This window comes from Maylandia zebra, linkage group LG18 (assembly GCF_041146795.1).
Source record: "Maylandia zebra isolate NMK-2024a linkage group LG18, Mzebra_GT3a, whole genome shotgun sequence".
In the NCBI taxonomy this organism is placed as follows: Eukaryota; Metazoa; Chordata; class Actinopteri; order Cichliformes; family Cichlidae; genus Maylandia; species Maylandia zebra.
This window is the reverse complement of record NC_135184.1, coordinates 33,322,972-33,387,076: the sequence shown is the minus strand read 5'-3', so window position 1 is coordinate 33,387,076 and position 64,105 is coordinate 33,322,972. Positions and strand designations below refer to the sequence as shown.

General features: G+C 41.2%; 3 protein-coding genes across 11 annotated transcripts in view; 2 read left to right on the top strand and 1 right to left on the bottom strand.

Moving 5' to 3' along the window:
- The first annotated feature begins 5,881 nt into the window (after window positions 1–5,881).
- Window positions 5,882–19,956, top strand: LOC101465227 (cysteine-rich secretory protein LCCL domain-containing 1-like). 2 transcript variants are annotated; one of them, XM_076876942.1, is made up of 15 exons: window positions 5,882–6,172; window positions 6,529–6,826; window positions 13,326–13,444; window positions 13,934–14,066; window positions 14,416–14,531; window positions 14,896–14,996; window positions 16,793–16,954; window positions 17,038–17,098; window positions 17,213–17,279; window positions 17,365–17,495; window positions 17,611–17,654; window positions 17,738–17,810; window positions 18,063–18,132; window positions 18,416–18,549; window positions 18,671–19,956. In XM_076876942.1, the coding sequence occupies exons 2-15, from the start codon at window positions 6,560–6,562 to the stop codon at window positions 18,720–18,722; spliced, it is 1,530 nt and encodes a 509-aa protein (XP_076733057.1). In that variant the 5' UTR covers window positions 5,882–6,172; window positions 6,529–6,559; the 3' UTR covers window positions 18,723–19,956. The 2 variants fall into 2 exon arrangements, with proteins under 2 accessions (XP_076733057.1, XP_004565147.2); XM_004565090.3 differs by having other exon boundaries at window positions 5,882–6,189.
- Window positions 19,957–21,558: 1,602 nt separating this feature from the next.
- On the bottom strand, window positions 21,559–23,550 carry LOC143413750 (uncharacterized). Its single transcript, XM_076877160.1, has 3 exons — window positions 23,443–23,550; window positions 22,936–23,028; window positions 21,559–22,731 (listed from the first exon to the last, which is right to left on the bottom strand). Exons 1-3 carry the CDS (start codon window positions 23,545–23,547, stop codon window positions 22,603–22,605), a joined length of 327 nt encoding a protein of 108 aa, XP_076733275.1. The 5' UTR covers window positions 23,548–23,550; the 3' UTR covers window positions 21,559–22,602.
- Window positions 23,551–62,490: 38,940 nt separating this feature from the next.
- The window catches only part of LOC101464365 (solute carrier family 12 member 7), a 43,228-nt gene continuing 41,613 nt past the window's right edge, over window positions 62,491–64,105 (top strand). For 2 of the 8 annotated variants that reach the window (XM_014410975.3, XM_014410969.3), the window contains exon 1: window positions 62,491–62,698. The gene's annotated coding sequence lies outside the window, so the exon portion shown is untranslated. Of the gene's footprint in view, window positions 62,709–62,768 lie in introns of those variants that run through there. The other 6 variants (XM_014410971.3, XM_014410968.3, XM_004565089.5 and 3 more) reach the window with 4 other exon arrangements.

Here is a 64,105-nt window from a genome sequence, read left to right as displayed (position 1 = left end):
GCCTCTGCTCGAAGCGTCTCCGATCGCCGCGAGCGGGTTCATATTGGAATGAATTGACAACCCACAGCGTCTCATAGAAACGTGGAAGGGTAGCTTTACCGTCAGCATGGGAAGTTAAGGGACGTGACAAATCGTCAGTATTTTACGCGTCGGGAGTGAGAACGGGTTGGATTTAGATACATGAAAGTCATTTTGTGCTGTCGCTTGCATTTATGTACTGTCGCATACATTAAGCCTAATTATTGCCTGAGACTGTTCTTGTTAAATGATGAAAAACTCAAAGGCACGTTTCAGCAGTGGATCTGTGTGAAATCAGCAACTTGCAAAAATAATAATAAATAAATCAGAATGTGGGCTATTGATTCTAAAAACAGAAATTGCAAAGAAAGTTCAACACTTACTAAAAGTGCAATTAAATCATCTCAGCAGCTTTACTCATGAAATTATTGCAGTTAGCTGAATTCATATGTTGCATCTTTATATCTATCTAGATAGATAGATATTATACATATATTTATTTATGTGAGCAGTGCGGAAACCTGCACTGATCTGACCTAATTTCTTCCTCATCCTGATTGCTGACCTGGGAAGGGAGAGAAATATAGTTTTTATGTTTTTGTTTCTCTTCTTGTTTTATTGAATTCCTTCAAGGAGAACACAGAGTGTGAAGAAGTGGGCAGCAAGGACTTGAAATAGGGAGGCTGGGGATAGAGAGGAATCAGCAGGCACCTAGTTTTGAGAGACAGTGGTTGTTGATCTCTGTGTTGTAGAGTCATTACCCTGTTTTATGTTGCATTATACTTCTTCCCCCCCCCCCCATATATTTTTACTGAAATTTTGTGTTGTACAATACAAACAAATATTTGAACACCCTCACATTCACACACCCATCCATACATCAAACCTGCCTACATCATATTCAAATGTAGAAATTGGCATAGTTTTCACAGTAATACAAAAATACAAGGAATTAGGATAAACAAGATTCTCCCTTCCTTCCCTTCTTCTTTTCCTTCTTTTTCATAAACGTCCTTCACCTCCACTCCCTAAAATATCCATACATGGCTTCCACATATTCACAAAGTCCCATTGTTTGCCCTTGGCAATATATGTTAGTCTTTCCTGGCCTAGAAAGTCTGCAATTTCCTTCTTCCAGAGTCCCATGGAGGGAGCATCCATACTCTTCCAACATAGCGCAATGGCTCTTCTGGCTTGAAGTAATCCATAGTCCAGTAATTTTCTTTTTTCCGATTGCTTAGATTCCCTTGGGTATATTCCAAGTACACAGAGTTGACCTTTTAAAGGGATTTTTACCTTAAACACTTCAGACAGACATTTGATCATGTCTTTCCAAAATTCCTGGATTTTAGGACATTCCAGACAATGAAGAAGAGTTTCTTTTTCAACTAAACATTTAGTACAGATGTCTGGAAAATCATCGGACATATGATGAAGCTTGACAGGTGTTATATAGGTTCTCATGAGCCATTTATATTGCAGTAGTTTAAAGCGTGTGTTTATTGTTTGTTTTTGTGATTTTAAGCAAGCCTGGTTCCAGTCATTTTCATCTATGTCCTCTTGGATCTCCCTTCTCCAAGCATCTTGCATTATACTTCTGATTTAGAAGTTGTGAAATTAGCACACTGATTTGTATTACACTATACTGCTGATTTATTATTGCGAATGAATTACACTGTTTTATGTTTTATGATACCTTGTATTGCTGATTTATAAAGAAATACTGTTTGCATAGAATCATGGCCTTGCTTTTCTGATTGTAAAGAGAAAAGAACATACTGCCTCATTTCACACAGGAGGAGAAAAAACAGGAAGCCTGAAGAATGTGAATGTTTGTGACTTTTGTGGGGGCCGAGGCTATAAAGAGTTTGTGTCCCGTCCGGACGTTTGTAATGCTCAAAGTGTTGTATGGAATAAAGAAAATTGTATTGATTAAAGTGATAGTTGATTGAGCATTAAACACAGAGTGTTGTTCTTCCTTCAGCCCGAAGATCAAAGAATTGGGTTTTTTTACAGATTATGCACACACACAAACACACATGCAGCTATTACCCATTTCTTCTTTTTATACTTAAGACAACTTTTTCTTGAATGAAGACACCGATCTGTCACATGTAAAATGTAGCCAATTTTATTTATTGTTCCACTCCATCTGCTTAACCTGTGTTCAGGTTAGGGAGATGATGGAGGAAATGGTGGTTGTAAAGAAAGGGGTAAAGAAGAAGAAAAAATAGGTAAAAGGGGGATGGAAAGGAGGAAAGAGATAGAGGAGAGAAAACCCTAACAATCTCCTCTGGGATAGGAGAAACTCCCTTTAAAGGAAGAAACCTATGGCAGAACCAGGCTAAAGAGGGAGCAGTTAACTGCCGGGACTGGTTGGGGGGTGAAGCTGAAAAAGAGAGAGAGAGAAGGAGAGAGGGGAGCGATATGGGAGAGGTGTTAGGAGTTAAAGAGAGGGAGATGGGGGAGAGGAGAGGATTAAGATGGAACCGAGGTGGAGGAACACAAAGTAAGTTCAAGTGAGGAAAAAGTAGTGTCCCTTGTGCGGAAACATCAACATGATGTTGAGACCGATTAGTTGAAAAGCCGAAGCAGCCAGTTCCGCTTCTTCTTCTTCTTCTTCTTCTTACTTGGCGGAATCTCTGGCAGGCTCTTAACCTCAGTTTCGAGTTCAGCCACCTTCACAGTGAGCATTTTCTGTTTGTCTCGTAGACTTTGCAAAGATTCCTGCACAGACAATGCAGGCGGCTCCTCTTTTTCTTCTTTTTCTTGTTGCCTGGTGTCTTTTTCTTTCAGAGGCTCCTGCAGAGACATTGCAGTGGATGGCAGCGAGTCCTCTTTTTCCATCTTCATCTGTTCTCCAGTTACTTTTTCTTTCAGAGGCTCAGATGTTTGCAATTCATTTGCATCAGTGGAATTTTGTTCTTTTGGCTCCTGTGTGATTTTAAGGTAGGACGCTTTGGCCTCTTTCAGCTCTTGGTTAAGAGACTCAACCTTCAAATCATGGAGGGCCTTGTTGGAGCAGAGCTGGGATTTCAGGTCACTGATTTCCAGGTTGAGCGTCTCCTGCTCCTGCATGTGTTTAATAAACTTGATTTATTGATCAAACTTGCTTGTACTGTGAGGTCCTCCCTCCACATACTCATACCTGTGTCAAACTGTCCAGTTACATGTTTATAAATAATATATTGGCCAAATTTCCATATGTTTTTGACCTGGGGGTAGAACTGATTATAAACAGGTAAGAAGTTCTTATGAACTTATGACATAAACCATTATGCATTTAAGGTTATCCTGTTTGTTTTTTATTTAAGAAGAGAAGTTGTTCCACTGTGCCAACATCGAGGGCCGTGTCTGTTTCTCTTCTTGTAGGTCATGTCTCCTGGCTCAGAGAAAATCCTCTTGCATGAAACTGAAGAGGCTGGAGTGCATAGAAACTGCACTGCAAGTTGGAAGAGGTGCGGGTATATGGTCTTTAAAAGCCATTAGTTGTCCTGGAGTGGATCCTCTGTCCAAGGAATTAAAGGATGTATCATGTATCTCTGTACTTCCACTGTGACTGTCCTCACTCACATGGCTATCCAGCAGATCCCACAGACCATCACCAAAAAGAATAAACAAATTAAATGGCTGCACATTTTGTAGAAAACCTTTTTTTTTTTTTTTTTTGGAGGGGGGGGGGGGGGGGGGGTCTAACAAAGGGATGGTTTGCTTTTAGTGTGGCTTTACTGGAAGTAAAATTTACTGGAAGTTCGACATAGTGTAAATCTCAATAACAGGATGTGCAGTTCTTAGCTCGCATGTAGTTGAGCTTGCATCCATTAAGACTGAACCACAGCAGCAAAACTACAAAAAAAAATAAATCAACATTTCAGTGTGTTAATTCATTATGTATACTATTTATATACAAAAAGTAAAACTTGTTGTCATTAGTGAGGTGTACGAAGTAACAATTTATCTATGATAGTTTTTTCTACTATCAGATAATGACCCAAAGCAAAGCAACTGGATGCAGAAAGGCTTAGCAGTAAGGAAACAAAGCAAGTAGTGCTGCCCATGCGTTCTAGATTTCAGGCGGTCATTAACTGCAAAGGATTTCCATCAAAGTGTTTAAAAGAATCCTAATATTTACAGTCATATTAGTTTGTTCAATTACTTTTGAGCAGCTCAAAATGTGGGGCTGTGTTTAAAAATGGATCAACTACTGAAACAGTCAATGCAATACTTTTGCCAAATCCCTCAAAGTAAAGCTGAAAATCTGCACTTCAATCACATGTTGATTATTTGATTTAAAACCCACAACAGTAACTGGTGTAGAGGCAAAATTACAAAAAATGTATCATCCAAAATCTTGTAAATTCAGGTTGCATCAATGTTCTCTCGTTCTCTGAATCTTTAGTATAGGGCCAAAGAGAGCTGCTTGGAGAGTTACTTCACAAGAACCATATAAGGAGTTTGTTTATACTGCCATTGCCTAATGGCAAGAAACTTGAAGTTCTCAATAAGTCACTACATACTGTAACAGAGGCTTTTCAAAATTCAAGATTCAAAGCGTTTATTGTCATGTGTACAAAGAAAAGCATTTCTCTGTACAAGCTAATTCTTTTTCTGCTGTCCACACACAGATGTACAAATAGATAAATACAAATAACATGAATAAATAAATGGGGACAAAAAATATAAGTATTAAATAGATATATGTGCACAAGAGCTATGAGCTTAATGTGCGTGTTTTATATGTGAGATGACCTGATGTGCAAAAATTATTATCACTGTTAAAATAAGTCAGCTGTTCGAGATCTCTGGATCTTTTTCAGGTCTTAAACGCTCCGCTATATCCAGGAGGGGGCAGCAGATACAAGCAGAGGATAACAAAATGCCTGAAATCTCAGCGAAACTTAAACTGTACACTTGTTGATAAAAACCTTTGTAGTGATGTCATGTTTATTTTTGGCTGGATTTAACTGAAGTCAAAGCCCCGTTTACACGATATATAGTGTTTGTATAATAAGAAATGAATCATTTTATGGTAACAACTTCAGATGTAGACTTGTGAGAATGATGGCCAATAAACAGAAAAGTCATTAGATCCTATTTACCTTGGCCTGGCATGTGGGCAATTTTAAATAAACCAACTACAGTCCTCATGTTGCATCGACATGTGTTGCAGCATATCATGTAGCACGTAATATAAAAAAAGAGATACAAAAATAGTGGATCCTGGGTCTTCTAGTTGCAGTGCGGGTACCATATTTCAAGCTAAATGCCTAAATAATTAGCATCATTTTACCCGTCTATCAACGAAGGAGGCGTGGCCTTTGTTGCCTCATTATTGCCACATTTTAAAAATTATAATAATTTATCAAATGATGAACATCGGGAACAGAGAATGTCTGCTTAAAGGAAGCGCGCGCACACATACGCAGCGCACAAACGTTCACAGCTGTTCTAGTGTGTGTGTTCAGGCAGATGAATGCTGTTCTTAAACATAGCAGTGAAGCCTCCCGCTCAAACACCGCTCAATTCAAAGTTTATGCAGAGTGCACATGATCAGCATCTGTTTTTCTTTGCTGGACACAGATACAAAGGATGGTCGGTATCTTCTTATATAGGAAGCCATGACTGAAAATCCTTAAATGCCTCACAGCACACTTTTACCACATGATAATTATTGTTTTTCATCGATACAGTTTCAAAATGTGCATAACATGTGAGTGGGCCGTTCTCCTAACGTCCTTCGTGTCACCTTCACGTCACTGCTGATACGATCAGGTGCCTCCTCAAATAGATCGTTCCTGGAGTTCCAGCACGCCCCTGCCGGCGTGTGGATGTGCAAGTGAGGGTCTGTGTGAGTGTGAGCGAGTGGGTGCGCAGAGGCGTGGTCCGTTGCGTTGCACGTTGCTAAGAGCAAATTTGGCATATAAGCGCAAAATGCGCAGCAGTCCGGTGCAGCCCGCTGCTAACGGTATCCAACAGGTAGCTGAACACACTTGTGAGCTCTCTGTCCTGAGTGGATGTTGCAGAGCTGTAGACCGGACTGCTTGCGCTCAGTCCGTGTGATGGATGGATTTAAAGGCTCCTTGGATTGGAAAACTGTCATTATCCAGTGAACGACAGACGGCTTAACTCTAGGAATATTACACCTGGGAGAAAGGTTGGCGCAATTTAGAGGTACACTGGCACTACACTTAGCTATTTAAAAAAAAACACTTTATTTATATTCCCATGGCAGAGAATACCTAGAGAATATGTGTTTATTATTCTTTAGTACTTCTCTTCTTATGTTAAAATATGTTATCTAAATAAACAGTTAATATTTTTTTCTTTTGGGTATATTAGCACATGCAGTAGTACTGTAGCTTTTTAGTAATGGCAATCCCATTAATAAGTAAAGGAATGTTATTAATAGGAGCTGTGATATAAGAGCTAAAACAAACATTTTGATTGAGCCCTCAGGCTTTGCTCTCACAGTCTGAGGCAGGCTAATAACCTGCACTGTCTGTCCTGCAGTATTCCTCGCAGCATCAGTGTTTTCCCCATCATGAGGAGGTCTATTGTTTTCCCTGGCTTGCTGAGAGTAGCGATCTTGTTCCTTTGCCTGAACACGACCATCCAGGCCCTGGCCCTCACCAACTCCACCCGGCTCGAGTCCATCCTGAACAAGTATACAAACAAAGATGAGGAGTGGTGGAGGGCCAAGCCTAGAGGGAGGAGGGCCATCAGCGAGGGAGACATGCACCTCATCCTGGACCTGCACAACAAACTGCGGGGTCAGGTCTACCCTCCTGCTTCCAACATGGAGTACATGGTGAGCACCGAGCACACAGCTATCTGTAGGCCAAGTGCACTGTGGAATATTTAACAGTTCTTTCTACTGCTTAAAAGGATAAATAGTACTAATATTAATTACACTTTGAAGTTAGAACTCTATCATGAATATGGGGTCGTGATTAAATTTAGTACTGATAACAAGCATGCTGTCCCTCCTTACAGTAATCGCTAATGAAAGAAATGTGGTTACGTTTTGGATTTGTAAATGTGTCAATATGCTGTGTGATGTATGACAGGACATTAAGGTAGACTGCAATTAAACTTTTCATTGTTGCTTTTCTGAAGCTAAAAACTCCATAGCTCTATAGCTTACGTTTATAGCTTGATAGTCTATGTAGATTTATTTCTTACCTTCTTGATAAGTGCAGTGGTTCAGTTCAATTTTATTTAAATCCCAACAACAGTTGCCTCAAGGCTCTTTTTATTGTAAGGTAGACCCTGCAATAATGCATACAGAAAAAACCCTAACAATGAGCCCCTATGAGCAAGCACTTTGGCGACAGTGGGAAGGAAAAACTCCTGTTTAACAGGAAGAAACCTCCAGCAGAACCAGGCTCAGGAGGCGCAGCCATCTGCTGCGACCGGTTGAGAGAAGACAGGACGAAGACCCTCTGTGGAAGAGAGGCAGAGATTAATAACACCTAATGATTAAATGCAGAGGGCTGTAGTGGTGATTATCTCTATCTGTTAAGTATTAAGGCTTTGTTGACCTTTCAGATAGCTTCCTACTTGTCTGAAAGGTCAGCTTTCAGCTAGTTTTAATCACTTAACTGTACAACATAACTGTTCAACCTGATATGATGGCATGTAATAGACGCACCAGTCCACCATGTAGATTTCATGCTTTGGCTCTCCAAAACATGAAATGAATGCAGAAGTTGCAGTAACAGCAGGGGGAGATATTTTATTTCAAGCCAACACGAAAATAATCATCATTTACATTTATATGTATATAATATATGTTAGCCTCCCAGCTTTATAGTAAGGACTCATACATTTGTTACTCAGTACCAACTTTGTGGCTTTAAATATTTTATCTCTCCCTGCTGGTAATGCAATTTCTGCATGCATGTATATTTCACATTTTGAAGAAGCAAAGTGTGAAATGGACACAGTGGATTGGCATGTCTATTATACGTTTTGCCGTGATACCGAGTCGAAGTGTTTTTGGTCTTCATAGTCTATAAGTTTTCTTTGTCTTTCCCATAAGTCTCTGACAAATGATATGGATTACTTTTACTAACATCCACTTCTAGAATTCTGTGCATCAGTTTTGTTGAGTGATATTCTTGTACAGATTTGCAGGTATGTGGGTATGTGTGATGCACCTGTACAGTTAGTCTGTGGATGGACATCACTAAGCAAGCTTGCTTAAGTTACATATAGTCTGTATTTACAAATAGCACACCATATAAATGATGCATCTTTATAGAATAGATTAGAAGCAAGGTCTCTTTCCAGCTATTCTTTCTAGTTACACTAAAGTGTTTTTCATAAAAAGGCACTTTCCTGACTCTGCCAGCTAAAGACATCAGATTAGGGAATGAAAGAGAGAAAACGAGCTTTGCAGGCCAAAGCCACCGTCTGGCTTGCTCCACCTCCTGTCTCCTGTTTGCCCGCCCTTGCTGACCCTGGCCCAGGTCCAGCTCTCACCCCCGCAGTGTTTTCCTGCCCTCTACCTCAACTATCCTGCCCTCCCTCCCTCCTCTTCCTACTGAGCCTCTCCTTGCTCTATCCCTCCATTTCTCCTCTTGCTGAGTCTTTTTCTCAGTCCTACTCACTTGATCGTCAGCCTCACAAGTTCTCTCTCAGGCTTTTCTTTAGCATCCTCCACTCTGTCTCACAAACTCATCACCTCCTCTTTCTTTCATCGCACCTCACGCAATCCCAAGCCAGTATTAGTTTTTATTTGAGCCTTCGCATATCTCATAGTGCACGGTGGTGCCAGTGTACACTATTTTGCCAAAAGTATTTACTCATCCGTCTTCACACGCTTTCGAAGGGTTAAGGTTAGGGTTTAATATCATGTCGGCCCACCCTTTGCAGCTATAAATGCTTCAAATCTTCTTGGAAGGCTTCATCTCAAAGGTGTTGAGGTCAAAATTCTGTGCAGGCCAGTCAGGTTCTTCCACACCAAGCCCACTCCTCCATGTCTTTATGGACCTTGTTTTGTGCACTGGTGTGCAGTCATGTTGGAACAGGACAGGGTCATCCCCAAGCTGTTCCCATGAAGCTAGGAGCAAAACGTCTTGGTACGCTGAAGCATTAAGAGTTTCTTCAAGGAGGTGAGCCCACCTTATGAAAAACAACCCCACACCATAATCCCTGTCCACCAAACTCTCCACTTGACTCAGCTCGCTTAGCCAAGTATTGTCTCCTAGCAACCGCCAAACTGAGACTCATCCATCAAATTGCCAAATGGAAGAGCATGTTTTGCCACTCCAGAGAACAAGCTTCCACTGCTCTACAGTCCAGTAGCGACATGCTTTACATCACTGCATCAAACACTTTGTATTGTGCTTGGTCATGTCAGGCTTGGACGCTGCTACTTGGTCATGGTGACCCATTCCATGAAGCTCTCCGTGCACTGTTGGTGAGTTAATCTGAAGGCCACGTTAAGTTTGGAGGCCTGTGGCGATTGACTGCAGAACGTTGGTGACCCCTGCACACTGTGCCTCAACATCCACTGGACCTGCTCTGTGTCTTTTAGTTGGCCTACCACTTAGAGAGTGACTGGAATATCTGAATTCAGTGAATGTGATGAGTGAAAGGAAACTTTTGGCGATACAGTGAATGTTTTACGTGGACTAATCCAATGTTTCTTTAGCAGTGGATATTGTTACTTGTGGTGATGTCGTTGTAAGAAAGAGGACTGATGAAAGCCAAGTATTTAGTTTTTCAACTGCAGGATTTTGGTGCTTTTTTGAAACTTCCTAAACGTTCCCCCAATCAAAGAGACTTTATATAGTAGGTTGTATAACAAGCATACTGCTACGCATACCTTTAAATAGAAAAGGATCTATTTTTGTTTTCTTCTTCAGTAATATTCTCTGCAGCAGTATTCTTTCTCCCAAATGTACTGCTGTAAGAATGCAGATCTTGCACTTGCACTCTGTTGCAGAGGTGGTGCTGGCCAATGTCTGGAAATGGGGCTGTAGCTGAGAAGCTTAATGCTCTTTGGAATGCAAAAGAAGACTGCTCATTTTTACGGTGACCTTTCTCCAAAGGCCAGCAGTCTATCTTCTCCTCTGCTGGATAATCAAGGGGGGAAAATAACAAATGGGGAGAATAATGAAGCGACACAGACCATTACTCTCTGCAGCAGAAAACAGAAAAGGTTGAGATTTGTGCGTTGTTGATGTCTAAGATCAATGCAGGGCAGAAGTGCCTGATAGTCAAAATTTCCCAGACCTCCTACAGCTTGTCTGATTCAGTGTTATGTGTTTGTTAACCATTAAATAAAAGTATTTATTTTTTAGGTTTAAATGATCTAAGTACCTTATTTCCATCTGTGCACTGTGGCTGTGAGAAGACAACAATGTGGCACTGGCAGCCAAATACGTGCAGACTGCATTCTGCTGTTACATTAATGGTACAGATGAAAAAAGTCGTGGAACCCTTACACCTCACTGAAACAATGCTCTATTTTTCTAAAATCCTTGCAGTATAAAGCTTGTCTATCAGAGCTGCGTGCCTGTGCTGTTCCACACACGTGTATGGAACAAAGAAGTTTCATCTACAAAACTCAACAATATTGGTCCTCCTTACAAGAAGTGATAAACAAGAGAAAAGCTCCTTAATGGGGACAGAAGGATAGTTCAAATAGTGCAAAGAGTATGAAGGGAAACATTAAAGCATGTACAAGTTTGAGATCAAGATACAACAGTATCTGAGCACACCATATGTTGCTCTCTCTTAAATCATCAAATTAAACTAAATGAAGCATTGTGGGATCATTTTGACGGAACAAAAGGTAGACAACCTTCAAAGAAGAGCTTTATAACCTCCTTCAAGCCTAGTAAACTATTCCAAAAACTATTTGAAGGAATTACAAGAAGAGCTTTGAAGCTGTGTTAAAGAATAAAAGGGCAAACCTAATATTTATTTTTCAAGTTTGTAAAATTCTGAAAAGCCAGTCAAATGAAGATTCTTGCCTTATATATTGTATTTTTATTTGTTTTTGCACATTTCAATAAATCACTGGGTTTATCCCCGGGGCCTACTCAGGACATGGAGAGATTATATTTGTCAGCTGGCTTGCAAACGATTAGGTTTCCCACCCCTCCACCCCCATTATATCTGCAGGAGGTGGCCAGGTTAGGGAAGTGTGGGCTTCTCTGCTGGTTGGCTGGGTGGATAGATGGTGCTGCATCTATCTCTCATTTTCTAGTTAAAAAAACAAAACGAGGTGGCTAACGACTTTTGTGCATTATTCCATATCATGTCTTATCACACATTACTGCAACATGCTCTCAACATGGAGTTTTAATATTGTATGAATACTTAATTTGAACTGAAAATACATGAGAATTCTAACATTTACAGCATCATGTTAAGAAAACTTTGAAAACGATGCCACACAGGTAATATTAAAGAATTCTCTATGTTGTATATCTATCAGCCAAAGCTGGACTGTGGCCAAAAATCTCCAGTCCAAATATCACTTTTCCACTCAGGCATGAACAACAACTAGCACTACAGTGTGCAACAGTGTGTTAGCCTTAGTCTAAACATATGGAACGTATTATGGTGGTCAAAGCAGTTACAACTCAACACTTAAACATTATCCTATTAGTTTTGACGCGCGATAGCTCTAATGCAACTAAACAGTATGCCAGCAGACTGCACACTGCACCTATTCTTCTCCCTCCCCAACAGAGTCAACAGTAAATTAACTTTGCCGCGACATTAAAATTGCGCAGCCCCCAGTCTGCTCTCTTTAAAATAAGAGGTATGGGAGTAAGTTTCAGGTATTTTCAGCTGATTTTCTTAAGCTTCTCTGGAAAAGATGGCATCAGTCCTTAAAACAAAAAGTCTCTGTGCTCCTGTGTTTGTTAGTTACTTTCTTTTTTGGGGGGGTCTTTGCTTTTTCTAACTCTCAGATTGTTTTATGAGGCCAGAACTTACTGGAAACAAGCTGAAACAACTGCACTGAATAGTAGCACAAAGCTGTCAGTTGATGTGGTGGTCTCTCATGTGTGTGTCTGTGTGTGTTAGAGAGTGTATAGGCCTCGTTTTGACCATATGGTGTCAAATTTGCAAGAGGCATGCATACAGCCACAGTGCTTTCAAGTAAAGACCAGGTCAATGTTTGAGGTGAAATGAAATAACACTTCACATGAAGTTTGTGTGGTTAATTTTAGATCTTTTTTTTTATGGCAGCCTCAAATCTCAAAAAATGGGCCCTTTTGGAAAGTGTAAATCATTAAATGCAATGATTTACAAATGTCATAAAGCCATATTTTATTCACAATTGAGCATAGAAAACATATCAAATGGTTGAACCGAAGAAAGAAGTATTTGATCATTTTTAATTTGATAACAGCAACATATCTCCAAAAAGTGGGACAGGTCAAGAAAAGGCTGGAAAATGTAAGTGGTACTTAAGAAAACTGCTGGAGAACATTGTGTAACTAATTATGTCATGAAACTGCTGTGTGGCAAGCAGTGTGTCCACCCAAATGCAAGACTTGGAAGGCAGGAATGAATTAAAAAAAGCAGCTTTACTGCTCTTACGTGCAAAGCTACATAGTATTCCTGACTGCAGAGCAGGACCAGGGACACAGATAACTAGAAAACATGAATCAGGGAAACATACAGCCAGAATGCAAGAGTAGAATCAGGACAATAAAAGTCGAGACGAAACGGGTGGGAAACACAGCAGAAACAAATCAGGACTAACAAGAGAGGGGAAGGCAGACAAGAGACTATCAAAATAAAACAGGAAATACAATTAACTCTGAGACAGAATTAAACGTGCAAACTTGACAAACACTAAAGACGGACACAGAGACAAGACTGGAGGAAGAGAAGGGAACACAAAAGGGAACTTAGAAACATGTCATCAACAAAACAAGGGGCGAAAGGCATGAAATAACAAAAAGTCATAAATACAGAGACTTTAAAATCAAACCACTAACAGGAGACTATAAACCCAGAACAAATCAAATCCCCCCCAAAATGTAAATCCATGTAAATTAGGCTGCAGGAAATGGAAAACCTCTGTGGTCAGATGAAACACATATTACGTTATTTCTTTCAAATCTTAATAGCAATAAAATATTAGCGGCCCTAACTTTAAAAGGAAAACTTCTAAGTACATTTTTTTCAAATGCAGTAACGTTTTTATCCAACAACCTGTCTGTGTGTGTGTGTGTGTGTGTGTGTGTGTGTGTGTGTGTGTGTGTGTGTGTTTCTTGAAATCTTTGTGTGTGTTTCTTGAAATCTTTGTGGTGAAAAATGCGTGTGCTCCTCAGGTATGGGATTACGAGTTGGAGAGAAGTGCAGAGCACTGGGCTCACACCTGCAGATGGGAACATGGACCGAGTCACATGCTGACACAAATAGGCCAAAACCTCGGAGCACACTGGGGCAGGTGCGTGCAGGGAAGTGTAGCAATTAAAATATTCTGTCCTTTCTGTGTCACATGTTTGACAGCTCTGAGCTAACGCATCTTTGTCTCCAATACAGTGTATTTAAAGTTAAATGTACACTTTTAAATGCAGTTTAACAGCTCACATCTTAACCCTCCAGTGCTAAAAAGTGGTAAAGTAGAGTCAGTTCTGTCTTGACATCTGTAAACAATTTCCTACTCAGTTTATTCAGTCATTTATTTTGTGTCATAATGAGTAAAAATTGAAATCTGTTTGTAAACCTCTGTAAATTTTATTTAAGACAGGAGGATGTTCGTTAGCTAATGACTTGGGATTGACCAGCTTTAAGCCAATCAGGTGGTTTCAGTCAGACCCCCAATGTCAAACCAAGAAATCTTTCATCTCAAGTTCAGAATGGACTTCAGGAGTGGATGATGTGACAGTAGCTTCATCCATCTATTATACTTTTAACACTTTTTCTATCACATCAGGGACCGGCCCCCAACCTACCATGTCCAGGCCTGGTATGATGAGGTGAGGTATTATAGCTATCCCTACGCCCAGGAGTGCAACCCACACTGTCCATTCAGGTGTTCGGGACCTGTTTGTACTCATTATACTCAGGTAATTGTCTTAGAAGTTATACAGTCACTAGTGATCATATGTTTCTTTTATTTAACAAAATCATATTTACTGGTATATAAATATCTGGGATATCAAAAGTTCTTCTATTTAATTGCAATTACAATTTGAGGAATGAGCTAAATTTAACCAAGAAAATTTGTGCAACTAGGTTGTTTATTTGCTTTAAAATGAATATTTATTGATAACTACTCACAAAACTGAGTAAAATATGACATTATATAACTGTGAATGCGTACTACAACCCATAATTACCACTGCCTTTTCTGTTACATGATACAACTCTGTTCACATCGTCTGTTTTTGTGTGTGTGTTTTGTTTTTTGTTTAGTTGGTGTGGGCGACCAGTAATCGCATTGGCTGTGCCATCAACGTGTGTTACAACATGAATGTGTGGGGAATGATCTGGGCCAAAGCAGTCTATCTGGTCTGCAACTACTCCCCGCCGTAAGTTTTCACCCAGGACATGAACACATTAGAAAATGTTTCCATGCTGCTTCAGTGAAAGAAGAGAGGAGTCAGAGGTAAACATCATCATTTGTAATGAGTGAGTCGCTCACGACACAGGTCTGTCATCAGCAATCACAAAAATGATTAAGCAATAACAGAAATTTACAAAGGCCAGAAGGCATGCAGTTACTTTATTAGATTTTTGTTCCTACTGCGTACATATTTTAATTTCTTTACATGGAAGAAAAGCTAAGAAATATACAACAAAAGGTTCTGCACTTCCTGGCAGGTTACAACTGTGATAAAAAAAAACAGTATTATCATTTCTTTTGTTTGTTTTCTTGTTTGTTTGTTTTTCCAGAGGCAACTGGTGGGGTCATGCTCCATACAAATATGGGACTCCCTGCTCTGCTTGTCCAGCGAGCTATGGTGGGGGATGCAGGGACAACCTCTGCTATAAACGTGGGTTATTGCCTATTTCTTTTTGTACATAACTCATGTGTTATTCACATGTTTATTATTATCTTTATTGTATTTTAGTCATTTATATCACTGTGGAGGTTTCCCATGATTTTGACCATTTATACTGAGCCAATGTATGTTTGCACAGTTAAATCAAGAAGAACTAGATAGGTAGATTAGAGATTAGATAAAACTTTATTAATCCCTCGGGTGGGTTCCTCCGGGAAATTCGGTTTCCAATAGCACAGCACCGACAGAAGTTACAGAATGTGAGCAGAAATATACCATATATACACACATATATAAATATAGAGCATACAAAAGGGATAAATAGAATAAATGGGAATAAGAATACAAGGGAATTGCACATTTCAAGTATTGTGAGTCTATTGCACCGTTGGATGTGAACAAAAAGTATTGCACAGTGAAGAGGCACTACAGCTTAGTTGTTCCCCCCTCCTTTGTCCTCCTGTTTCCCCTCCCTCTCCCCTCCAGAGAGGAGTTAAACAGTCTGATGGCGTGTGGGACAAAGGAGTTTTTAAGTCTGTTAGTTCTTGTCTTTGGGAGAAGCAACCTGTCACTGAACAGACTCTTCTGGTTGTTAATGGCCGTGTGCAGAGGATGCCCGGCATTGTCCATAATGTCCATCAGTTTCTTTAATGTCCTTTTCTCTGCCACTGTCACCAGAGTGTCCAGCTTCATGCCGACCACAGAGCTAGCCCTCCTGATCAGTTTCTCCAGCCTGGATGAGTCCTTCTTTGCTGTGCTGCTCCCCCAGCACACCACAGCATAGAAAAGTACTCCAGCAACCACCGACTGGTAAAACATCCTCAGGAGCTTCCTGCAGATGTTAAAAGACCTCAGCCTCCTGAGGAAGTACAGTCGGCTTTGGGCTTTTTTATACAGGTGCTCTGTGTTGCATGACCAGTCCAGTTTATTGTCCACCCACAGCCCGAGGTACTTGTACTTGTTGACCACCTCCACCTCCTCCCCCTCTATCTGAACCGGCAGTGGACCTGCTCTAGACCTCCCGAAGTCCACAACCAGTTCCTTAGTCTTTGAGGTGTTGAGTTGCAGGTGGTTTGTGTGACTCCATGCGACAAAGTTCCTCACCAGACTTCTGTACTCCTCTTCCTGATCATCCCAGATACACCCCATGATGGCCGTGTCATCTGCAAACTTCTGAATGTGGCATAATTCAGAGTTGTAGCAGAAGTCAGAGGTGTACAGGGTGAAGAGAAGAGGGGACAGCACAGTTCCCTGTGGTGCTCCTGTGCTGCTGACCACTGTGTCAGACGTGATGTCCTTCAGCCTGACGTACTGTGGTCTGTCGGTGAGGTAGTCGGAGATCCAAGCGACCAGGCAGGGGTCCACCTCCATCCTGTTCAGTTTCTCCTGAAGCATACAGGGCCGGATGGTATTAAAGGCACTGGAAAAGTCAAGAAACAGGATCCTGACCGTGCCTTTTCCTGTCCTGGGCATGTTGTACCTGTGGTCGGAGGAGGTTGAGGAAGAGCCGCTCTAGAATCTTCATAAGATGCGACGTCAGTGCCACCGGTTGGAAGTCATTCAGCTCATCGGGCCGGTTCCTTTTGGGAAGATGTCTTCTATAGGGCGGGCACTCTCCCCAGTCGCAGACTGAGATTGAAGACTCGTTGTAGCGGCTCCCCAAGTTCAGCAGCACACGCCTTTAGCATCCTAGGACATCCTACTACTACTAATACAATCAGAAAAGTGCACAGAAAAATTTATTCAGCTCCTAAAAATTGAATAACTGCAACGGACTGTGTTTTCAGACGGAGGTGTTGACAGGCATCCGGCTCCTGAGATTGAGGAGACCAATTACATTGAACCCGAACCAGTAAGAGACGGAGAGCCCCGACCCAGGGCCCAGGCACCAAGCACCTCGCCCAGTGACAACCTGGAAAGAGACATGGTTGTCAGCACAGAGCAGATGTGTAAGGATGAACTCCTATTACTATAGCTCCCTGAGTAACAGATATGAATACAATATTAATACTGACGAGTTTGTGTACTTAAGGCCAACAGGTGGACTGTGAGACCAAGCTGAGGGATCAGTGCAAGGGAACAACCTGTAACAGGTAGAAGATGATGTGTATAGATGAACTTATTATCATTAACACAGATGATTAGTAGAAACAGACTTGGCTTCAGTACCACTATGATCTTCACTTTACTGTGGTTTCTGTCCATAGATATGAGTGCCCACCCGGTTGCCTTGAAAGGCCTGGAAAAGTAGTTGGGACTGGATACTATGATATGGTAAAAACTCACAAGTAACAGCACTCGATGTATTCTTTCATTTATTATTATTTTGTATAAACCAATCTTTGCGTGATTGATCCAGCAATCCAGTGTGTGTGGAGCTGCGCTACACTTTGGTGTTATTGACAATGATGGAGGATGGATCGATGTGACCAGACTGGGCAGAAAACAACATTTCACCAAGTCATACAAGAATGGTATTCAATCCATTGGGTATGACTCGGCCTCTGTATTTATGTCTATTTATTAAGCTTCATACTTTGGCTGTTTAATTGTGATGGATGGCTATAATACATCAGGCTTACTGCCATTTTTGTCAACTTTACAGGAAAAACAGAAGTGCAAATTCTTTTAAAGTTGAGTCTGTGCCTGGTAAGAAGTTCATTTCTCATAGCCACAGAAATACTGCAGCATATTTGTTTTGCTGTGCTTCATCAGCTGTTTTTTTTTCCCAGTCAAGGCAGTAAGATGTGATACCACTGTGGCGCTTTTCTGTCCTTTCAAGAAACCTGTACGACACTGTCCCAGGTAACGTGTGTTGATTACAGCTATGACCTTTATGACCACCAAAGGTAAAAGTGGTGTCACTACTGTCTGTATACATACATTTTTGTGCATCTTTGAATTTCTGTCTTAACAACTGGTGCGTACTTTATCATTTATAGTTTTCTTCCTCTTTTCTTTTCTTTTCAAAAACTGGTTTAAATTTGAGCTGATTAGTCAAGTTTTGTCTGGAAACAACGGGCTCTTTGACCTTACCTTAGCTCTGGCTTTTCCCAGGTTGTATTGTCCTAGGAACTGTTTGCGTGAGAGCCAAGCACGAGTTATTGGGACAAAATACTACTCAGATGTAAGTTTTTGCATTATTGTCCTCACTTTGGGTAACAATAATAATTTGTTACTTAACTTATAAGATAAACCAGAAGACTTCACACTCAGATATCAAATGCATTGCATCTGTAAGGCCTGAAGTTAATGCAGCCTTAATTACTGTTGCAATTCAAACCTCTGCTCAGTTTTTAACAACACAAGCAGCTGCATTTGATAATGTGAACACACAGAGTGCCACAGTATAATGCTGATAGGTTAGAGGTGCTTTTCTGCCTAACGACTCATTGTCTTGGCCCATCCAGAAGTCGAGTATCTGCAGAGCGGCCATTCACGCTGGAGTGATCAAGAATGAGTCAGGAGGTTACCTTGATGTGATGCCAGTGGACAAGAAGAGGCATTATAGCGGCAGCTATCAGAATGGCATCACCTCAGAAAGGTAACATCTCATGCAAGCGTGGAATTTTATTGTGCGTATTTGATTGGCATGTAGAGAGATGTTTTGTTTTAAAGGTCCATGCTTTTCATGTAACGTGTCCTTTTTGCTTTTCCTCTTCCAGCCTAACAAACCCCACAGGAGGAAAAGCCTTCAGAGTGTTTGCAGTCATCTGAAAACCACTCAAAAGACAAAGTACCCTCAAATCCAGCTTCATCCACTTCAAATCCAGCAAACCTACTCATTATCAATTTACAACCTATAATTATGTACATTCCTACAGTGAGCACATCAGTGTTACTGATACTGTCACTAAAAGTGTAACTCAAGGCTTTGCTTCTATCTTTGGCCATGACTGAATCACTGTCCAGTAATAATGTAGCAAAGGATGTTTGGCAAATGATGTCTTCTGTCTCATATCTTTCCCTGAACATCTTGAGCTGACCATAGACATGATACCACGACAAGCTGCTTTTAGCTTTCAAAGCTGTGTTTAAAGCATCAGATTTATTACCTTTCCAGCAGCTTCATGACATTTTAAAAAGACTAAAATCAGCTGTGTTTGCTGACTAATTTAAAAAGCGCACGCATCACATCTATATAGAAAAAAGGAAGGTAAAACACTGTTTCAATTTAGTCAGTCCTAGGTGTGTCTATGGAGGAACAAATTGGCCATATTAACATAATATAAGATAATGAAGTATAAAATGACAAAAGAAAATCCAAAACATATATATGTTATTACACATACTGTCTACAAATCTTAAATACAGAGTCCTTCAAATATGCAAAGTGGGTTCCTCATGGCATAAATGTATCAGTTTATCACAATGCTGAAGTCATATTGTCAGTTTAACATGTACAGAAAGGAATTTTAAATAATGATACAATTTTGAATTAACATCAGAGAATCGTAGAGTTTACATAAAGACACAATACTTTGAGAGTCATTCATCACTGGCACAGAAATTATTATTCGTTTCGGTTTTCTGATACGTCTGGTTGGGGTCTCCAAATATTCTGTCTGGTTATAGTGTTAATATACACACTTAACATGGATATTACATATTTTTGTATATAATGTTGTAAATAATACTGAAAACATGCTTGCTATTCTCCTCTTTTTAATGTACAATTTAACAGCCATGCAAGTCAATGCACAGTAATTGCCACAACAGCTTCTGTATGCAGAACATGCATCTGCCCCTCAAGCTTTTATATTCGCCATAGAGTGAATATGTTGATATGACTGTAAATATTGTATGTGTGCATGTGTAACAGATATTTTTATATTTTATTCTGCATTCCTAGCTCTTGGTTTTGTTTTGTTTTTTACATTTTTATAAGTGGACCTGGCTGGCCAGGAATGCGCATGGCATAATCTTAATTCCCAAAAATTCTTAAAAAGTATTAAAAATGTACAAAAGTATATATTGTGTCATTCTCTGACTTTATTAGAGACTTTTGTGCTTAAAAAACATTCAGCTTGAATGACTCAGCAACCTTGTAGTGTGTAAATCCTGCTAACCCCAAGTTAAATCTGCTCCTGGGTTTACATTGTATTACATTACACATGTTTTCAGTTCTTGCGCACATATGGTTGTGAACATGTGGCTGAGTGGCCACATTATTTTAATATCAGTCCCTTCAGCTTCCAGATAGCCTGAGGAATGCAGGCATTAACATTTCAACATCATCTCAAATTCAGCTGCTGAGAAAACTTGAGAGAAGTTTCTTTCTCGCAAATTGTGGGTGTTTCCAGGTACTGAAGGGAACACGGAGGAAGAGAAAAGTGCTTGTTTCAGTTCCAGCCAGTAGATCTTATCCACCGGCTGGCTTATGCGTGTTTTAAACATAAGAAAAGCACTTACTGAAATACAGAATTAACAACAACCTGTCAATCTGACAGGTTTTGGTGAAAGAGGGTGTGTGCAAAAAAGAATAAACACATAAAATATTATTTTTGTTAATACTTTAAATTGTTTTGTGTGTTTTTTTTAAGTTAATTTTGGATTCATTTGAAGAATGAAAAGAGAAATCAAAAATATCCCATTTCCAAATGCCACAGAGGAAGTCTGGCATTTAGCTCGTGTTAAAGGTTTTATCTTTCGCTCGCGGTTCTTTATCACTTCTGGTTTTTAGAGTGTTTGATCTCAGCTCTGTGATGTCAATGTACTCAGGCCCCCTCGCTGTGCTAGCAGCCACATGCACAAAGACCAACTTTGTGTTTTGTTGATCTCGATCGGTTCACTTCCCAGAGTGCATTTCCGCTCCTTCCTCTGGACTGGCGCTGGGTTTTAAGGCTCCGGCTAAAAAGTCCCGGTCAGCAACCTCTTAAAACTCCTAAAAAGCAACACACACTGCACTCATATAGACAAAGATGCACAATTATATGAGGAAAACACGCAAAACACTGCTTTACAACAAAAGTTTTAAATCATGCACACAGACTGGGTACAACAGAACTGCTGCGAGCTGCACCTAGAAGTAGACATGACCTCTTTCAGAATGTATAATTACATGAAACAGCTATGAAGCAAGATTATAACCTGCTTACTGGGTTTGGTCCAGGTATCCTGGAGAGAAAAGCCAAGCATCACAGTGCTGTTAAAATTCACAGGACTCTGTTGCAGAGGTGGCCGCTGGTGTAGGACCTCGGTGAACTGCTCGAGTCGGTTACTCAGCTTGTCAGTCAAAAACAGGCCATTCAGTCAGTCATCCACTGTGCCAGTCAAATAGATGCTTATTTGGGTCAGACAAATAGCCACCGTTTAGCCAAGCAGTCTATTAAGCAGTAGAGAGGCTTTTTAGACAGTCAACCAGACTGTCAATTAAGCAAAGGTTGGACATCTGGTTCTTTAAAGCCAAGTGCATCATATTTGAAATATTTTCGAGATTTCAGACTCCTGCATCAGCGATGTGATACCCCCACCAAAAAGGAAAGAAATTGAACAAAAAAAATTAAACCCCTCAAAAATTAAATGATATGATTTTTTTTACCTATTTGTTTTATTCAATAAATGGTTCAATAAACACTCAATTTTCCCCAAAAAAGGGTAATTTTCTGGCTATTACATCATGGTTTAGCCTTTAAAGGCCTACTATAGTGTTTAGAAATGTTTAGGAGCATTCAGTATGAAGTGGCAAACATTTCAGCCAACTCACACACATTAACTTCACTGCATTTGTACATGTCTAACATAATATGTAGAGTACCAATATATAAAGAGGGATCATTTTGCTTTGTCAGTGTAATTAGAACCAATCGGTGTTTGAGTTACTGCCAAAAACAAACAAAAACTGTCTGACTGCTTCACTGTAAGAAGTCATCTATAGAATCTACCCAATAAATCTGAGGTAACAGTTTGCATTGACTTTTTGGGGTAGATTTAGTTCAATATATTGTGTATAAAATAACTTCAATAAAAAGCTATGAAATACTTAATTAAATTGGGTAAAATTTACCCCATATTTATGCATACATTCAACAGCTACTTACTCATTGAAATTAGGTCAAATTATCTCTTGTTTGCTAGTTGGTAATACCTGATAATTAGTAATAAAATTTATTTATTATCAGTTGATAAACATTACCTATTCATATAAGGTAAAATGTACCTCCCCAAAAAAGATATTCAAATGGTTCCTCATCTCAAAATACAGAATAAAGTGCAACACAACAGCTAATGCAGACAACACTTTCAAAGGCCACTCAGTCCATTTTAAAAGCCAAAAGCACAGAAACTCTACAAGGTTGTTTCTGTGCATGTACGTTATCAAACATATGGATAGATAGAACAGAACACTAACACCAACATGCAATAGTTTCTGTGCTTGCTGTCAGAAGAAAAATTACAGCTCCATCAAGCTATGTCCTCTGGGAACAAGAGGGGAAAGGTGTGTGCATTGCATAAGCTTATTTTTGTTGTTCAGTAGTTTGGCCCCGTCAAGTTCCAAAAGCAGTTTTTGAAAAGTGTCAGATGTGTTCTTCAGCTCCTTCGGATATTCGAGGTTGAGGGCATATATCAGTCCCATCAGCAGTACACATGCCTTTGTTCAGCTTCCACATCCCTCCATCACTTGGTTTCCCTCAATCACAACGGACACATCTGATGGATCCTCCTCAGCCATGATGTTGTGGATCACGATCACCTTCATCATATTGTCTGTGTAATCCTCACATTCCTACGTGTTAAAAAGAAAGAAACAAAAAGCATGCACACGTTTTATTTTATTTAAGATGCTTTTTCAATATATTTCAGTTGATCTAAAGAGGGGAGTGGACAGAAGATGAATGGAGAAGGGGAGAACAGGGGATAGGGGAGGACAGGAGAGAAGAACATTAGGATCCCTTGAGTTAATAAGTAAACTGTTATCAATATGACAAACCTGGCAGTCATGAAAAAGATCTTCTTGTCTTTCCCCGAGGTAGCTAATGAGGCAGCAGATAAGGAGATCCCTTTTCTTCTCGATGCTCTGTGTCTGTAGGGAGATACAATTTAGTGAAAAGACTAAGTCGAGTGATTTACTTACATTAAGACTGAATTCCTTAAAAACAAAAACATGGCTGATGCCTCTCTCCAGCTTTCAACAGGTGAGAGTCTGGGTACACCCTGGACAGCCAATCACAAGGAAACATAGAGACAGACAGGATAAACAACCATGCACGCACACACTCAAACCTAAGGACAATTTGGAGAGACCAATTAACCTAATAGCCATGCTCTCTGACTGTGGGAGGAAGCCGGAGTACCCGGGGGAACCCACACATGCACAGGGAGAACATGCAAACTCCATGCATAAAGACCCTGGGCCGGGATTTGAACCCAGGACCTTCTTGCTACCCACTGCAGCCCTCCATAATTACATATTTGTGAAAAAAGTCAAATAACATACGTCATTCAAAGTGTCCAGCAGAGGTCTCATCTTGGAACCAGCAGCTCCTCCTTTGGCATCCACAAGATGCAAAAGACCTGGTGTGTACTCATCAAGTTTCAGCATGAATGTCTCCACCAAAGAAACTGTGGTGATGCGTCTGAACTCTTCGATGAGCTAAGAAGTAAGGGGACAAAAAAAATGACATTTCAATTTGTTGACATTTGTTTTTTGGTGGATAGGAATAGTTATCTCACATACTCACCTGAGCCTCAGTGAATAATGCTGGCCACCTTTCTTTTAACTCACCCACAGAGGGGCAGAGGCTGACCACTCCAAGTCTTCGGCTAGAGAACATTTTATTCATTTTTTCTGCAATTATCTTTGCGTTGTTTTTCTTTGTTATTTCATAAATTAATTCCAGCCTCTCTTTCTCCAGTGTCTCTTGGGTTTCTCCAGTAGGATGCGGAGGGAGATAATTAACCTCTGCTTTTTTGGGCTTTTTTACATTCTTTGATGGCACTGCATCAGCTGGATGCTTCCTTTTTAAGGCATTAATTTCAATTTCCGGGTAAGAAAATTTTCGAGATCTTAGCTTGGCACGGTAATTGTGCATCTTGTTTTTTATGCGCTGCTGCCAGCCATATAAGCCGGCAAATGATCCTGGCTCCTTAAGACACGCAAACTTTGAAACCAAGGCTTCAGCCACTGAGAGGATCTGCTGATTGGTTGGGTAAGCAGTGTACAAAAAAATTACTTTTGCAAGGTCTTGCATTGTTGCTGATTTAACACTGGCATCCATGAAAGGTCTTCCAGTGTTGCGATATGAGTTGTTTGCCTCAGCGAGGATTAGTTGTATGTCTCGGGAAAACTCCGGTACTTGAAATGGCACTGGCCACGCAGCAGGGCGACATGAATCAGGGAGAATGATGGTGTCACTGGACCTTGACGATGCGCAGTCGGACACCTGTGAGAGTGCATCATGACTGGCAGGGCAGATGTCCGTTTCAGTAGTACTTGCAGGATGGGTGCTCACTGAAGTCGAAGAGTTCAATGCAGACGATGATCCTGATTCACATACTGGTTGTAAGTCAAGGGTGATTACTGGCTCAGTGGCCTTGTCATACAAGTCAGCAGTTGAGATGACACTGAAAAACTGATTGTCAAAGTCTTTGTCTTGGTATAACAGTCCAAATTCCCCGTGTATCCCCATCCACTGTATTAGGAATTCCTGTTGGAAGTGTCAACTTATGAATGCTGTGTTCTTCTAAAACGACTCTTAACTGGACTGCCATTGTTGTTTGGTTTGTGTTTCCTCAGCTGTAGAGACAGAAAGAAAAGAAATTGAGACAGGTTATTAATAGTTGATAAGCTTACATGCATATATTTTCTTCATTATCTTCTGCCAGAGAAATAAAAGCAGAGATTTAGTTCAGTAGAATTTTGAATAAATAATTTTTGATTGTCATTTTAAGAAGAGGGAAATAAGGGCAATAGAATAGGGGAGAGTTGAGTATGCATCACATACTTAACCCTCAAAGTCATCTATATAAAGGATGAGTGGGAGTTTAAGTTCGTCTTCACACCAAAGGCCAGCACTGACAGTGTTGGCCTTTGGTGGTTGTAATCGTGGGTATGATACGCAATCATCGATTGGTGTTTTCTTGCCATTGTCATGAGGATGTTTCTACACCCAGTCTGCCTCACAATCCTTTTAATGAATCGATGTTTGGCTTCAAATCGCATAGTCCAGAAATGTACAAGTGGCCCGTAAACAGTTGTAAGCAAAGGATAGTGCTCGAGAAAGTGATGTTTTGGTCTCAGTTTCTCCTCTGGGAACACTTCTAAATATCTGTAACGGTGTTCTGAGATCTTACTTTGCATGTATCCTATTGTGTGATCTGTGTGGAGAGGAGCCATGACAAGCTCAATAACATCTTTCAGGGTCAACAAAACCTCCCAAGCAGGCTAATCTTCTGGTACTTTGTCACCAATCATGAGTGGTATCATTCTCAACAAACACCAGTTTTCGTGTGCATTACCTCCTACACTTTTTCACGCTGTGAAATTTGGGGCAATGGGTTGTGGACAGTTTGTTTTGTCACTCCATTTGTAAGGAAAGCAACGGATGGAACGGTTGAGCTGCTCAAGAGATATGTATTTCTTCCTGATTACTCTGTCTTCCATCAAGACAGAGTGAAATTTCAACAGGTATAATCCCTTCAAGCAAATCATGCAAAGCATCTGGGGGATAACCTGATGAAGCATGAAAGTGACTGAGTCTGTCTGAGATTGGACACTTGTCTTTTAACTCCACAGTGGTGAGCTTTTGCAAGCTCAGACAGTGCTGCTTTGACATGGATGGCATAGTTGGACTTAGTCCGTAGAGGAAACAGTCCTTCTCCTACTTCATGCTCCTGGATCTGTGACCTTTCGCCAATGCAAAAGCGACAGAAATGTGAAGCTGAAAAGCTTTCAACAAACCCGCCTATTGAGTGACCGCCAAGATTGTCAGCGACCCTTGACCACTTTGCCCAGACTTGAAACAAAAATACCATTATTTTCAAAGGACTTCAAATCTTTGAGCAGTGGGTCCAAAACTTTTGCATAGCCAAACTGGTTGACATCATTTGCCTTGCATAAAATGGTTAAGTAGATGGAAGTCAGTGTCAATCTCAATGCGGCAGGTATGTCTGCAAACACCCAATACACAGCTGTGACTTTATGCTTCTTGCGGGATGCTCCCAGAGGGTTACATATCTCAAAGTCATCTATATAAAGGATGAGTGGGAGTTTAAGTTCGTCTTCACATAAAAAGCTGTTTTCTCTTAGCAAAGATCCATCATTAAATGATTTGTATTCCGAAGAGACATAAGATGGCCTTTTGTTTTGTAATATTGTGTTTTAAATGTGTCTGTTGTCCACAAGTTGAGATAATAATGGGAGGATTGGTATATACTGAAATGTTTTATTATCTGTACTATCAAGTATGTACTCAACAGGTTCAGTCAATGAGAGATGCTCCTTTCTAAATTGCTCTCTCCTGAACTGACTGCTTAAAGGCCCTTCCACTCTTAAAGCAGCACAGACAGGGCTTAGCCAGCAAAGGTCTTTGACCAGTTCTGAAATCACTGAGTCTTTCAATGTACAGCCATGTTTTCTCAAAGTGCTCAGAATTATTTCTTTAATGACGGGACCAGATGCAGATGCTGTAAGGAAATGAAGTTCCTCTACTAGTTCGTCAATGCATGAATTGGAGACATTGAAAATGCTCTCCATTTTCAGGAGGAGTAGCCCCACTTTCTTAGTAATAATTGTGTCCTCATCCTCCTCAAGGACTGAGCCACATTCATTGTCATCGTCAACAATGTCACATTCTTCATCCGGGTTCTTTTGGTATTGATGAAGAACATTAGTCTTGAAATCTTCCAAGGAATGTGGGTTGTGTTTTCTACTCTTGTGGCTGTGGAATGTTGTGTATTTGTTAACCTTATAATCACAATCCTCAAAATCACATGGCACAGTTTCAAACTTTTTTAGATGGCCACCAAGATGTTCAAAAAACTGCCTCTCACTGTCGAAAGAGCATGAATTACAGACAATGCACGTGAATGAAAGGATGTTGCCTGGCTGGGATGACTGTGAATGATGCCTTGACAATTGTGTCCTTAATGCACCCCATGTCTTGACAGTGCAAGGGCAGTCTGCATGAAGGCAGGGTATGGAGTGGACTCGACCAAAATGCCCATGTATTAGCCTGACGTGTTTCAGCAGGTCTAATCTTTTTGTGGTTGTGAAGTTGCACAACTTGCATTTCCAGTTCATTTTCCCATAACTGAGGGCTTTGTGTCATGGTCCGGGTGAGTACAGGGTTTTTCCACTCCGCTGGGCTCCACCTTCAGGCAGAGACTCCAATCAGCTTCCACACCTGGTTCCAATCAAGTCACCAGCATATATGACCAGCATTCACAACAGACCTCTGCCAGATCTTCTGCTAACACATGACCCACCTGGCAGTCGCGTTTCCCAAACTACTCACATCTCCGCCTGGACGCTGGTTCTGTCATCTGGTTTCTTCCTTTCCATCATCGGACTACACCTGCCTGCCTCCCTGCCAAGTCCCTCACTCCAAGCATATTCTGGATCCTCTCTGGACACTCCTCACCCGGAACCCCCTGGACACCCCCTCCTCGCATGACACTTTAAACCTGCAACGCTGACTGCGTACCTCCATCCAAGCCGCTGCCCCTTTTTTCCATTCCCCGGATCCATCCGTGAAATCTAGCACCTAGCCATAGCACTCAGAGTTTCATGTTCACAGTTTGGCCTCACAGTTCACAGTTCATAGCATTCATAGTTTCCTGTTTTGTAAGTTCACTAGGCACTTGTAAATAAAGCACTGTGTTCACGCCCGTTTGCCTCCCTCTGTGTCTGCATTTGAGTCCACACCCACAGCCTGGCCCTCTCGGCCGTAACACTTTGGTTAAGATTAACCACAGGGATGGGTACCGGTGTCCGGTGCGTTCTGACATAAACGGTAGTAACCAGACCGAAAAGCAGCGCACATTTCGGTGCTTTATTTCAGTGCTTTTTTTTTTCCTGAGCTGTGATACACTTCTAGCCAATCATTTTACGTTTCCCAGGATAGTAGGCGGGGCCAGGTACGTACGTTCAGTTAGAGCAGAGCTACAGATTAAAAATGTCCAAGGCGAAGCGGTCAAAAGTCTGGCTGTACTTCACAGCAAAATATGCAAACTCAGCAGCCTGCAACAAGTGCTTTAAGCTGATACTGTGATACTGTCAAAGGAGGTAACACCTCGAATCCGATGAAACACCTGGCGACGCATAGCGTTTTTTTTAAAAGCCGAGAAATGCGCCGTATTTGATAGCTTGCTGCGAGACCTCACACTGTGCACGTTGGGTGGGTTGCCAGTTATCGGACCCGGAGCAACATCCCCCAAAAACCCGAAGAATAGAGTCCTGGCCCCTAGCCCTGCCAGTGTAGCAGAAATGATGAGCAGCCGTTCTTCTCTGTGTGAGTCGCTTAATGTTGTTCGAGTGTAATTTACGTTGAGTAGGCTAACCACGTTATTACATTAATGCATGTAAGGTGAACTAGCAAACATCATCATAGCTACATGCGGCTGTCCTCTTGTTTGATGGCAGATACTCCCTTCACCCTGGCCAAAAAGGCTAAAATGACCAAAGAAAAAGTGGAAAACAGTTAAACATGAGAGGTTTTTGGACAAAGTTTGTGTTTTTTTTCCATTGTTTAAGCACTGCTTCCAGCCAAGAGTGATACCATATATGCCCCATAGCTGCAGAAAAGGCTAACATTGTTATCTTTTTACAAAAAACAGCTGAACATGAGAGGTTTTTGGACAAAGTTTGTGTTCTCCATTCTTTAAGCACCAGTTCGAGCACCGTTTAAGCACCGGCACCGTTTCAAAAGTACCGATTTGGCACCGGTATCGGATAAAACCTAAACGATACCCATCCCTATTTATTTCATTTAGAAACTTGCATACCTATAAGGGATACACTGGGGGTGGGGACGTGGGTGGGTGCGTCAGCCCTAGAACTGGTAACAGAGTCGTCTATCAGTGAGTCTCTGCTTGTAAAGGACACACGTGAGGACCTGAAAAAGAGGGCAAATAGTTAGTGTCCACATACACAGATTCTTCATGCAACAAAAATAAGAAAATACATTACACAAAGGAAATTTTCAGATATGTACCTGGTTACAAGTTATTTATCTAACCTCAAAATTTCTCTGAGTCTCTTTAATGAAGGTAGAAATTAGGTGAATATTGTTCTTCAGTTTTTCTTTGCTCCTCTTATCTGAGAAGTCTGTCTGTCTGTTATACTTAACATGTCTGACACCCATACTGAAGACAAATGGTGGGGGTGTAGTAAGGAAGTTGAGGGAAGCAGACAACTCCACAGGAAGAGTCTTTTGTCTCTTTGAGGACTCTGGTAGGTAGCAAGGGAGTGTGAACCTTAAAGTGTGAAACAGCTGTGTACTGCCTTTTGTTCCTGGAGAAGGTATTTAACTGAGAGCCATGCTGGGCTCAGGGAGACTCTGCTGACCGTCTGTCCCGCGGTCATGCAGGGACTTCATCAAGCTTGCTTGTCTGTTCTTTGTGTGTTTGATTAAAGAATGTTAGCTACCGCTCACCGCTCGTCTGCAGGCTTTATTTAAATGGAAAACTTCCACAACAGGCACAAAAAAGCTTTTTGCTAAAAAAAAAGATTCAGAGCAGAAGTTTTTTGCACTGCATTTTAAAATGAGAACATATTGCATTTATTTACAATTAAAGACACAGAGCAGGAAGTGTGTTACTGTTTTACATCCACAGACACACAAGAAAAGAAGCAGGCAACATGAGGTCAAGTTATGGCAATTTTATTTGTGTATTTCAGTTTTTAAAAAACAAACAAACGTCCCAAGAAGAAGGATGGGGTGAAAGAAAGGTGGAGAGAGGGGGAAGGAGGAAGAAACTATTGATGCTGCTGAGTCAGTTCTTTCTCAGCAGTCTGCTCCAGAATCCCCTCCTGTCCTCGGGTTGCTTTTCTTTTGCCTTCAGGTTTTGTTGAGCTGCTCCTCGGCATCTTTAAATTTGTCTTTCAGCTGCTGTTTGGCCAGTTTCACTTTGTGTTTGAGGAGCTCTTTAGCTTCCTTTTTGTGCTTTCGTAGTTCTTTCAGTGCGTCTTTGCAGTCTTTCTTGGTCACCGTCATTTCTTTCTTGAATACCTTCACCTCAATTTTCTCTTCTGCAAGTTCTTCTTGCACTTTCATCAGTTCCTTCTTCATGTTTTCATTGTGACTCTTTGTATCTTCCATTTCTTTCTTTGCTTCCTGTATTTTCATTTTCTCTTCCTCCAACACTTTTTGAACTTCCAACAATTCTTTCTTCATATTTTCAATCTCATTTTCTGCCTCATGCTTACATTTTTTCTCCTCTTCAAGTTGTTGCTTCACATGCAGTAATTCCTTCCTTAGTGTTTCAGCTTCAGCCGTTACATTTGCAGCTTCTTGAGTTGCCAACTGCATTTTCCTTTTTTCCTCTTCAAAAGCTTCCTGCACCTCCTGTAATTCCTGCATCACATTTCCTGCCTCCTTCTTTGCAGTTTGATATTTATTTTTGGCTTCTTGTGCTGTGCTTTTCTCTTCCTCCAATGCTTTTTGAGCTTGCAACAGTTCTTTCTTCATCTTTTCATTCTCGTTTTCTGCCTGTTGTTTTCCCATTTTCTCTCCTTTAAGTTTGAGACCCACATGCAGTAATTCCTGCAATACTACTTCAGTTTCAAACTGTGAATTTTTAGCTTCTCCTCTTGATTTTTCTGCCTCTTCTTTTAATTTGATATTTTCAGCCTGCATCATTTGAAATTCTTCTTGCAGGTTAATCAGCTGTACTGAATTGTGAGGTGAAGCACTCGCCGATCCTCTTCTCGTTCTCCCTCGATTCATTTTGGCCTTTTAAACAAAGGAGCCAACGTTTTGTAGAGGAGTGAAGTGAAGTTTTCGATGTTTCTTCGTCAACTGTCGTTTGTCCTGCACAGAGATGCTGCTGTAGATGTGTCTCTAGCTGTGTCTGGATACAATGAAACATGCTGGAACTAAGTGCTTGTGTTGCACAGTTCTACTGAACATTCCATTTCATGCATGCTCCGCCCACATGGTCAGGAATGTCAGGTGCTGCATCTCCAAATGCTGCTCCCGTTGCCTAGCAATAACAGCTGTTTACTTTTGGGGTCTGGTTCATTGTTTAATAAAGAAAACATGTCCAAGTATTGGGTGCTGAGGCTCAGCGCATATTCTAGCCTGCTGTGTGGGTGGGCAGCTAGAAATCACTGGTGGGCAACATGAGTGAGGAGAAAACTGGAGCAGCCAAGCAGGGAGCTGCAGGTTGCTGGTTTGAGTCTCTGTTCAGATGCTGGTGTCTCCTCTCTCTGAGATGTCTGCAAACTGTCCCAGATAAAACAATAAGGATAATAAACAAACACGTGACTAAAATAACAGTTATGACTCTGATGTGTTTCATGTGTAGCAGGATGGCCTCTATACAGCAGTCGCTGCAAGCATCCACATCGCCACACTCACTTTTCTTTAAGCAGGCGTGCTGGGCTCCTCCTAAGGAAAGTTTGAAACTTCATTTCCTTCATGCTGGTGAACTTTTTACCAAATATTTTCATCAAAGCTTCTCCATCACTGACAGGGATTGTTTGGATCTTCACACTCATCTCCACCAACCCTAAAAAAGGAGTCTCACTTTGCTCATATAATGCCAGGAGTGTCTCCATATTCCACAAAAGTCTGTGCAAACATGTAACAGTATCCCATATTCATAGAAATATTATTGATATTATAACAAAAGCTGTCACCAACACAATTGTCACAAGTGCTTTTTTATTAGTTATTGCAAATGCTTGATTGCAGTTCTTGCTAGATGACAAAACCACTTATTAGGTTTAGAAGGAAATGACTTTTTCTACATGAGGTAAAGTTGGAGCTGTTTCCCCAAACTAAATGAAATCATCATTTAAAAAACTACAATCTGTATTTACTCTGAACATCTGTGTTAACATTTGAAATTGGAAACATGTAAGTGTAACAAACATGTTAAAACATAAGAAATCAGGAAGGGGCATGTATAGGAATTTCTTTTACTTATGTATTAATCACATTATTTTATTGTATGATGCCTTGGTGCCACTGGATTTTAACAAGGGTCTGCTATGCAGAAATAACAGATTGTGTACTTACCTCACTAAAATAAAGGCATTTGCAATTGCATAAATTAATATTCATGCTTCATGGAATTAGCTTCATAGATCATATTCATAGATGTAATATGCTTCACAGAACATGCCGTATTTCTCCAAATTATAGCCCAGACATATAATATGCAAAATTAATTTGGACCCCAGGTGTTTAAAAGAACCATGTTGCTTTATGTGGCCCGCTGAATAATTGGGGACGTATGATTATGAAAACAATGATTAAGCACTGATGTTCTAACACTACCCAATACAATATTAAATCAATTCAAAAATATTTTACTTGATCCCACAAAACAAAACGTAGGTGCAGCAACAGTGGGTATTTTCACACATACTAGTGGGATACAGTAGTACTTTGTTTTATTTTTTAACATCTGCTGTTTCAATATTTTAGAAAAAGCTAGCATTAACTAATTTTTAAACTTAAAACAAGCAGTCAGACAGTCATGCACAGGCCTGGACTGGGACAACATTTCAGGCTGGGAGCTTTACCCCCCTGCTTTTATTTTGGTGTGACACCCTGGGGAACTTCAGCTACTTTCTGTCAGAGACCGTTGGCAACACTGATGGTCTCATGAGATGCCCTCCCTCTCTCAGACACACTTGTCCCGCCCCGTGAGCGAGTATCTTAATCATCAGTAAGTAGGAGAGACTTTCTATCCAATCAGAGGTGAGGAAGTCGGGACCTGCCCCTACTTAAAGAGTAAGATACTCTTTAACCACACATTAATAAATACAGTTAATAATTCAAACTCTCAGAGCAGTCTTTGTTTTTTACTGATCGTTTCGCGTTGGCTTTATTTGTTTTGCTGCTGAAAAATCTCCCTATAGCTGGAGTTCATGATGCTGCTGTGTCCCAGTGTTTCCCCGCAGTGCGAACAGCTGAGCGGATTATGAAGCAGATACGGGAGCAAAGCAGTATCTGCATGACAGAACAAGCGACTACTGCCGCACACATTTTTAAATACGAGCAAACATGCTTCAGAGCTTTTTCAGAAAGTTCTGGTGCTGCTAAAACAAAGGCGCCAGTTACAGCTGGGAGAAAGCTTTCAGTGAGCTCTCCGGGATGATGAGCTACAGTGAAGATCAATGGGGAGACGCAGACGGATGCAACAGCTGTTTTTTAAGAGTTTTAAAACACGACTGTTGGGAATAATCTGCCCAACAGTCGTGTTTGATGGCAATGAGGCATGTTGTATAGAGCGCTTTGAGTACTCCGGGAGAGTAGAAAAGCGCTGCTGAAGAATCAGTCCATTTACCAGTGTTCATAGAATCTCAAAGACATACCGGATTTAAGTTTGTTTACCTGCTTTATGTGTTGACCCAGAAGCAGAGCCACCACAACTTAAGGATTGCCGCTCTCATTTCTCAAAAAAAATAATAATTAAAAATCGTCTGACATCCATTTTCTTTTCCATCAAGGCAGGAAAGTAGTTTGCAAAGACCGCGATTGTAATTATTGGGGGTGTCCAAATTCATGAGCTGCATCCTCCCGGGGACGCATTTGTAGACCGATTACGTCACAGCGACACGACGAAGGCTGATCAATGCGTCCTCCTTTTCCCCAAATTTGAAGGATGGGTCGGGTGTGTCCTTCGTGGCCCACCATATCCCAGAATTCATAGTGCGGCCCAGCCAAACTCAGTTTCCGGCAATGGCGGCCGCTACTAAGTTTTAAAATTACTCTTATTATTCTTTCTGGGTCATATAATAAACTTTTAACATATTTTCAGGCGAGAATGTGGGTGTGTAAACTTCAAATATCTGCTCGTTTTATCAAGATATTGCATATTTGCAAAAGTGCTTCGACGTTTTCGGAGACGTCTGTTACCCAACAGCTCGACAGCTAGCCGGGAGCTCGAGGGTCACTAGAGCCGCCGAGAACGGCACAACTCCCGGCACATCATTTTCAGATCACCGCTGTCTTTCGCTACTCAGGTTAAACATAGGTTTACATCCGGCCTACCCGACCTTCTGAGGACCCGGCCCACATAGCCCGCGAAGGCCGGGCCCTCAGGAGGATTCAGCCCATGAATTTGGACACGACCTCAGTGTTCCGATTACCAGTCCGGGACTGGTCATGCATGCTGACTGATAAAAAGCACACCACGAACACATTTCATTGCAACTTACTGGCAGTTGTCTAGACAGTTAACAGACAGCAACAGATTCAAAGTTTCATTTCAAGTAATGGTGCATTACACAGACCTAAGCAATACAAGTAAAGTGTAATAGCTCATCACTTCAAAAATTACCATTTGCATGCGCTATTATATATTATTCACCCTGTGTAAATATGAGGTATTGTTGGGGCAGTTCTCAATCTACATGTAGGTAATGCACACCTTGAAAACAAGTTATGTTTGATTTGAGATGTTTTCAGCCCTGTTGCCACAGGCGTATAAAATCAAGAACCTAACCATACAGCCAGTTCTGGATCTGCTGGAGGTTTCTTCTTGTTAAAAGAGCGTTTTCCTTCCTACTGTTACCAAGTGCTGGTCACACACTGAAAAAAAGAGAATGGCCATCTCTTGGATTTATGTAAGCATCTTGCGTGTATTCAACACAAATGCCTTATGCTTTAAAGTTAAGTGTAACTATATAGTGTAGAAACTACTTGATATGCAGAGAGTGTAGATTAAATAGTTCATATCATGTTTGAGTGAAGTAAGTCAATAATATAGCAATGTTCAACCTTGCAACACTGCACGTGATTTACATATACATACATATACACACATATACCTACATGCATACATATACGCCTATACATACTTACATACATACAGACATACACATATATACACATAGCAGTTCAAAAATATGGCATACAGAATTACAGAGATTCAAACAAAATCGGGTCTCCTTGACGAAATATAATGTTTCCATTTATCCCAAATCTCAATGAATATGTCATATTGAAATCTGTTAAAGAAGGTAATTCTTTCCATTTTAAACAACCCATAAACAGTCTCATGCCAGTCATTTAGTGATGGAATTTTCACACTTCCATTTCTTAGTAATAGTCTTTCGGGCAGCCAGACTCAGAATACCATATAACAGCTTGGACATTTTATCTACATTCACTGAGTATAAATATCCAGACAAAAGTTCATCCCAATTAAAGGGGAGTTGCATACTAAAAATGGTCTGTAACTCCGAGTGAATCGATACCCAAAAAGTGTTGATCAATGGCCAAGACCAAAACAAGTGGAAGTGTTTTATTCCTTGGGCCCCACAGTTTCTCCAGCAGCTAGAGTGATTAGAACAGTGTTTACTTTGTGCAGGTGTAATAAAAAACCTACAGAGACTCTTCCAACCAAAACATCTCCATATATTAGAACTAGAAATTTTCCACTGAAAGGCACACTGCTGATACCAGATGTCATTTGAAATTGCTATATTTGTTTCCCTTTCCCATTTTTGTTTAATGTAGATAGTGTTCAACTTCTTAACCTCTTGTAAACCCTTGTACAGTCTAGAAATCACCTTGAGGCCAGGATCTGCATGGCAAGCCTTGACAAATATATTCAAAACGGGAAGAGAGAAAAGATCTGTTCTCTTAGGTATAAAGTTATGTAGATAATGCCTGATTTGAAGAAACCTGAAAAAATTCGTATTGCTTAACTGGTATTGATCTTTTACTGATTGGAAGTCCCTAAGAGTTCCCTTATCATAAAACATACAATATGCCATTAAGCCTTGCCCTGCCCATTTTTTATATCTTGCGTCTAACTTATTGGGTAAAAAATCAAGATCATAAGCGCATCATCTTAAGATCCTGGCCTCTTCATTCCAATCATTCTAATTAAGAAATTGTAACCAGAGTTTTAAAGGCAGGTTAATCCATTGGTTTCCTTGATTAATTTGTTTTTTAATAAGTGTCATGTCTCCTAAGCTTGCCTGAATCAGAAAATCTCTTGAGACAACTGTTTCTATTTCTTTCCATCTTGCTTGGTAGTCTACGTTGCACCAACACGCTAGGATCCTCAGTTGAGCTGAAATATAGTAATCTTTCAAACATGGGAACCCCAACCCCCCTTTATCTTTAGCCAATTGGATAGTTTGGTACTTAATCCATGGTCTTTACCCTGCCATATGAACCTAGAGATTATTTTATCCCATTCCTGAAATTGTTTATCAGTTATTTCAACTGGGAGTGTTAGGAACAGTGAAAACACAAAGATTTAAAATTCACATGATATATTTTAGAGAGATCTTTAGTGATATTTACTCCAAGACTAACTTTAGACTTAATTTCCTGATTTGGCTTATAATTAAAAGTTAAAATCTGAGTCTTCGATATATTTAGTTTATAACCTGATAGTGAGCTAAAGGTCTCCAGAAGTGATAACAGCTTGGGGAAAGTAATATTTGGATTTGTCAAGTAAATCAAAATATCATCAGCAACCAAGGAAATCTTATGTTCTCGACCCATGATCTTGACTCCAGTAATATCAATGCTTTGTATAACACTTTGACTCATGGCCTCTATGAAAGGGCAAAGAGTGAAGGACTAAGTGGGCAACCCTGCCATGTCCCTCTCTGTAGATTGAAAACATTAGAAAGCGCCCCGTTGACTTTGATTCTTGCCCTTGGTGATTTATATAATGCTTGAATGATCATGATAAACGATTGATGAAATCCAAACTTACCCATAACTTTGTATAGAAATTCCCAATTAACCCGATCGAAAGCCTTTTCAGCATCTAAGCTCATAAGGACCATCTGAGTTTTATTTTTACCACCATAATCAATAACATGTAATGTTCAGCGAACATTATCTTGCGTTTGTCTCTGCTTAATAAAACCAGTTTGATCCAAGCTAATTATCTGAACAAGAATATTTTCAATTCTTTGGGGTGGCTGTAGCTCAGGTGGTAGAGCAGGTCATTTACTGATCGGAAGGTTCGATTCCTGGCTTCCCCTATTCTGCATTCCAAATATCCTTGGGCAAGATACTAACCCCAAATTGCTCTCCGATGCGTCCATCGGAGTATGTGTGTGAATGTCAGTTAGAAAGCACCTAGGAAAAATGTGCTTGGGTGAATGCACAAGTTGTGTAAAGCACTTTGAGTGCTCAGAAGAGTAGAAAAGTGCTATATAAGAACCAGTCCATTTACCATTTTGGCAAAGATGTATGTAAATACACTCAACAAAAATATAAACGCAACACCTTTGTTACTGCTCCCATTCCCCATGGGATGGACGTAGAGACCTAAAATTCATTCCAGATACACAATATAACCATCCCTCCCAAACAGTGGTCACAAATCAGTCCAAATGTGTGGTAGTGGGCACATCTGCCATATTGAGATAATCCATCCCACCTCACAGGTGTGCCACATCAGGATGCTGATCTGACATCATGAGTAGTGCACAGGTGTACCTCAGACTGCCCACAACAAAAGGCCACCCTGGAATGTGCAGTTTTGTCTCACAGCAAAATGCCACAGATGCCACAAGCAATGAGGGAGCGTGCAATTGGCATGCTGACAGCAGGAATGTCAACCAGATCTGTCGCCCGTGCATTGAATGTTCATTTCTCAACCGTAAGCCGTCTCCACAGGCGTTTCAGAGAATATGGCAGCACATCCAACCGGCCTCACAACCGCAGACCTCGTGTAACCACACCAGCCCAGGACCTCCACATCCAGCAGGTTCACCTCCAAGATCGTCTGAGACCAGCCACCCAGACAGCTGCTGGAACAATTGGTTTGCACAACCAAACAATTTCTGCACAAACTGTCAGAAACCGTCTCAGGGACGCTCAACTGCATGCCCGTCGTCCTCATCGGGGTCTTGACCTGACTCCAGCTCGTCACCGTAACAGACTTGTGTGGGCAAATGCTCACATTCGATGGCGTCTGGCACGTTGGAGAGGTGTGCGCTTCACGGATGAATCATGGTTCACATTGTTCAGGGCAGATGGCAGCTGAGAATGTCCCAGTTCTTGCATGGCCAGCATACTCACCGGACATGTCACCCATTGAGCATGTTCGGGATGTGCTTGACCGGCGTATACGACAGCGTGTACCAGTTCCCACGAATATCCAACAACCTCGCACAGCCATTGAAGTGGAGTGGACCAACATTCCACAGGCCACAATTGACAATCTGATAGACTCCATGCAACGATGTGTTGCACTGCATGAGGCAAATGGTGGTCACACCAGATACTGACCGGTTCTGGGTCCCCAGACCCCCAATAGCGCAAAAACTGCACATTCCAGGGTGGCCTTTTGTTGTGGGCAGTCTGAGGTACACCTGTGCACTACTCATGAAGTCAGATCAGCATCCTGATGTGGCACACCTGTGAGGTGGGATGGATTATCTCAATATAGCAGATGTGCCCACTACCACACATTTGGACTGATTTGTGACCACTGTTTGGGAGGGATGGTTATATTGTGTATCTGGAATGAATTTTAGGTCTCTACGTCCATCCCATGGGGAATGGGAGCAGTAACAGAGGTGTTGCGTTTATATTTTTGTTGAGTGTATCTTATAGTCCTGGTTAAGAACACTAATAATAGGGCGGTAATTTCCACAGTCAAGCCTGTCCTTTCCTTCTTTAGCTATTAAGGAAATAGAAGCCTCATTCCAAGATGGGGGAATTACTCCCGTCTTTAAGATATAATTGAATGCTGTTTTCATCAAGGGGATCAATAACTCTTTCATTTCCTTATACCAATCTGATGGAAATCCATCTGGGCCTGGAGATTTATTGGGTTTTAATTTTGAAATAGCTTTTTTAATTTCAATTTCGGATATGTCCTTTGTCCTTGCTTTTAAGTCCAGATTGAGAGAGCCAGAGAAAAATGTTTTTAAAATGTAATTAATATAATATGTATGTAACTTTGTAATTTTAACATGTTGTCGCCTCTTGGCCAGGACTCCCTTGAAAAAGAGGTTTTTAATCTCAATGGGACTTTTCCTGGTTAAATAAAGGTTAATAATAATTAAGGTTATATTTTGGTTTTCAGTCAGCTTTGGTAAGCAAAGTGAGTCCAGGAAGGATATCATACCTTTATCATCCATTCTAGGTTGTGTGTATAGATCTTTGTAGAATTTTAGAAAAGCTAGCTGAATGTCTTACAATTTGTACACGATTTTGTGAATTGTATTTTCTAATTCTTGTTTTTTTAATTTATAGGCCAGTAATTTTGCGGATTTGCCTCCTACCTCATAGTATCTTTGTTGTAAAAAAGCCATATTATTTTGTATTTCACATGAAAAACTTTCATCATCTCGTGTGCTGACGAAGACCAGAGGGCGGGCCCACATTACACCGGTTTTAGAATCGCTGCACTGGCTCCCCGTGTGTTTCAGGATCGATTTTAAAGTTCTTTTATTGGTTTTTAAATGTCTTAATGGTCTTGGGCCTTCTTATCTCTCAGATCTGCTTTTACCATACGAACTCTTACGGACCCTGAGGTCCTCTGGTGCTGGCCTTTTAATTGTCCCTAAAGTCAGGACACATGCTCACGGAGAGGCAGCTTTTCAGTGGTAGGAAAAGCGGCCCGGAGGAGCTCAGGGCCGCAGAGAACGTACATGTTTTTAAGAACAGGCTCAAGACCACCTTTTTAATTTAGCTTTTACTTAGCGTTTATTTATTTTATGCTTATTTATTCTATCCTGTTATTCTATTATTAATTTAGGCTTTACCTAATATTTATTGATTTTATTCTTATTCATTTTTTAACCTTCTTACTCTATTTATATTTATATTTATATTGTATCCTGTTCTTATTTATTTTATCATTTTACCCTGTATATATCCTTTTGTGTCATATCTCCAGTGTTTCCTCAGAGGGCGCTCTCTGCACCGGGGCTGTTATTGACCGTGGCTGCTGGGTCTCTGGGGTCCTCTCAGCCTGGTTGGGGGGCTCCTTTGCCTCCCTCCTGCTGTGTGCCCAGCCCGGAGGCTGCGGTCTGTGACCGGCTCCCGGTGCAGACGGCTCCCTGTTATAGTGTTTCCTCACTTGGCTCATGCGAGCCCAGCCCAATTTTTACTCTTTAAGTGTGCACATGTGTGTATGTGTGTGTGGGTGTGTGTGTGTGTGTGTGTGTGTGTGTGTGTGTGTGGGGGGGAGGGGGGGGGGGGGGAGTAATGTGTGTATTCACATCATTTATGTTAATGAGAGTGTGGGGAGTGAGTTGGAGGGTGGTGTGGGCTGCTTTTAACTATGTAAAGCACTTTGTGCTACATTTTTTTTTGTATGAAAAGTGCTTTATAAATAAAGATTGATTGATTGATTGATTGATCAATTTCATTTTTCTTCTTTTGTATTTCTAATTTCAAATGTATATCTGCGCTTATTTTATGGACATCTTCTTTTTTTTTCTCTCTCTTTTTTTTCTTTCTTCTATTTTCTTTTTGATTTGATTTGAACTCGAACTTTGCAAGACAATTGATCCCGTTTCCAAATCCAAAGGGGAAGGATATTGCCTGGAAGAGCAGCTATTGCAGACACAGAGTGACTTTTACACCGGTGTTCAAATTGTTGAACTTCTTGCAGCTTGGCTGCCCTGCCCTTGTTTTGACATTCTGTTGAATGAATTACTCTTGCTAAACAATTGGTGCCATGTCTGCAGTGATGAATGTGGTGTACCAAAGTGTGTTTGTGAGTGGAGAGCTCAAGTGGAGAGTCTCAATTTATCAGTATCTGTTCTGCACTGACTCTGGCTTCAAACAAACAGAGTGAAATTGTAAAATGTAAAAGGCCAAAACTTGTTTGAGTTGTAGATTATGTGCTCTCATCCATGGGGAGCTCAGAGTATCCGTGCAGCTTATCTAAACTTGAATGTGATGGTTTGGTATCTAGTAGGAAACAAGTGGATGGAACTGAAAACAGCGGGATAATGTATGAAAATCCAGGGATGGGGGATCTTGGGATTTCCTGAGGGATCCTGGAGGTTGCAGCTTAAATAAAGGACATTTGGACAAGCTGTTGCCAAACCATCTATGTATGGTGTCATACAATGGATGGATGAATTGTAACTGACTAGGAACTCAGTTGACCTGAATATGACCTTCCATGAACAAGAGACACGAGTTAGAGCAAAATGAGAGCTTACACCGATATCCTTTACCTGACAGCACACTTACGGTTTGCAGTCTCGTTGCATTGTTAGAGTTATAATGGGATTTGGGGCAGAAAAAGTTCAATGCAAACAGTATGAACCTAAACAGGACTTCCTTTTCAATCCACCTGACAGGTTCCTGTCACCTCATTGATTACAAAGAGTACGTGAACTAATAACTCCACCAGTGGCTTTTCCTAAATGCAAGCAGGTGGGGTTTGATGATTCCACGCAGTCTGTGTGTCAGAGCTGCCAGTCTGATTCTACCACCAGCTTCATTTTTGCAGAAAAAAAAATGGTAACAGTCATCAGTGCTGTGACCTCCTGTCACCAACAAGGTAATAACGGTACATGAGTGTATTATTGGTAAGGAGCTTATGTATATATTTGACATTACCGCAGTCTGAGACACTATAGATCACAATTTCTTCTTAGAGTCTGCAAACTCCCAGAAAAGCTTTATTAAAAGGAGTGATTTATCTAATCTGGAGGAATGAGTGATGATGTGTGAAACCATGAGAGATGATTAAACCTCTCTAGTGTCAGGGAGATGGTGCCTGTCATATTCTGTTCCTCGTCAGAATTTAAGACACCGCTGCAGTGACATGTCGTCCTTTAAACCCCGCACTCGCTTTCCTTTATTCCACCCTTTGTTCTTTAATCCCCAGTTGATGTGGCAGAAACACAGATCCATGAAATTGATTGCTGTAACGATTCACCTCGCAATGGGCTAAAGTGTCAGTTGTGGGTAACTTTTTCCCCCAAACTTTTCCATCAGTGGTACTTATTAGAAATGGTGCTCATTCAAGGAGAACAAATTAGCTGACCGATTATTAACTAGCTTTCATGTGCCAGTTGACTAAATATCAGGCCTGGGAGGCAGCAAACAAAGATTCTGCTGAACGAATGAGCCAAACTGACCTTCAAGGGGTCGATTCATCCAAATAACACATTTTCTTACTTACCTATTGATCCCGTTAAAGTTCGTGATAGGACTTTTCTGAGGACTGTTTTTGTATTAGCTCACCAAGTTTTGTAAAGTTTTTTAAATTTGTCAGACACAAGTCTGCACTAAAGGAGATAGTTCACTGGTTCTTTCACCAATGTCTGACAAGTTAAACTATAGATTAGACATGGACTTCAGCCTTGGGATGACATAACAGTGAGATAATGACTATAGCCATGGCTGGGGTTTTGCTGTAATTCTAGCTGTGACACATTCAGCATTTTACATAAGTCGACTGGCTAAATGTCCTTTCAAACTCCTATATTTCAGAACCTCTGCAGTGTCTTAGTAACAGTAGGTCATAATGACAGCTGGAAACATTTGGGTAAAAAAAAAAGAAAAAAGAATTTAAAAGTATTTCAGGCCAAATGGAGACATGTTGGTATTAAATGCAGTTTAGCGATGACATGGAATCATGTAGACCACCAAACAATATGATTTGTGGAAACAGCTTAAAAATACTATTAGAATAACCATGCGCTGAACTAGACAACGTTGTGTTAGCATTTTAAAATGAGTAAGGACTAGAGTTGTCACACTACCTGAATATTAATTTCAGATTTGATACTGTTACACAGGAATGTACTTGACACCGAGGGTTGAAAACAGAGAAAGAGTGCCATTAAGCTACATTTGGCTGCTCCCTTGCCAAAAGGGGTCACCAAAAGCAGGTATCTCCATGTGTTTGTTTTACGCCCGATGCCCTTGACATAACCCAAAACAGATTTGTGTTGTTTTATGGACATCTTCAAGATATTGTAATTGCGCCTGGAGTTTTCTTAAGTGCTCATTTCTCTTCTTTTTTTAAGTTGGTGCTGTAGCCTATAAGTTTTCCTCGTATAACCGCTTTCAGGGCCATCCATCCATCCTCATCCGCTTTATCCGAGGCCGGGTCGTGGGGGCAGCAGCCTAAGCAAAGAGGCCCAGACCTCCCTCTCCCCAGCCACCTCCTCCAGCTTATCCGGGGGAACACCAAGGCATTCCCAGGCCAGCCGAGAGATATAATCTCTCCAGCGTGTCCTGGGTCTGCCCCGGGACCTCCTCCCGGTGGGACATGCCTGGAACACCTCACCCAGGAGTAGGGATGGGTACCGGTGTCCGGTGCCATGATGGCACCGGTTCTGACATAAACGGTAGTAACCAGACCGAAAAGCAGCGCACATTTCGATGCTTTATTTCGGTGCTTTTTTTTCCTGAGCTGTGATACACTTCTAGCCAATCATTTTACGTTTCCGAGGATAGTAGGCGGGCCCAGGTACGTACGTTCTTTTAGAGCAGAGCTACAGATTAAAAATGCTCAAGGCGAAGCGGTCAAAAGTCTGGCTGTACTTCACAGCAAAAGATGCAAACTCAGCAGCAACAAGTGCTTTAACTGTCAAAGGAGGTAACACCTCAAATCCGATGAAACACCTGGCGACGCATGGCGTTTTTTTTATTAAAAGCCGAGAAATGCGCCGTATTTGATAGCTTGCTGCGAGACCTCACACCAAGCGCATCTACTGCGGGTGGGTTGCCTGTTATCAGACCCGGAGTTAGCAACATACCCAAAAACCCAAAGAGGAGAGTCCTGGCCCCTAGCCCTGCCAGTGTAGCAGAAATGATGAGGATGATGATGCAGCAGCAGCCGTTCTTCTCTGCGTGAGTATCTTAATGTTGTTCGTGTGTAATTTACGTTGAGTAGGCTAACCACGTTATTACATTAATGCATGTAAGGTGAACTAGCAAACACCATCATAGCTACATGCGGCTGTCTTCTTGTTTGATGGCAGATACTCCCTTCACCCTGGCCAAAAAGGCTAAAATGACCAAAGAAAAAGAGGGAAACAGCTGAACATGAGAGGTTTTTGGACAAAGTTTGTGTTTTTTCCATTGTTTAAGCACTGCTTCCAGCCAAGAGTGATACCATATATGCCCCATAGCTGCAGAAAAAGCTTTACAAAAACCAGCTGAACATGAGAGGTTTTTGGACCAATTTTGTGTTCTCCATTCTTTAAGCACCGGTTTGAGCACCGTTTAAGCACCGGCACCGTTTCAAAAGTACCGATATCGGATAAAACCTAAACGATACCCATCCCTACCCAGGAGGCGCCCAGGGGGCATCCTTGTCAGATGCCCGAACCACCTCAGCTGGCTCCTTTCAATGTGGAGCAGCAGCGGCTCTACTCTGAGCCCCTCCCGGATGGCCGAACTTCTCACCCTATCTCTAAGGGAGAGGCCAGCCACCCTTCGGAGGAACCTCATTTCTGCCGCTTGTATCCGCGATCTCGTTCTTTCGGTCACTACCCACAGCTCGTGGCCATAGGTGAGGGTAGGGATGTAGATTGACCGGTAAATTGAGAGCTTCGCTTTTACACTCAGCTCCCTCTTCACCACGACGGACCGGTGCAGCGTCTGCATTACTGCAGCTGCAGCCCCAATCCGTCTGTCGATCTCCGGCTCCCTTCTCCCATCACTCGCGAACAAGACCCCGAGATACTTGAACTCCTCCACTTGGGGCAGGAACTCATGCCCAACCCGGAGTGGGCACTCCACCCTTTTCCGGCTGAGAACCATGGCCTCAGATTTGGAGGTGCTGATCCTCATTCCCGCTGCTTCACACTCGGCTGCGAACCGTTCCAGTGCAAGCTGGAGGCCCTCACCCGATGAAGCCAACAGAACCACATCATCCGCGAAAAGCAGAGATGAGATTCTGAGGCCACCAAAGCGAAAGCCCTCCACCACTTGGCTGCACCTAGAAATCCTGTCCATAAAAATTATGAACAGAACCGGAGACAAAGGGCAGCCCTGGCAGAGCCCATCACCCACCGGGAATGAGTCCGACTTATTGCCGGCAATGCGAACCAAGCTCTTGCAACGGTTGTATAGGGATCGAATGGCCCGTAGCAATGGGCCAGACACCCCATACTCCCGCTTTTAGGGCATCCCATAAAATACTCGGAGAGACTTCTTCATTATCATTTTCAGCTACATAATCTATTATATCTTGGCTAATTTGCTCTTTCAACAGACATAGAATACTTGTATTTAATCTCCAAGATGTATCTCTTCTTTCGTATCCTAGCACTACTTCCAGATGCAGTGGGGCATGATACGATAAATCCATCACTCCTATCCTGCAATTGACCACACTGTTAAAGTCTTTTTGAAACATAAAGAAATAGTCCAATCTAGAATAAAATGAATGTGGGTGAGAGAAAAAGGTATAGTCCTTTTTTGGGGGTTTAACTCTCTCCAAACATCTATAAGCCCTAAATCCTTTAACATTAATTTAATATTTTTGATTATTTTATTTAATCACGGGGCGTGTGGGTTTGATGAGTCCAAAGACGGACTGAGTCGAGCATTCAAATCTCCTCCCAAAATTAGAATACCTTGTGCCTCTACAACAATTATTTCAAAAACCTGTTTAAAAAAATTTAACTCTGATCCTGGGGGAGCATATACATTTATAAGAGTAGTCAGTATACCCTCCAGATACCCCTTTACTAACACAAACCTCCCCTCCTTATCGCCTATTTCTTGAATGCATTCAAAATTTAACCTACTCAAAATTAAAATTACCACACCCCTTTTTGAACTCTGAGGACAAGAAGAAGAATACTGGTTGAATTTCCATTTCTTAAGTTTTTCATGCTCAAACTGTGGTAAGTGAGATCCCTGTAGAAAGGCAACTTCTATTCCTTCTCTTTTTATTTTTGACATAATTTTGCTTCTTTTACAGTTTTTCTCGATTGCTAAAACACATTTCTTGAAACTACGCCTCATATCCTCACAACAGTAAACACAAATCCATAACATCTCACTCAATTCCCCAAACATCCTATTTCCAGGTCAAAATGAAGCTCTACACTCAAAACTATTCACTCCTGCTGAAAAACCAAACTTTCCCCTCAGACATCAAACACAAGCCCTCAAAAACACACACACTACAACAGAGTTTTGCACACTGGTACAATTAATTCAAAACAATAGTTCCAAAACAATTAGGTTGCTTATGGTTCTCCCCTTCAAAACCCTTGTCACATGATAAACACAAAAGACGCAACCAATGTATGTACAGTGGCACATTGTCATTCATGTACTATACAGTACAACACACACCAGAAACATTATCCCACCTCAGCATCTTGTCTTTGGTCTGGGTCAGGCCAGAGAATCTCATCCACATCACAGGCTATATTGGCCCCAGCCAGGCAGCGGGGGTAAAATCCTCTTGCATGCCTGATCCACCCCTGGCATGCATCTACTGATATGTCTAGGCAGGCCTCTTCCATGGCCTGAAGGAGGTGAACACGGACATAAGGTTCTCGGCCATACACTTTCCACCGCCATGCCGAAAATAACGCCTCTATCGGGTTTAGAAAGGGAGAGTATGCAGGCAGAAAGATATTAGAAAACCTTGGGTTATTGGTAAACCAGTCACGAACCAGAGCAGCGCGATGGAAGCTGACGTTATCCCACACAACAACGTAGTGAGGCTGCTCTGGCTGTGCTGGTTCCCTGTAGTCCAGCTGGAACATATGTTGTCTTAAACCATCAAGAAAAGCAAGGAGAAGCATAGTGTTATAGGGTCCTAGTACGGCATGGCGGTGGAGTACCCCTCGTTGGCTGATGGCTGCGCACATAGTGACATTCCCCCCACGCTGACCAGGGACATTTACAATAGCCCGATGGCCAATTATGTTCCTCCTTCTTTTGGTCAGGTTAAAACCTGCCTCATCCACAAAGATTATTTCATGGGGAACAGGCCGTCCTTCAATCTCAAAGATTCTCTGCAAAACACATAACACAGTAGAGTCAATCGGTACCCTGAACCACAGTGCAAGAGTGCTGAAATGGCAGCATAAACTGCCATGCTGTGATGGTACACAATACTTTATACAGTATCAAAACTCATACCTGAACATATTCCACACGTTGGTTTTTCACTCTGTCAGAGTTTCGTTCGAAAGGGACTCGGTATGCCTGTTTCATCCGGAATTGATTCTTTCGGAGGATGCGGTCAATTGTGGAGAGGCTGATGGCATTTATGCCTCGAAAAAGATGATCATCCTCAATCACTCTCCTTTGAATCTCTTGCAGGCGGATTTACATTATTTGCAATTACCATGTTTACAAGTTCCCTCTCTTGCTCCTCCGACAAAAGCCTTAACCTGCCTCCACCAGGTGGTCGTCTCTGTGTCCTACAAAAATAGAAGCACTCATTAGTGTAACTGTCACAGATTCATTTTACAGGAAAATAATGGAAACATACTGAAACTCAAGACACATAAGTTCAGTAACTTAAACGTTACTGTACAAAGCAGTCTTACTGCAAGTACACCTACCTGTTTTCCTCCCTGACGGTTCTGATGATGGAGGCAACAGTGAAGCGACTCAAATTTGGTTGTACTCGTTGCCCAGCCTCCCTCATAGTCATCCCATGGACAAGGACATGGTCAACTAAAGTGGCTCGAATTTCATCCGAGACTGACTGTCTTCGTGCCCTTGCTCTTCCCCTTCCTTGTCGCCGTCGTTCTCCACCTCCACCTCCTCCACCACGTCCTCCTCCTCCACCATGTCCTCCTCCTCCACCACGTCCTCCTCTTTCACCACGTCCTCTTCCTTTGCATCTCTTTGGATCCATTGTTTCAAACCTGAATGAGCTGACTTTGGCCCTTTTATCTATCCATCGCAGGTTCTGATTGGTGTGTGCTAAATTTTGACTCCTAGTGTTTCCACCTGGTTAATTGTGTGCTAATTGAGCTCAAGCTATGCTGACTTAAGTTAACATTATTGCATGCTAGTGCTTTCTAAATGACTACATGGTGTAAGCACTGTAAAATGTAGGGATTTGTGTGTAGAGTTTTGCAGTAACAGTTCACCAAATTTGAGTCATGTGTCAAAGCAGGGAATAGTGTTTATAGTTCAGGGAAATGGGTGAGCTTTTTGACCAATAGCGTTACGGTTTTGAAATTTTAGTTTAGAGGCCTGGTTATAGTGTTTAAGCAATCGAGAAAAACTGTAATATGATTCCCCAAACCATTTACATTAAATGACACTACTTTAGTTACCTTGCGAGGCATTATTATACGGCCTTATATGATTTTAATCTCTGCACATGACCAGAAATCGAAAAGTACACCCCGATGAGAAAAAAAAGAGAAAAAAAAACATTATACAACAAAAACATACAATCATATTGACTTCCAGAAACATAAACGCTCTATTAGCTGTAATTAGTGAGGGAAAAACTCTTCTGTCCACTTGTGGAAGAGCGCCCTCTTCGGCACACAGGCCGGAAGCCCAGTGGTCTGTAGGGTCCATCTTACTATGCATATAAATGACCCGACTTTAATGTACTTTTATATGCCCTCTTTATGGAATTACTTAATTATATAACAAAAACATCTTTATCAAAATAAAGTTCGTAGTCTCAGTTCATCTTAAGTCTCTATACTCTTGAGTTTACCTCTAATATGATGCTCCGTCACAAACAGCCTGGTTATCCACGGTCATCTTGGTCTTGGTTCCTAAATACCTGGAGACGCTCCTTGATTTGCTAATTCCATTAGCATCTCCTCCGAAACCTGAATTCGAGTCTCCACAACGTCTATGCGTCCCTCTGCTTCATCGAGTCTTTTACCAATGCCGTCCACATTCTCCCTTATGGTATTAAACTGCTCATTTGTGTCTTTTCTGAAAGCACAGAATTCTTTTAATATCATATCCATCGTAGCTGGGTAGTCTTTTGCACTAGCATTAGCATCGGATTGCTGGTCGTCTTCCATATTACTACTAGCTTGCGACAAAGCATCTTCTTCCACTTCACTACGTTACCTTACGTCCTTTTTCTTAAATTTTCTGGGCATTTTTATTCCAAACACAAAAACTCCACACTATCCATCCAAGCTTTTTAAGTTTCGAGTTAGATAAATTGGGGGGGGGGGAAGTACTTGCAGCAAGGGCAGTCACAGAGCACCCGCACGAGAGCGGGGGCTCAGGGACTTGCACTCTGTTTCTACTCTGGTCTTTATTTATATACAAGGGTAATACAACAGTAAGTACGTTTGTTCATGACAGAGGAATATTGGTGCTTAAGTATGTGCGTATGTGTGTGTTTCTGTAAGAGGCGGCTCCTCTTCCTGGTAGGGAGTGAAACTGCACTGTTAAAAAAACATCTTAAAAAAACTGTAATATTCCGGCAGCTGGGGCGCCAAAATACTACCGTAAAATAACAGAAAATAACTTCCTCATAAAAATACGTTTATTTCCAGTAATGACAATACAGTTTGTTGTGCTAATTTTACATGCGATCTTGCCTTTTAAAGTGATTTTAAACATTAAATTAGGAACATGTTAATGTGATTAAACAATGAAATTATCTATAAATAGGGGAAAAAAACAAATCTTAAAAACACAGTAATATTCCGGCAGCTGGGCGCCAAAATACTATCATAAAATAACAGAAAATAACTTCCTCATGAAAATACAGTCATTTTCAGTAATGAAAATACAGTTTGTTGCACTAATTTTACATGGGATTCTGCCTTTTCCAAGTGCTTTTAGACATTAAATTAGGAACATTTTAACGTGATCAAACAATGAAATTACCTATAAACAAGGTCAATGAATGTGGCAATATGAATCATAGTACGTAAATGTACAGAAATATACAGTTAACAGTTGGTTTAAATAATAATGGATTGCATGCCCTGGGACAGACTGACAGAGGCGAGGCTGCCATATCGCACAGCAATAATAATAATACTTATGTGATGTAACACAAGCTTATAGGAATCATGTTATATACTTTTCCATAGCATTACATTTGAATTCAACAGTTCAATCTTTCAAATAACGGACAGATATTTGTGAAACCATGATACATTTGTGAATGTATTTTAACAATCTAAATATGCATATGTACAGACAGATACATTTAATAATCGTGAAAATTATGTTTTATTACATTACAGTGATTTAACGTTAATTTACATTTGAAATGTGAAATCAGTCTATTTACGTAACTTTAATGATATTCTAGAAGAACAAAACTGTAAAATGCAGTAAAATACTTTCATATTAGGATGTTTTCCTACAGTGCAGCCATACCTGCGAGCTTGTGGTTGTTAGTTCACATTCATTGGCCGATGCTTAGCGTCATGTGTCCCAACATCCAATGGCATGTCACATTGTTTTCATGGCCACACCCTAACCCCAGGTGCAGAGGCCTATTTCTGTTCAGGAATGTTGGGAATACTTTGAGATTTATATTAATTGCAATTCCTACCTCTACATTTATTTTTTAAAATATATAATTAGCACAGCGTGGCCGTGCAATGTTTTATATGTTTTTTTTTGTTTTTATTCCTATTAATTATATTTTCACTTGTTACCTCTGAATTATTGAATCAGACCTAGATGACATGACATGTTCAGCACAATTATAATTCAAATGCTCCTTTAATTATTGATTATTCTCATTAATTTTCGATCATTTTATATATTTTTCCATAGTATTACATTTGAATTTAACAGATCATTCTCTCACATAACAGACAAATATTTGTGAAATGATGATACATTTCTGAATGTATTTTTACAATCTAAATACGCATATGTACAAAAAATATATTTAAAAACAAGTAAATTGTGTTTTACTATATTTACAGTGATGTTATGTTATTTTACCTTTGACATGTAAAATCACCGTCTACTTATGTAAATTTCATGATATTCTAGAAAGACAGTACAAAGCTGTAAAATATACAGTAAGATACTTTGACATTACTATTTTTTGGAACCGTGTGCTTGTTCAGCTCTTATTATCGCTAGAAGAAGAAACTGCTCCTTCTTTGTATGATAAGAGGGAACAGAACAAGTCTTGTAGTGAACAACAGTCTGAGTCATCAAAAGGTCATCATGCAGTATTCTATCATATGCAGACTAAGCACAATTTTCTATTGACATTTGCAGTGGTTTCTCTCTGGGTATTCTGGTTTCCTCCTACAGTAAGAACTCATGCAATTAGAGTTAGGTCAATTGGTGATTCTAAATTACCCGTGAATGTGAGCGCAAATGGTTGTTTGTCTCTATGTGACAGACTGGTAAACTGTCCAGGGAGTACCCTGCCTCTTAACCTATCTCTTTGGGGACATGCCCCAGCCCCTCTGCAACCCGGATAAAGACAGGATGGTAGTTGTAAATCCATTTACTTTTTATGTTAACCACACTCTACACTTTGTTGAATATTATGTAATATGAAGACAACATGTAGTATTAAAGTGACCAAGTAGTATTGGGGTAAAAATTATTGAATAGTGTTGGAATAAAATTACAAAATTGTGAAGGATTAAAATATTCCAAGAGCTGAACTTACTTCATCTAAACATGTTTCAATCATGTTTCATCAACAAAAAATGCACAGGTTTATTTAATATGAATATTTTGTGTGTGTGTGGGGGGGGGGGGGGGGGGGGGGGGGGGTTGTTTTCTTTTTTATTATTTATTGTGTGCAGCGACTGACAGTGACATGTATTTATAAAACACACACATATGCTTATTAACCTGTATGTGGGGTGGCTGTAGCTCCACAGATAGAGCAGCTCACCTACCAATCGGTAGGTTGGTTCGATCCCCGTCTGCTCCAGTCTGCATGCCAAATATCTTTGGGCAACATACCCAAGAACCCCAAACGCTCTCCAGTACATCCACCCGAATATGAATGTGTGTGAATGTTAGATAGAAAGCACTTACACAGAAAGAGAAAAAAGTGCTTTTGTAAATGCATAAAGAACTTCGAGTCCTCAGTTAGAGTAGAAGAGGGCTTTTATATAAGAACCAGTCCGTTTACCATTTACCGTGCCTCCAGCATATCTCCATAAAACATGGCGACTTTGCAGCATTTAAATGGACCCAGGTGCACTGGTAAGAAATCTAGGTTTTTGACTAGGATATGCTGAGCTTAGCACAATCTAACCTGGCCCCCATTGAGAAGGGCCCCACAGACATGGAGGACATATTCTCCACTCTGTGTGCCACACTTCTCAGCTAGGAACTGCATACGTCAAATGCTTCAGTCAATCTGCATCAGACTCAAAGCCTTCACAGTGTTCACTCTCCCCTCGTGCTAAACTTAGTTACCCCTTGTAATCATAACTGCCATCTCATGAATCTTTAAATAATGATAGACAGAGACCTGGAACATTTAATCCACAAAACTGAACTGTAAAGAAAAGTATGAGTCTTTTCATGGCAAATGAATAAATAGTCCCAGCTTGTATTTGTGTAAGTCTAACAACATACTCCTGTGTTGCCCGTTTTAGCAATAAAACCTTTTTGATTGTGTGTGTTGGTCAAAAAAATACAGAAACATCAAATAGACATAGCAATTATGAGGCTTTGTGAGATATGTTTGAAATTTGGACACATCTGGTCATGCCTGAAAAACACTGAAGTGCATGGGTAAAATGTGTGTGTGTGTTTGTGTGTGTCCACATCTATGTACAAATGGGTAACTGTGCGTGTGTAAAAGTCAGGCACTTTCTAAATATGACTCGTGCAATCACTCGCATGCTTTATAGCCCGTCGCTGCTGGCGGTTGACTCCTGGGTGGACACACACCAAGCATGTGGGCTAACAATCACTGCGTGACAGGATGAGAGGCGTGTGTGTGTGTGTGTGTGTGTGTGTGTGTGTGTGTGTGTGTGTGTGTGTGTGTGTGTGTGTGTGTGTGTGTGTGTGTGCACGCTGCTGTGTGAGTGTGCGGTTGGACTTCCTCCTCTCAGCCCTCCACCACTCATAGATTTAGACGTTGTTATTATTTTAACATAGTTAGCAGCTGTGTTTTGGTGGCGAAACATGGTAATCATCTCACGGCCGCAGGGCTTTCTGATGGCTGAGGTGTATTTATAACGGTGGGGAGTTTCAGTCTTCTTTCTCATGACACAACACAGATCTGGAAGCTTCTCAAAGTCATACTCGGTTAGCCTTTGTGTCAATCTATTAAGCCTGAAAGAATCATTAGGGGCAAATCATTAAACTACATTAATATGTCAGTTATGCTTCAATTTCAGTGTAAATGTACAGGAAGAGTTGATCCTGGAAAAAAGAACTTTTAATGTTCGTCACAGAGATGTATATGTTTCTAATGCCAAAAATAATCGTGTCACGGCCCGGTGGATCAGCAGGTAGCTGATCTGCATTATTGTTCTCTCTCTTGTGCCGGGGTGGAACTCGTTGCAGTTTCACGGCACCCGTGAAATGGAAACACCTGAGTCTCACTGCATTTAAGCAGAGGGATGGCAGCCATTCATCACTGGATCATTGCGTGACTCGCATCAGTGTATCTCAGCTCGAGCGAGTGTTTTCCCCTGTCCTCCCCACCTTGGATTCCCTGGAGCCCGGACCCCTGTCACATTTGTATGTAGCACAATTCCCTTCACTGTCTGTACACCTGGTGAATGTGAAATAAACCCCACTGGTCTCCTCAAACCAAAGAGTCCTGCATGTGAGTCCTCAGTGAACTGTGACACACTGAACTCAGCGTTCTTTTAATAGTTATTCTCACTTGGGTTCTTTTTTTTTTTTAAATTTGCCATCATCATAAAATAAATTGTATTTCTGTTATGTTTTGGTGACTTTTCTTTTTACTGGTTAACTCCAAAGGACAACCTCAGGAGTGAAGTGACCACTCAAGGTAAGCTTCAGAAGTCAGTAAATCCCCTTAGACTCCCATGTTAAAATCTCCATCAGTTTTGGTCTCTATAGATAGTATCCTCCCTGGTAACAAGTCATAACTCATCCACCTGTACCCATCCATCCACCTTGTGGACTGCCAAGTATCCTGATACAGGCAGCTGGAGCTGACTGGTGTCATTGTCATTTTCATCATTTTAATTCATCATTCATCATTATCTGGCTAATATTGTGGTTTGTTGCATGGTACAAATCAACCCAAATATAACTTTGCACTCCATGCTTTCATCCAAACAAGGTACCTTCTGGTTCCATAAACAAACGTGGCTGCAGGAAGAACACTAACACCGAAGCCTCAAAATGCAGGCTCTTGAAACCAGTGGGTGACATCAAGATGGCTAGGTTCGTTGTTTATGCTGTTGGTTCCCAGAGATGGGTTACTGTAATCAGATTACTTTTTCCGAGTAACGAGTACAGTAAGGAATTACTATTGCAAAAAAGGTAATTCGATTACCTTTATTTTCCCGTAAGCATAAACGATTTTATTTTATATGCTGGAATATGCAGAAAATAGGTTTAAATGTTAAACAAATTTCTTCCAGTCAGAGAATGTTGCAGATAATTTAATGTTTGCCTGATGCATAAAGTTAAAAGATTAAAACTAATAAAACAATTTTTAAAAGAGACTTTTTCATTTGATTACATTTTATATGATGGATTATGCAGGAAAAGTAGAATTTGGCTGAAAGATCTATCGCTTTATTACCTATTTAGGGGATAAATCATGTTTTAAAAAGTAACTAAGTAACTAATTACTTTTGAAAATAAGTAATCAGTAAAATAACGGGATTACTTTTTTCGGGAAGTAATCAGTAATTAGTTACTGATTACTTTTTTCAAGTAACTTGACCAACAGTGTTGGTTCCTGACTTTGGTAGCATCCTCCTCTCAGGTCATCTACTTTACAGAATTAGAAAATGAATTTTCCCCAGAACCATACCTATAAGAAATTTTACCAAAGGACAGCTTCTCAGGCACTGACCAGGGTCCCCAGCCCAAAGGGTACAGTGAGCAGTTGTGTTTTTACAAGCCTCTTGTGTCAGAGAACACATTCTGAGGATGTTGGATGCTGAATGTATTTTGCTAGAAACAAGTAAGTGATTAGTAAATGGACGGGTTCTCACTCACACAAACACTTTTTTCTATGCTTCTGCTTTTCTGTTCAACATTCACACTGTATCTCATAAGCACACTGCACAGCAGCTTGGGGTTGGTCTCTTACCCAAGGATACTTTGGCATGTGGACTGGAGCAGCCAGGGATCGAACCACCAACCTTCCAGTTTGTTAATGACCTGTTCTACCTCCTCAGCTGCAATGTGGCAAAGCCTTCCCCACAAAGCCTTTAGCATTTTCAGTTTATTTGGGATACATCTTGCGTACATCAAAGAGGCACTCTTGGGGTACCAAATTATATTTTAAATCCTGATTTACAGATTATATGAATTTTCTTTTTGTTTGTTTTTATGTTCTATATTTTCTATTTGAGTTGCTGACATATCTATTTATTTTAGCTAAATCAGTGGCCAAAAACACCATGAGTGGTTTCGAATGCACACCCTACAGGTTGCACCAGCTGGAAAGAGGGTTGGTGCCAATGCTCTGCCCACTCTGGAGGAAAGGGAGTGGGCGATGACAAGTGGCAGAAATATGGGCGAGAGCGATATATCACTCAGTCAGACTGTTTCTAAACTCCCTTAAGCAAACATGTCTACTGGACTATGTACAGTAAGCAGTCACACTTCAAAGAAATTAATTGGTCTGAAATCTTGCCTCATGTTTGGCAAGAGTCTCCTTGTCCTGCTTTTACTGATTGAAACTACAACTGCTCTTGGCCTCCTGTGCTAAAGTCCCTCCAAAAATTCAGCGAATTTTTGAGCAGATTCCAGACCCACATTTTGTTGCTAGTCTGTCAGTTTTAGTTATCACCCACTCATTTAATCATTTGCCTTTTTTTCGTTTCTCCACATTTTACATTTTCCTCCCACCGGTTTCCTCTGCAGTGTTTCTAGCTTAAGGAGTGGTTCACCTCATCTGTTTTCGTGTAAAATGCTGACACAAAGAAGAAAACTGACTTGATTTTGGACTTTTTTTTTTCATCTGCAGGTGGAAAGCATTTTAAGGATGATGAATTCTGGCTCTGCACCTCCCACCAGCCAAACACACTCGCACACACATACTGATCCCAAATTATGGGCTTGGCAACCCTCCCTCGCCTGCTGTTTTGTTGGTAACCCACATGCAGAATTTCAGCGCCAGCAGAGTGTTGCAGAGGGTCACTGTTTCCCACAGTCCCCCAGGAGTCACAGACTTTCTCCTGATCCTTTGCTGTTGGTCCCCATTCAAAAACAAAATTTTCCACTTATACCAAAAATAGTTGTCTGACTGCTGCCCATGCTTGCCTGGAGCCCCCCTGTTGGTTACGGTAGGCTGAGTACACACAGTGAATCCTAATAGTTAAGATATTCATTTTTGGTTTTTTCCATAACGAAGGAGAACTCGGTGTTTAAGTTAAAGTGTGAAGAAGGACCGAGCGGGTTATTCTTGGGTGTTCTGGAGATTGCTGCATGTTGAGCAAGTGGTCATGTCTCTAAAAGGAGAAGAGTGATGCGGACAAGGGAGGCATTATATGATCTTCAATGCTACTATACAGTATAGCAGTTCCAAAAAGATTTTTGGTTCAGAAACTTTAGTTGAGTTTATTTAATAGTATAATTCAAAGTTAGGCATCACCATGATGTGTGGTTGTTTCTTTAACAGTTTACAGTCTAAGTCACTGTTGGTGGTAACCCTATCCTAACCTTACATGTTAGAGGAAGATAAACTTTTTTGGAAAAAATGTCAATGGTTTTTTATGTTTGTCAGTTGGAATTATTATTTTCTTTGTTCCTCAAGTATGAAGACATTAGAGAAGGGTGTATGGAGAATGGTCCAAACAATAGAAAATCTGTATGCACCATTGGCAGTTCCCTTGTTGAAGATCTCTGATCAGAGAAGATCTTCTCTGATCTCTATTCATGCCAGAGATCAGAGAAGAAACAGCAGACGACCACATCGGGTGCTTAAACCTGGTAAAAACAAGAAAATGAGGCAACAATTAGCACAGGCTTAAACTGGACAATAAAAGATTGGAAGCGTGTTGACTGGTCTGATGAGTCTCAGTTTCTGCTCTGACATTTGCATGATAGAGTGCACACTTGAACATGACAATGAGTTCACTGTACTCGGCCTCCACAGGCGGATCTCAATCTAATAGAGCACCTTTGGGATGTGGTGCAATAGGAGATTTACCTCACGGATTTGCAACCTACAACTCTGCAGCAACTGAGTGATGCTGTCATGTCAATATAGACCTGAATCTCTGATTAATGTTTCCAATGTCTTATAGAATCTATGCTGCAAAGAATTAAGACAGTTCTGGTACTTACAAGATGTACCTAATAAAATAACTGGTGAGTGTATTTAGCATTTAACACAATCTCAGCAACACTTTTGTTTAATATAGAAGGAATTACTTTTCATTGGGTGTCTGTGTATATAATTAGAAGCATTGTTCATATATTCAATATCTCTGGATTTCGTCAAATACTCTGACTATATGAAAACTTGGACAAACACGAGTTCTGTTGCTCTTGATGTTGCATTTTGTGGTCTGACAGCACAGTGCAGGCAATTGAAATTTATACCTTGTGTGATGTCACAAGAGGTCATCCAAACCCTGCAGTATGTTTGTGCAGCTACCTGGTTTTGGAGTGGGGGAGTCAGTAAACAGGTAAAATGCTACAAATAGAATCTATAGCCACTTAAGAATATAGTCTTGAGGGAGGACAGCCTGCTCCCAGGTCTGCGTCAGCACTGACCTTTTTACTGTTTGCTAAAGGGATTTGATTTCACCTCTACTTCTCTAGGTTTTACCTTTTTTTTCAACATTCACACATGAGCCATCTGAGGATAAAATGGCAGTTTTGTCCAGGAAGGAGAATCTGTGCTGGTTCAGGCATAGGCATAGCAATATCACACACAAATGATATGAAGGAAAAAATGGGGTTTTGTAGATACAAAATTTGCATCTCACCTCATTAAACAAGCAGGACTTATCTTAAATAACTGTATATCATTTTCTACAGCTCTGTTCAGATTCAGGTGCTCTTTGCGCCATCCTCCTGTGAACCAAAGCATATGTGCAGCTAGTCCACCACTGGCTGCTTGCAAATTATAAATATCATTCCCTGTGACTTGGACACTGAGTTGCCATCTCTTCGCACTTCACTGTCAGCGTTGCAGGTTCAAGGCCTCATGAACCTGCAGCACCCTCTGCTGGCATTATATGGTGTGACCTTAGTACTTATCATTTGATGACTAACAATGGCACCAACTCAATTAAATTTTATTTATATAGCAACAAATAAAAATAACGTTGACTCAAGGCAACTGTTGTTGTAAAGGCTTTATATTCTAAGGTAAAAACCCTACAATAATACAAACAAAATCCCAACAATCAGATGAACCCCTGTGAGAAAGTGCTTTGGCAACAGTGGGAAGGTATTGCATTAGGCCCATTAATTATGGGCCTATTGCACCATAACTTATGGAGGATTCACTATCAAGTGATTCAGCCCTAACTACAAGCTTTATCAAAAAGGAAAGTTTTAAGCCTAATCTTAATAACAGAGATAGTGCCTGCTCCTGAATCCAAACTGGGAGCTGGCTCCACAGAAAAGGGGCCTGAAAGCTGAAGGCTCTGCCTCCCATTCTACTTTTAAATACCCAAGGAACCACAAGTAAACCAGCGATCTGAAAGCGATGTGCTTATTGTCACGGTAAGGTACGTGGTCTTTGAGATAAGATAGGGACTGATTATTCTTTTTTTTCTTTTTTTTTTTTTTCCTCGCCTGTCCCATTTGGTTCTTTAGCCATCAGAATTGTTGTCTGAAGACCAACAAGGATACCCAATGGATTTACTTTGCCAAATGGATCATCGTGGCATTGCCGTATTGGTCCATTTGGTCGATCTTTGTTTTTATTATTTATTATATTTTATTTTCAGATGTTACAGACGGGACAGACATGAGTGAGAGATAGGAAAGGGAGAAAGAAAGAGGAAGGAAAGGAAAAACAGAAGGGGAGAGGGACAGTGAGAAAGGGGGGGAGAAAAAAAATAAAAATCTCCTGGATCACCTGTTGAGAGAAGAATAGAAAACAAGCAAAAAAAGACAAAAAAAAAACAAAAAACAAAGCAACATACTAAACACAACACCATCGCATTAATCTAGCTAAGTGTAAACAGCAGTAAATACTAAATATTCAATGTTGTTGTGCAGCACGCAGGACAGATGTGCTTCGAAGTAGCAGCCAAGAAAGGTGTAATTTGGGTCTACGAGCAGTGAACACCCGTGTGCATACCTGTGTGGATCAGCGCGCTTGTATTCCAAAGGTTTCTCCATGTAACGATCTGCTAGGGAGTGTGGGGGGGCCACAGCCCCGTCCTCCAGGGTGTGAAGCAGGTATGGAGGAGATCAAAACTCCAGACATCCAGAGGCCCCCAGAACACAAGAGACCATGGAAGACCAACAGAGGGGCAGCCGCGCCACTGTTCCAGTAAGAGCTGAGGAGAGTCCCAGATGAGGGTTCACCCAGCAGCCGCGGAGCAGAAGCCAGGGGGAGTTGCAGTGACGCGCCCGTGAGCTCCGCCGGCCGCCAGCTGTGCCTGAGTGACCGAGCCCCAGGCCGAGAGGCCGGGGGCACCCCACCCCCGAAGGGGCCCGAGCGAGCCCCAGGCTCCAGGCCCCGGCCGCCAAGGAGTGAGCCAGTGTGTACCTGGACGCCCACCCCCAGACACAAAGAACCACCAACGCACCGACACCTGAGGGAGTCCGCCACCGGCAGGGGAAGTGGTGGTGGGCAGAGATAGGCCTCCAAACCTTGGAGGGCCTGAGGTGTCCCCAGAGAGGTGGCGTCTGATACCCAACCTGACATATAGACACAGACATACAGGCACACACAGATACAAACATCCATTCCCCCCCTCATGCTCTCATATGCACTCACTCCACACTCAACCAACGTGGAGACAGACATAAAGAGACGCTGTACACACAATCACACTCCCCAAGCGTACTCTACAAACCGGGTCTAGGTACCCTTGCCCCTGGAGGGGGGAACTGCACCCAGACCCAGGTGGTGTTACCCTTTTCCCTGCGGTGGGGAGAGGCAGACCACCCCGACTCTGTAGCAGCAGGGAGGCCCCACACTCCAGACCGCAGTCGGACGGCCAACTCCACCTAGCCCTCCCACTCCAGCAGGCCGCAGAGAATGGGGGTGGGAGAAGACTCCAAACCTCCCTCCACCCGCTCATTGTAGTGTTGATGCATGTGTGTTCTACGGTGCAATTAAAACCCAGGAGGGCATGGAGCTACCTGCCAAGGAGCAGCAGGTAAGCGCATAGTCCCTCCTGATAGCCCTCAATGTCTAAGTGTATTTAAAATTGAGAGGTGGGCAACGACGCCAGGGGTGAGGTGTACACCCTGATGGTAATTTGGACTCCGTGATTGTGCCCACCCCCAAGATCCTATATGTATGTGTAATGAGAGTGTGAATAATGTGAATGTCTAAGTTGTGGGATAAAATTGAGGCAGAGGCAGCCAGAAGGGGACAGAGGGGGGGGTAGCCTCCTCTGCACCCTGGTGACATACCCCTACTCCAAGGCCCTGCATGTGTGGGTGGACTGATTATTCAAGATCTTGTATGTGATAAGAAGGATTTTAAATGCAATACCAGTAAGAGTAAGCATGTGGTTAGAAACTATATTTCTAAGATTATTAGGGCCAAGTACAATAACCTCAGTTTTATATGAATTAAGTAGGAAATTAGAGGTTATCCAGGTCTTTGTATCTTGAAGGCATTTCTGTAGTTTAAGTGTGTTTGTTATCTGGCCTCATGGATAGAGAAAGCTGGGTATCATCTGCATAGCAGTCAAAAAATACACGCTACTGCCTGGGGAAAGCATGACTTTGGACGATGAGGTCAATTTGATTCATATTATCATTAAAATGAAAATCGTCATGACCAGTGACAAATAGCCATGAGTACCATGGGTGGTCACAGCATTATAAGATGAAAAGATGTACTCTCAGGCCCCCTCTTCGATTCTGAGATGGTGCTCCCCTTTCACCTTTTTGAATCCACAGGAGTGGATTTCAAAACATAATTTTATTTAATTTTGTTCCTTATTGATGTTACTGTGTTGATTTACATTTTTATTACTTTATTTTGACATATATTATGCTCACTGGCAATCCAACTACAACATTTAGTGGGTTAATTGACTGTGTGCACGTTAGCATATGCTACTTCCGGTGCGGAAACTCCTGTGGGGAGCTGTGTTTCCGGTGTCCTATTCGCGCCTGGTTTACGGTCCAAAACAAGTTTAGCAAATGAATGAATCAAGCGGCGATTTACATTTCTATAGATGTCTCGGGCATTTACCCAATATATCTGTAAATGATGTTCATCGACTTGTTGATATTTTTTCCTGCGCCTCAGAGCAAAAGAGAAAAGGGATTCAAATGTTATATTTCTCAGCTGTCCCTCGTTTATCGCGGGTGTTATGTTCTAAAAATAACCAGGATAGGTGAAATCAAGTAGCCGATTTTATTTTTTGACGGTGCAAAACGTTTGGTGGACATCGTGGACATAAAGCACTGCACTTCAGAGTCACATTGCTAGCGATGGATGCAGCGATTCTGTACTGTACAGGAGAGACATCACGGAGGAGATCGTCTGCAGCGATCAGGACGCAGGACACAATGTGACGTAAAAAAAAAGTGCAAACTTGCACTAAAAAATCTGCAAAACAGCGAGGTGAAAGGTGAACCGCGTTATAGCGAGGGACCACTGTAATTTTGAAGGCAAGTCACAACATATCCTTCGTACATACTAATGTATAGAAACCGTTACCAGCAATCATTCATTTTTTGTGTGGCTTTTTTCACGGTTTGTTAACATGTTGTGTAGGTGTGTACTTGACTAGCTGATCTCGACATTATGGGGGAAACATCTGGTTTGACTTTTCTTCACCTGTAGTTTGAATGCTGAACATTTGCCTGTTTAAATCATAAGACCAGTCACTATACAGAGATGTGCTTCTGAATGTGGACGATGTGTCTTCTGCTGCAGTGATGCAGTTCTGCTTGTGTTGAGTGATGTAAACAACTGATCGATCTAAACGCTTTAAACGTCAAAATTGATCATTAGATTTTTTTTTATGACACAACAGCGGTGAGTGTTCCCACCTTCTGCTCTTTGTAACTTAACGCAATCTTTCCGTTTTCGAGTTTTGGACATGATTTTGGAGTATATCTTCGCAGTAGCGATTGACCGCAAAGTAAAGCTATCGGAAATGTACAACCCTACATCCGGTCTCAAACCAGGAAGTTAGCATTTTCTCGTGCACAGGGTCTTGTCACTACCCGATCCGTACCGGAAACCCGATCGGTACCCCGGGTAGCGACAGGTCTATTATAATTCCCATTAGTGGACCTCGCGCAGGCACTGGGTAGGGCAGCTTGGGGGTCCTTAGATCTTGTTGGCACACGCGCGTGGCGCGAGCGGCTTCCAGAGTGAATCCGCGCTGAACGGAAGTGCTTGTGTTTCTGTGTCTGCAGGTGAGCACAGGTAATGTAAGCAGAGTGAAGCTGTACAAGAAGTGTGTTCGAGAGATGTTGTTATGAACATAAATACAGCGTGAATGTTGGCGTGTGCAGTTTAAATCTCGTACATGAACTTGTGCGAAACTGTGTTTCACCTCTCAAATTGTCAATAAGGGGATCAGAGTAATCCCCAGCAGCCTGCTACATTATAAGTTGTGTAAACATACATAGGGGTGCACAATATTGTCAGTGTGAACAATACTGAGTATCTGGTTATTTTGTCAGCACAAGTTCTGAAATAACATAAGGAGCTGGTTACAGTGGTCCTGTATCATATTCATCGTATTCAGTGCACACCTCTGAGTTGAAGTGCTTGTGTTTCTGTGTTTGCAGAACAAAAGACAAGTAACGGAAAACTATTAGAACAACATGCTTTCTTGACATGATGTTCTTCTGCTTCCCTGGCTGCTGTGTCTGTGGCGATGTTGTTCACTTTGTGTTGTTGTAGCGTCCTCATGATACTCAGTTTGTGCTCCAATAGATTATGAGAGACAAACATAAAATCCTGATCTGTGGCACTTACTGGTTAACCCTACACATCGACTTCTGAATTCATTATTGACGGGAATTTTACAGCCTAAGAGATCTAGCTCACGGCCCACTGTTAGTCAGCGGTGCTAGTTTTGTACTTTGTGCAAATGTGTTGTTGTCAGCCAAGACTGAAGAAGTCGCTTGGATAAGTTACAAAATATTTCTTGCACTGAAAACGTCACATACAGATGAACAGAATCAACTTTCTGAGATGATTTGTCTAATTAATCTATTACGTGATTCTAATGGATTCATTAGAAATGTTACATAAAGGCATTTGTGTAGTTAATGTCCAGATTAATAATGCTATGTAGTGGATGAGGTCCAGGATTGGCAATGTAATATTAAAAAAATTAACAAATAGCACAAAAATGATACCATCCTCCTGGAGAGCAAAGAGCAAAACTTGAACTACCAAAATAATACAGAAAACAGCAGCAGTAAAGCTGCTTGTTCATACTGTCTTGCATTTCAGGGTGTAAATGGCATTTTTCCATGTGTCTCGGGTTTATGTTAGAGTAACTCAACAATGTGTTAAACTTTAAATACAAGTGGTATAAAATACATTAGATGAATACAGACATGTATAATTTCAGACCATAGTATATTTTACTATAGTTTTAAACCTCAAAAGCCAAAATGGCATTCTCAAGTAAGACATGTAGTTTAGCTTCCCTTTAAACACCTAACAGACGTGCTGCAAAATATACTGACTGACACAGACACTTTCAAAAACAGACACTTGTATAGTTTCTCAGTACTCAGACTTCACAGTACTGACACAAAGATATGATGTAACAGGTAGTTTATAGTTGAGTAAGACAGGCCCTG

Coding starts and splice junctions, on each gene's coding strand:
- LOC101465227 (XM_076876942.1), top strand. CDS start 6,560: ATGAGGAGGTCTATTGTTTTCCCTGGCTTGCTGAGAGTAGCGATCTTG. Junction 14,532..14,895: donor GTCTGCAACTACTCCCCGCC/GTAAGTTTTCAC, acceptor TTGTTTTTCCAG/AGGCAACTGGTGGGGTCATG. Junction 14,997..16,792: donor GGACAACCTCTGCTATAAAC/GTGGGTTATTGC, acceptor CTGTGTTTTCAG/ACGGAGGTGTTGACAGGCAT.
- LOC143413750 (XM_076877160.1), bottom strand. CDS start 23,547: ATGCTGAAACTTGATGAGTACACACCAGGTCTTTTGCATCTTGTGGAT. Junction 23,029..23,442: donor TGCTGGACACTTTGAATGAC/GTATGTTATTTG, acceptor ATCTCCCTACAG/ACACAGAGCATCGAGAAGAA. Junction 22,732..22,935: donor ATCTTTTTCATGACTGCCAG/GTTTGTCATATT, acceptor TTTAACACGTAG/GAATGTGAGGATTACACAGA.